At 43.4% G+C, this 72,089-nt stretch overlaps 3 pseudogenes; 1 reads left to right on the top strand and 2 right to left on the bottom strand.

The window, feature by feature from the left end:
* The first annotated feature begins 17,342 nt into the window (after nucleotides 1-17,342).
* On the top strand, nucleotides 17,343-17,461 carry LOC134897418 (5S ribosomal RNA; annotated as a pseudogene).
* Nucleotides 17,462-43,796: 26,335 nt separating this feature from the next.
* LOC134895468 (5S ribosomal RNA) lies at nucleotides 43,797-43,916 on the bottom strand (annotated as a pseudogene).
* Nucleotides 43,917-48,633: 4,717 nt separating this feature from the next.
* Nucleotides 48,634-48,753, bottom strand: LOC134895467 (5S ribosomal RNA; annotated as a pseudogene).
* Nucleotides 48,754-72,089: the final 23,336 nt, after the last annotated feature.

Here is a 72,089-nt window from a genome sequence, read left to right as displayed (position 1 = left end):
GAGGAATATGGCCGTTGACATGCCAGGTGAAAATACCAAAAAAATCAGCTCTTCGGTGTGGAGGTATTTCACCAGAAATGCGGACAACAGGTGTCAAGCCGTGTGTTCCCTTTGTCAAGCTGTAATAAGTAGGGGTAAGGACGTTAACCACCTCGGAACATCCTCCCTTATACGTCACCTGCAGCGCATTCATAATAAGTCAGTGACAAGTTCAAAAACTTTGGGTGACAGCGGAAGCAGTCCACTGACCAGTAAATCCCTTCCTCTTGTAACCAAGCTCACGCAAACCACCCCACCAACTCCCTCAGTGTCAATTTCCTCCTTCCCCAGGAATGCCAATAGTCCTGCAGGCCATGTCACTGGCAAGTCTGACGAGTCCTCTCCTGCCTGGGATTCCTCCGATGCATCCTTGCGTGTAACGCCTACTGCTGCTGGCGCTGCTGTTGTTGCCGCTGGGAGTCGATGGTCATCCCAGAGGGGAAGTCGTAAGCCCACTTGTACTACTTCCAGTAAGCAATTGACTGTTCAACAGTCCTTTGCGAGGAAGATGAAATATCACAGCAGTCATCCTACTGCAAAGCGGATAACTGAGGCCTTGGCATCCTGGGTGGTGAGAAACGTGGTTCCGGTATCCATCATTACTGCAGAGCCAACTAGAGACTTGTTGGAGGTACTGTGTCCCCGGTACCAAATACCATCTAGGTTCCATTTCTCTAGGCAGGCGATACCGAAAATGTACACAGACCTCAGAAAAAGAGTCACCAGTGTCCTAAAAAATGCAGCTGTACCCAATGTCCACTTAACCACGGACATGTGGACAAGTGGAGCAGGGCAGGGTCAGGACTATATGACTGTGACAGCCCACTGGGTAGATGTATGGACTCCCGCCGCAAGAACAGCAGCGGCGGCACCAGTAGCAGCATCTCGCAAACGCCAACTCTTTCCTAGGCAGGCTACGCTTTGTATCACCGCTTTCCAGAATACGCACACAGCTGAAAACCTCTTACGGCAACTGAGGAAGATCATCGCGGAATGGCTTACCCCAATTGGACTCTCCTGTGGATTTGTGGCATCGGACAACGCCAGCAATATTGTGTGTGCATTAAATCTGGGCCAATTCCAGCACGTCCCATGTTTTGCACATACCTTGAATTTGGTGGTGCAGAATTTTTTAAAAAACGACAGGGGCGTGCAAGAGATGCTGTCGGTGGCCAGAAGAATTGCGGGACACTTTCGGCGTACAGGCACCACGTACAGAAAACTGGAGCACCACCAAAAACTACTGAACCTGCCCTGCCATCATCTGAAGCAAGAAGTGGTAACGAGGTGGAATTCAACCCTCTATATGCTTCAGAGGTTGGAGGAGCAGCAAAAGGCCATTCAAGCCTATACAATTGAGCACGATATAGTAGGTGGAATGCACCTGTCTCAAGTGCAGTGGAGAATGATTTCAACGTTGTGCAAGGTTCTGATGCCCTTTGAACTTGCCACACGTGAAGTCAGTTCAGACACTGCCAGCCTGAGTCAGGTCATTCCCCTCATCAGGCTTTTGCAGAAGAAGCTGGAGGCATTGAAGGAGGAGCTAACACGGAGCGATTCCGCTAGGCATGTGGGACTTGTGGATGCAGCCCTTAATTCGCTTAACAAGGATTCACGGGTGGTCAATCTGTTGAAATCAGAGCACTACATTTTGGCCACCGTGCTTGATCCTAGATTTAAAGCCTACCTTGGATCTCTCTTTCCGGCAGACACAGGTCTGCTGGGGTTGAAAGACCTGCTGGTGACAAAATTGTCAAGTCAAGCGGAACGCGACCTGTCAACATCTCCTCCTTCACATTCTCCCGCAACTGGGGGTGCGAGGAAAAGGCTCAGAATTCCGAGCCCACCCGCTGGCGGTGATGCAGGGCAGTCTGGAGCGACTGCTGATGCTGACATCTGGTCCGGACTGAAGGACCTGACAACGATTACGGACATGTCGTCTACTGTCACTGCATATGATTCTCTCAACATTGATAGAATGGTGGAGGATTATATGAGTGACCGCATCCAAGTAGGCACGTCACACAGTCCGTACTTATACTGGCAGGAAAAAGAGGCAATTTGGAGGCCCTTGCACAAACTGGCTTTATTCTACCTAAGTTGCCCTCCCACAAGTGTGTACTCCGAAAGAGTGTTTAGTGCCGCCGCTCACCTTGTCAGCAATCGGCGTACGAGGTTACATCCAGAAAATGTGGAGAAGATGATGTTCATTAAAATGAATTATAATCAATTCCTCCGCGGAGACATTGACCAGCAGCAATTGCCTCCACAAAGTACACAGGGAGCTGAGATGGTGGATTCCAGTGGGGACGAATTGATAATCTGTGAGGAGGGGGATGTACACGGTGATATATCGGAGGGTGAAGATGAGGTGGACATCTTGCCTCTGTAGAGCCAGTTTGTGCAAGGAGAGATTAATTGCTTCTTTTTTGGGGGGGGTCCAAACCAACCCGTCATATCAGTCACAGTCGTGTGGCAGACCCTGTCACTGAAATGATGGGTTGGTTAAAGTGTGCATGTCCTGTTTTGTTTATACAACATAAGGGTGGGTGGGAGGGCCCAAGGATAATTCCATCTTGCACCTCTTTTTTCTTTTCTTTTTCTTTGCATCATGTGCTGATTGGGGTGGGTTTTTTGGAAGGGACACCCTGCGTGACACTGCAGTGCCACTCCTAGATGGGCCCGGTGTTTGTGTCGGCCACTAGGGTCGCTAATCTTACTCACACAGCTACCTCATTGCGCCTCTTTTTTTCTTTGCGTCATGTGCTGTTTGGGGAGGGTTTTTTGGAAGGGACATCCTGCGTGACACTGCAGTGCCACTCCTAGATGTGCCCGGTGTTTGTGTCGGCCACTAGGGTCGCTAATCTTACTCACACAGTCAGCTACCTCATTGCGCCTCTTTTTTTCTTTGCGTCATGTGCTGTTTGGGGAGGGTTTTTTGGAAGGGCCATCCTGCGTGACACTGCAGTGCCACTCCTAGATGGGCCCGGTGTTTGTGTCGGCCACTAGGGTCGCTAATCTTACTCACACAGCTACCTCATTGCGCCTCTTTTTTTCTTTGCGTCATGTGCTGTTTGGGGAGGGTTTTTTGGAAGGGACATCCTGCGTGACACTGCAGTGCCACTCCTAGATGGGCCCGGTGTTTGTGTCGGCCACTAGGGTCGCTTATCTTACTCACACAGCGACCTCGGTGCAAATTTTAGGACTAAAAATAATATTGTGAGGTGTGAGGTATTCAGAATAGACTGAAAATGAGTGTAAATTATGGTTTTTGAGGTTAATAATACTTTGGGATCAAAATGACCCCCAAATTCTATGATTTAAGCTGTTTTTTAGTGTTTTTTGAAAAAAACACCCGAATCCAAAACACACCCGAATCCGACAAAAAAAATTCGGTGAGGTTTTGCCAAAACGCGTTCGAACCCAAAACACGGCCGCGGAACCGAACCCAAAACCAAAACACAAAACCCGAAAAATTTCAGGCGCTCATCTCTACTATATATAGCAGTATGGTACGGAAGGCCACTGCTGTACCTACCTCAGTGTCGTCATTAAGTATACTATCCATCTACATTCTATACCTGTGGTGCATTTTAGTTTTGCAGTTTGCTGACACAGTGACCACCAGTATACTATATATAGCAGTACGGTACGGAAGGCAACTGCTGTACCTACCGCTGTGTCGTCATTAAGTATACTATCCATCTACATTCTATACCTGTGGTGCATTTTAGTTTTGCAGTTTGCTGACACAGTGACCACCAGTATACTATATATAGCAGTACGGTACGGAAGGCGACTGCTGTACCTACCTCTGTGTCATCATTAAGTATACTATCCATCTACATTCTATACCTGTGGTGCATTTTAGTTTTGCAGTTTGCTGACACAGTGACCACCAGTATACTATATATAGCAGTACGGTACGGAAGGCCACTGCTGTACCTACCTCTGTGTCGTCATTAAGTATACTATCCATCTACATTCTATACCTGTGGTGCATTTTAGTTTTGCAGTTTGCTGACACAGTGACCACCAGTATACTATATATAGCAGTACGGTACGGAAGGCCACTGCTGTACCTACCTCTGTGTCGTCATTAAGTATACTATCCATCTACATTCTATACCTGTGGTGCATTTTAGTTTTGCAGTTTGCTGACACAGTGACCACCAGTATACTATATATAGCAGTACGGTACGGAAGGCCACTGCTGTACCTACCTCTGTGTCGTCATTAAGTATACTATCCATCTACATTCTATACCTGTGGTGCATTTTAGTTTTGCAGTTTGCTGACACAGTGACCACCAGTATACTATATATAGCAGTACGGTACGGAAGGCCACTGCTGTACCTACCTCTGTGTCGTCATTAAGTATACTATCCATCTACATTCTATACCTGTGATGCATTTTAGTTTTGCAGTTTGCTGACACAGTGACCACCAGTATACTATATATCGCAGTACGGTACGGAAGGCCACTGCTGTACCTACCTCTGTGTCGTCATTAAGTATACTATCCATCTACATTCTATACCTGTGGTGCATTTTAGTTTTGCAGTTTGCAGACACAGTGACCACCAGTATACTATATATAGCAGTACGGTACGGAAGGCCACTGCTGTACCTACCTCTGTGTCGTCATTAAGTATACTATCCATCTACATTCTATACCTGTGGTGCATTTTAGTTTTGCAGTTTGCAGACACAGTGACCACCAGTATACTATATATAGCAGTACGGTACGGAAGGTCACTGCTGTACCTACCTCTGTGTCGTCATTAAGTATACTATCCATCTACATTCTATACCTGTGGTGCATTTTAGTTTTGCAGTTTGCAGACACAGTGACCACCAGTATACTATATATAGCAGTACGGTACGGAAGGCCACTGCTGTACCTACCTCTGTGTCATCAAGTATACTATCCATCTACATTCTATACCTGTGGTGCGACCTTGGTGCGCCTCTTTTTTTCTTTGCATCATGTGCTGTTTGGGGACAATTTTTTTGAAGTGCCATCCTGTCTGACACTGCAGTGCCACTCCTAGATGGGCCAGGTGTTTGTGTCGGCCACTTGTGTCGCTTAGCTTAGTCACACAGCGACCTTGGTGCGCCTCTTTTTTTCTTTGCATCATGTGCTGTTTGGGGACAATTTTTTTGAAGTGCCATCCTGTCTGACACTGCAGTGCCACTCCTAGATGGGCCAGGTGTTTGTGTCGGCCACTTGTGTCGCTTAGCTTAGTCACACAGCGACCTTGGTGCGCCTCTTTTTTTCTTTGCATCATGTGCTGTTTGGGGACAATTTTTTTGAAGTGCCATCCTGTCTGACACTGCAGTGCCACTCCTAGATGGGCCAGGTGTTTGTGTTGGAAACTTGTGTCGCTTAGCTTAGCCATCCAGCGACCTCGGTGCAAATTTTAGGACTAAAAATAATATTGTGAGGTGTGAGGTGTTCAGAATAGACTGGAAATGAGTGGAAATTATGGTTATAGAGGTTAATAATACTATGGGATCAAAATGACCCCCAAATTCTATGATTTAAGCTGTTTTTTAGGGTTTTTTGAAAAAAACACCCGAATCCAAAACACACCCGAATCCGACAAAAAAGTTTTGGTGAGGTTTTGTCAAAACGCGTCCGAATCCAAAACACGGCAGCGGAACCGAATCCAAAACCAAAACACAAAACCCGAAAAATGTTCGGTGCACATTACTACTAACAACAGGTATAAATGAATCTAGAGATGTGCACCGGAAATTTTTCGGGTTTTGTGTTTTGGTTTTGGGTTCGGTTCCGTGGCCTTGTTTTGGGTTTCGAACGCGTTTTGCAAAACCTCACCGAATTTTTTTTGTCGGATTCGGGTGTGTTTTGGATTCGGGTGTTTTTTTCATAAAACCCTAAAAAACAGCTTAAATCATAGAATTTGGGGGTCATTTTGATCCCAAAGTATTATTAACCTCAATAACCATAATTTCCACTCATTTTCAGTCTATTCTGAACACCTCACACCTCACAATATTATTTTTAGTCCTAAAATTTGCACCGAGGTCGCTGGATGACTAAGCTCAGTGACCCAAGTGGCCGACACAAACACCTGGCCCATCTAGGAGTGGCACTGCAGTGTCACGCAGGATGGCCCTTCCAAAAAACACTCCCCAAACAGCACATGACGCAAAGAAAAAAAGAGGCGCAATGAGGTAGCTGTGTGACTAAGATAAGTGACCCTAGTGGCCGACACAAACACCTGGCCCATCTAGGAGTGGCACTGCAGTGTCACGCAGGATGGCCCTTCCAAAAAATACTCCCCAAACAGCACATGACGCAAAGAAGAAAAAAAAGAGGCGCAATGAGGTAGCTGTGTGACTAAGATAAGCGACCCTAGTGGCCGACACAAACACCTGGCCCATCTAGGAGTGGCACTGCAGTGTCACGCAGGATGGCCCTTCCAAAAAACACTCCCCAAACTGCTCCAGTCTTCTGTACGTGGTGCCTGTACGCCGAAAGTGTCCCGCAATTCTTCTGGCCACCGACAGCATCTCTTGCACGCCCCTCTCGTTTTTTAAATAATTCTGCACCACCAAATTCAAGGTATGTGCAAAACATGGGACGTGCTGGAATTTGCCCATATTTAATGCACACACAATATTGCTGGCGTTGTCCGATGCCACAAATCCACAGGAGAGTCCAATTGGGGTAAGCCATTCTGCGATGATCTTCCTCAGTTGCCGTAAGAGGTTTTCAGCTGTGTGCATATTCTGGAAAGCGGTGATACAAAGCGTAGCCTGCCTAGGAAAGAGTTGGCGTTTGCGAGATGCTGCTACTGGTGCCGCCGCTGCTGTTCTTGCGGCGGGAGTCAATACATCTACCCAGTGGGCTGTCACAGTCATATAGTCCTGAGTCTGCCCTGCTCCACTTGTCCACATGTCCGTGGTTAAGTGGACATTGGGTACAACTGCATTTTTTAGGACACTGGTGAGTCTTTTTCTGAGGTCTGTGTACATTTTCGGTATCGCCTGCCTAGAGAAATGGAACCTAGATGGTATTTGGTACCGGGGACACAGTACCTCCAACAAGTCTCTAGTTGGCTCTGCAGTAATGATGGATACCGGAACCACGTTTCTCACCGCCCAGGATGCCAAGGCCTCAGTTATCCGCTTTGCAGCAGGATGACTGCTGTGATATTTCATCTTCCTCGCAAAGGACTGTTGGACAGTCAATTGCTTGGTGGAAGTAGTAAAAGTGGTCTTACGACTTCCCCTCTGGGATGACCATCGACTCCCAGCAGCAACAACAGCAGCGCCAGCAGCAGTAGGCGTTACACGCAAGGATGCATCAGAGGAATCCCAGGCAGGAGAGGACTCGTCAGAATTGCCAGTGACATGGCCTGCAGGACTATTGGCATTCCTGGGGAAGGAGGAAATTGACACTGAGGGAGTTGGTGGGGTGGTTTGCGTGAGCTTGGTTACAAGAGGAAGGGATTTACTGGTCAGTGGACTGCTTCCGCTGTCGCCCAAAGTTTTTGAACTTGTCACTGACTTATGATGAATGCGCTGCAGGTGACGTATAAGGGAGGATGTTCCGAGGTGGTTAATGTCCTTACGCCTACTTATTACAGCTTGACAAAGGCAACACACGGCTTGACACCTGTTGTCCGCATTTCTGTTTAAATACTTCCACACCGAAGAGCTGATTTTTTTGGTATTTTCACCAGGCATGTCAATGGCCATATTCCTCCCACGGACAACAGGTGTCTCCCCGGGTGCCTGACTTAAACAAACCACCTCACCATCAGAATCCTCCTTGTCAATTTCCTCCCCAGCGCCAGCAACACCCATATCCTCCTCATCCTGGTGTACTTCAACACTGACATCTTCAATCTGACTATCAGGAACTGGACTGCGGGTGCTCCTTCCAGCACTTGCAGGGGGCGTGCAAATGGTGGAAGGCACATGCTCTTCACGTCCAGTGTTGGGATGGTCAGGCATCGCAACCGACACAATTGGACTCTCCTTGTGGATTTGTGATTTCGAAGAACGCACAGTTCTTTGCTGTGCTTTTGCCAGCTTAAGTCTTTTCATTTTTCTAGTAAGAGGCTGAGTGCTTCCATCCTCATGTGAAGCTGAACCACTAGCCATGAACATAGGCCAGGGCCTCAGCCGTTCCTTGCCACTCCGTGTGGTAAATGGCATGTTGGCAAGTTTACGCTTCTCCTCCGACGATTTTATTTTAGATTTTTGAGTTCTTTTTTTACTGATATTTTGTGTTTTGGATTTTACATGCTCTGTACTATGACATTGGGCATCGGCCTTGGCAGACGACGTTGATGGAATTTCATTGTCTCGGCCATGACTAGTGGCAACAGCTTCAGCACGAGGTGGAAGTGGATATTGATCTTTCCCTATTTTTGGAATCTCAACATTTTTGTTCTCCATATTTTAATAGGCACAACTAAAAGGCACCTCAGGTAAAAAATGGAGATGGATGGATACTAGTATACTTATGGATGACGAGTGACTGACGACACAGAGGTAGCTACAGCCGTGGACTACCATACTGCGTCTGCTAGTATAGAGATGATAATGATATTAAAAATATATATATATATCACTACTGCAGGTATATATAATATAATGACGGACCTGCTGGACACTGTCAGCAGACTCCTAAACTACTAGTATGAAGAAGATAGAAAAAAAACCCCACCACAGGTAGGTATACAATTATGGACGAGCACTGACGACACAGAGGTAGCTACAGCCGTGGACTACCGTACTGCGTCTGCTAGTATAGAGTAGAGATGAGCGGGTTCGGTTCCTCGGAATCCGAACCCCCCCCGAACTTCAGCCTTTTTACACGGGTCCGAGGCAGACTCGGATCTTCCCGCCTTGCTCGGCTAACCCGAGTGCGCATGAACGTCATCATACCGCTGTCGGATTCTCGCGAGGCTCGTATTCTATCGCGAGACTCGGATTCTATATAAGTAGCCGCGCGTCGACGCCATTTTCACACGTGCATTGAGATTGATAGGGAGAGGAAGTGGCTGGTTGAGTTGATTACTTAGTAATTTTGGGGAGAATTAGGAGTACTCAGAGTGCAGAGTTTTGCTGATAGTTACTAGTGACTGACCACCACCAGTTGTATTTATTATTTAATATAATCCGTTCTCTGCCTGGAAAAAAACGATACACAGTCACATACCATATCTGTGCTCAGCCTCAGTGTGCTGCATGATAATATCATCTATATGTATATCTGACTGTGCTGAGTGCTCACTGCTCACACAGCTGAATTGTGGGGGAGACTGTGGTGCAGTTATAGCAGGAGTACAGTGCACACTTGCTGCCAGTGTGACTGACCAGTGACCACCAGTATATTGTCTGCCTGAAAAAGTTAAACACTCCTGTCTGTGGTGGTTTTTTTTTTATTCTATAAACGCATTCTGCTGACAGTGTCCAGCAGGTCCGTCATTCATTATATTATATAAATATTTACCTGCAGTAGTGTTATATTTTTTTTGTTCATCTCTATCATCTTTATCATCTCTATATTAGCAGACGCAGTATGGTAGTCCACGGCTGTGGCTACCTCTGTGTCGTCAGTGCTCGTCCATAATTGTATACCTACCTGTTGTGGGGGTTTTTTTTCTATCTTCTTCATACTAGTAGTTTAGGAGTCTGCTGACAGTGTCCAGCAGGTCCGTCATTATATTATATATACCTGCAGTAGTGATATATATATATTTTTTATATCATTATCATCTCTATACTAGCAGACGCAGTACTGTAGTCCACGGCTGTAGCTACCTCTGTGTCGTCAGTGCCTCGTCCATAATTGTATACCTACCTGTGGTTGTTTTTTTTTTTCTATCTTCTTCATACTAGTAGTTTAGGAGTCTGCTGACAGTGTCCAGCAGGTCCGTCATTATATTATATATACCTGCAGTAGTGATATATATATATTTTTTATATCATTATCATCTCTATACTAGCAGACGCAGTACGGTAGTCCACGGCTGTAGCTACCTCTGTGTCGTCAGTGCCTCGTCCATAATTGTATACCTACCTGTGGTGGGGTTTTTTTTTCTATCTTCTTCATACTAGTAGTTTAGGAGTCTGCTGACAGTGTCCAGCAGGTCCGTCATTATATTATATATACCTGCAGTAGTGATATATATATTTTTTTATATCATTATCATCTCTATACTAGCAGACGCAGTACGGTAGTCCACGGCTGTAGCTACCTCTGTGTCGTCAGTGCCTCGTCCATAATTGTATACCTACCTGTGGTGGGGTTTTTTTTTCTATCTTCTTCATACTAGTAGTTTAGGAGTCTGCTGACAGTGTCCAGCAGGTCCGTCATTATATTATATATACCTGCAGTAGTGATATATATATATTTTTTATATCATTATCATCTCTATACTAGCAGACGCAGTACGGTAGTCCACGGCTGTAGCTACCTCTGTGTCGTCAGTGCCTCGTCCATAATTGTATACCTACCTGTGGTGGGGTTTTTTTTTCTATCTTCTTCATACTAGTAGTTTAGGAGTCTGCTGACAGTGTCCAGCAGGTCCGTCATTATATTATATATACCTGCAGTAGTGATATATATATATTTTTTATATCATTATCATCTCTATACTAGCAGACGCAGTACGGTAGTCCACGGCTGTAGCTACCTCTGTGTCGTCAGTGCCTCGTCCATAATTGTATACCTACCTGTGGTGGGGTTTTTTTTTCTATCTTCTTCATACTAGTAGTTTAGGAGTCTGCTGACAGTGTCCAGCAGGTCCGTCATTATATTATATATACCTGCAGTAGTGATATATACATATTTTTTATATCATCATCTCTATACTAGCAGACGCAGTACGGAAGTCCACGGCTGTAGCTACCTCTGTGTCGTCAGTGCTCGTCCATAATTGTATACCTACCTGTGGTGGGGTTTTTTTTTCTATCTTCTTCATACTAGTAGTTTAGGAGTCTGCTGACAGTGTCCAGCAGGTCCGTCATTATATTATATATACCTGCAGTAGTGATATATATATATTTTTTATATCATTATCATCTCTATACTAGCAGACGCAGTACGGTAGTCCACGGCTGAAGCTACCTCTGTGTCGTCAGTGCCTCGTCCATAATTGTATACCTACCTGTGGTGGGTTTTTTTTTCTATCTTCTTCATACTAGTAGTTTAGGAGTCTGCTGACAGTGTCCAGCAGGTCCGTCATTATATTATATATACCTGCAGTAGTGATATATATATATTTTTTATATCATTATCATCTGTATACTAGCAGACGCAGTACGGTAGTCCATGGCTGTAGCTACCTCTGTGTCGTCAGTCACTCGTCATCCATAAGTATACTAGTATCCATCCATCTCCATTGTTTACCTGAGGTGCCTTTTAGTTGTGCCTATTAAAATATGGAGAACAAAAATGTTGAGGTTCCAAAAATAGGGAAAGATCAAGATCCACTTCCACCTCGTGCTGAAGCTGCTGCCACTAGTCATGGCCGAGACAATGAAATTCCATCAACGTCGTCTGCCAAGGCCGATGCCCAATGTCATAGTACAGAGCATGTAAAATCCAAAACACAAAAGATCAGTAAAAAAAGGACTCAAAAATCTAAATTCAAATCGTCGGAGGAGAAGCGTAAACTTGCCAATATGCCATTTACCACACGGAGTGGCAAGGAACGGCTGAGGCCCTGGCCTATGTTCATGGCTAGTGGTTCAGCTTCACATGAGGATGGAAGCACTCAGCCTCTCGCTAGAAAAATGAAAAGATTTAAGCTGGCAAAAGCACAGCAAAGAACTGTGCGTTCTTCGAAATCACAAATCCACAAGGAGAGTCCAATTGTGTCGGTTGCGATGCCTGACCTTCCCAACACTGGACGTGAAGAGCATGCGCCTTCCACCATTTGCACGCCCCCTGCAAGTGCTGGAAGGAGCACCCGCAGTCCAGTTCCTGATAGTCAGATTGAAGATGTCAGTGTTGAAGTACACCAGGATGAGGAGGATATGGGTGTTGCTGGTGCTGGGGAGGAAATTGACCAGGAGGATTCTGATGGTGAGGTGGTTTGTTTAAGTCAGGCACCCGGGGAGACACCTGTTGTCTGTGGGAGGAATATGGCCATTGACATGCCTGGTGAAAATACCAAAAAAATCAGCTCTTCGGTGTGGAAGTATTTCAACAGAAATGCGGACAACATTTGTCAAGCCGTGTGTTGCCTTTGTCAAGCTGTAATAAGTAGGGGTAAGGACGTTAACCACCTCGGAACATCCTCCCTTATACGTCACCTGCAGCGCATTCATCATAAGTCAGTGACAAGTTCAAAAACTTTGGGCGACAGCGGAAGCAGTCCACTGACCAGTAAATCCCTTCCTCTTGTAACCAAGCTCACGCAAACCACCCCACCAACTCCCTCAGTGTCAATTTCCTCCTTCCCCAGGAATGCCAATAGTCCTGCAGGCCATGTCACTGGCAATTCTGACGAGTCCTCTCCTGCCTGGGATTCCTCTGATGCATCCTTGCGTGTAACGCCTACTGCTGCTGGCGCTGCTGTTGTTGCTGCTGGGAGTCGATGGTCATCCCAGAGGGGAAGTCGTAAGACCACTTTTACTACTTCCACCAAGCAATTGACTGTCCAACAGTCCTTTGCGAGGAAGATGAAATATCACAGCAGTCATCCTGCTGCAAAGCGGATAACTGAGGCCTTGGCATCCTGGGCGGTGAGAAACGTGGTTCCGGTATCCATCATTACTGCAGAGCCAACTATAGACTTGATTGAGGTACTGTGTCCCCGGTACCAAATACCATCTAGGTTCCATTTCTCTAGGCAGGCGATACCGAAAATGTACACAGACCTCAGAAAAAGACTCACCAGTGTCCTAAAAAATGCAGTTGTACCCAATGTCCACTTAACCACGGACATGTGGACAAGTGGAGCAGGGCAGACTCAGGACTATATGACTGTGACAGCCCACTGGGTAGATGTATTGACTCCCGCCGCAAGAACAGCAGCGGCGGCACCAGTAGCAGCATCTCGCAAACGCCAACTCTTTCCTAGGCAGGCTACGCTTTGTATCACCGCTTTCCAGAATACGCACACAGCTGAAAACCTCTTACGGCAACTGAGGAAGATCATCGCAGAATGGCTTACCCCAATTGGACTCTCCTGTGGATTTGTGGCATCGGACAACGCCAGCAATATTGTCTGTGCATTAAATATGGGCAAATTCCAGCACGTCCCATGTTTTGCACATACCTTGAATTTGGTGGTGCAGAATTATTTAAAAAACGACAGGGGCGTGCAAGAGATGCTGTCGGTGGCCAGAAGAATTGCGGGACACTTTCGGCGTACAGGCACCACGTACAGAAGACTGGAGCAACACTAAAAACGCCTGAACCTGCCCTGCCATCATCTGAAGCAAGAAGTGGTAACGAGGTGGAATTCAACCCTCTATATGCTTCAGAGGTTGGAGGAGCAGCAAAAGGCAATTCAAGCCTATACAACTGAGCACGATATAGGAGGTGGAATGCACCTGTCTCAAGCGCAGTGGAGAATGATTTCAACGTTGTGCAAGGTTCTGCAACCTTTTGAACTTGCCACACGTGAAGTCAGTTCAGACACTGCTAGCCTGAGTCAGGTCATTCCCCTCATCAGGCTTTTGCAGAAGAAGCTGGAGACATTGAAGGAGGAGCTAACACAGAGCGATTCCGCTAGGCATGTGGGACTTGTGGATGGAGCCCTTAATTCGCTTAACAAGGATTCACGGGTGGTCAATCTGTTGAAATCAGAGCACTACATTTTGGCCACCGTGCTCGATCCTAGATTTAAAACCTACCTTGGATCTCTCTTTCCGGCAGACACAAGTCTGCAGGGGTTCAAAGAACTGCTGGTGAGAAAATTGTCAAGTCAAGCGGAACGCGACCTGTCAACATCTCCTCCTTCACATTCTCCCGCAACTGGGGGTGCGAGGAAAAGGCTCAGAATTCCGAGCCCACCCGCTGGCGGTGATGCAGGGCAGTCTGGAGCGACTGCTGATGCTGACATCTGGTCCGGACTGAAGGACCTGCCAACGATTACGGACATGTCGTCTACTGTGACTGCATATGATTCTCTCCCCATTGAAAGAATGGTGGAGGATTATATGAGTGACCGCATCCAAGTAGGCACGTCAGACAGTCCGTACGTATACTGGCAGGAAAAAGAGGCAATTTGGAGGCCCTTGCACAAACTGGCTTTATTCTACCTAAGTTGCCCTCCCACAAGTGTGTACTCCGAAAGAGTGTTTAGTGCCGCCGCTCACCTTGTCAGCAATCGGCGTACGAGGTTACTTCCAGAAAATGTGGAGAAGATGATGTTCATTAAAATGAATTATAATCAATTCCTCCATGGAGACATTCACCAGCAGCAATTGCCTCCACAAAGTACACAGGGAGCTGTGATGGTGGATTCCAGTGGGGACGAATTGATAATCTGTGAGGAGGGGGATGTACACGGTGATGAATCGGAGGATGATGATGAGGTGGACATCTTGCCTCTGTAGAGCCAGTTTGTGCAAGGAGAGATTAATTGCTTCTTTTTTGGTGGGGGTCCAAACCAACCCGTCATTTCAGTCACAGTCGTGTGGCAGACCCTGTCACTGAAATGATGGGTTGGTTAAAGTGTGCATGTCCTGTTTATACAACATAAGGGTGGGTGGGAGGGCCCAAGGACAATTCCATCTTGCACCTCTTTTTTCTTTCATTTTTCTTTGCGTCATGTGCTGTTTGGGGAGTGTTTTTTGGAAGGGCCATCCTGCGTGACACTGCAGTGCCACTCCTAGATGGGCCAGGTGTTTGTGTCGGCCACTAGGGTCACTTATCTTAGTCACACAGCTACCTCATTGCGCCTCTTTTTTTTCTTCTTTGCGTCATGTGCTGTTGGGGAGTATTTTTTGGAAGGGCCATCCGGCCTGACACTGCAGTGCCACTCCTAGATGGGCCAGGTGTTTGTGTCGGCCACTAGGGTCGCTTAGCTTACTCACACAGCTACCTCATTGCGCCTCTTTTTTTCTTTGCGTCATGTGCTGTTTGGGGAGTGTTTTTTGGAAGGGCCATCCTGCGTGACACTGCAGTGCCACTCATAGATGGGCCAGGTGTTTGTGTCGGCCACTTGGGTCGCTGAGCTTAGTCATCCAGCGACCTCGGTGCAAATTTTAGGACTAAAAATAATATTGTGAGGTGTGAGGTGTTCAGAATAGACTGAAAATGAGTGGAAATTATGGTTATTGAGGATAATAACACTTTGGGATCAAAATGACCCCCAAATTCTATGATTTAAGCTGTTTTTTAGGTTTTTTTGAAAAAAACACCCTAATCCAAAACACACCCGAATCCGACAAAAAAAATTCGGTGAGGTTTTGCCAAAACGCGTTCGAACCCAAAACACGGCCACGGAACCGAACCCAAAACCAAAACACAAAACCCGAAAAATTTCCGGTGCACATCTCTAGTATAGAGATGATAATGATATAAAATATATATATATATCACTACTGCAGGTATATATAATATAATGACGGACCTGCTGGACACTGTCAGCAGACTCCTAAACTACTAGTATGAAGAAGATAGAAAAAAAAAAACCCACCACAGGTAGGTATACAATTATGGACGAGCACTGACGACACAGAGGTAGCCACAGCCATGGACTACCGTACTGCGTCTGCTAATATAGAGATGATAAAGATGATAGAGATGAACAAAAAAAATATAACACTACTGCAGGTAAATATTTATATACAATGATCCTTCAATGACTGATTCCCACAGACAATTTATCTGTGATATCATGTTCTTCATTTTAACCCATAATTATTTTAAATTTTTAGACAATTTTTATCTACAAAGCTGCGGAACCGCTATGGGAACTATTTTCGCACCAAGTTTTGCTAATTTATTTATGGGAAAATGGGAGGAAACTTACATCTACAATGACCACCCTTTTAAGAATTTTATTGTGTTTTACAAGCGATACATAGATGATATCCTGATGATCTGGGACGGCACAATAGAAGATTTTAACAATTTTTTTAATGAATACCTGGCACACAACGAATTGAATCTCACATTTACTTCAAAAATTGATAAGGAACAAATTGAATTTTTGGATCTCATCCTGGTGGGTAAAGAAAATAACATCATCACAAAGAACTACATCAAACCGGTGGATACCAACAGCTACTTGGATTACAGGAGTAATCACCTAAAACAGTGGAAAAATAATATCCCCTATTCACAGTTCCATAGAATCAGAAGGAACTGCAGCGAAATAGAAGAATGTAATAACCAATTGGAAAAATACAAAAACAGATTCCTGGATAAGAAGTATCCCACGAACATTCTAGACAAGGCGGTCAATAAAACAAGAACCTTGGTGAGAAATGACCTCCTAACGTACAAGAAAAGGGAAAAGAAAGAAGACTCTACTGCCTTTATCACGACCTATAGCAGACATGAGAAAATGATCCGACAATCAATGAAGACTCACTGGAACATTCTTTTAATGGACCCTGTTTTAAAAGACATTTTACCACCACAACCTGAAATTATTTTTAAGAAGTCAAAAAACCTTAAGGACTTAGTGGCACCAAGCATGCTGAAATCCATAAACAACAAGAAAGAACCTCTTATCAGGTGTGTAGGTAGCTATAAGTGTGGACACTGCAATACCTGCAAATATGTACACCCAAATCGAAAGACTTTCTCCGCAACAGGTGATACGAAAGAATTCAAGATAAAAGAATACATGAACTGCAACTCAACCTCTGTAATTTACCTTTTGGAATGTGATTGTGGTAAAAAATATATTGGGAAGACAAAGAGACAGCTAAAATTAAGGATCCAAGAGCACGTTCGAAACATTAAAAACAAGGTGGAAGCACATGCAGTTTCTAAACATTTTCTCCTACACCACAATTCCAATCCTGAGGCCTTAACATACAAAGCCATAGAACATGTCACACTTGGCGAAAGAAGTGGCGATCTGGCAAACCTGTCATCCAGAAGGGAGATGTTTTGGATTTTCCAATTGAAGACGATGCATCCGGCTGGATTTAACGAAAGCTATGAAATCTCTCCTTTTCTTTGATTACCTTTTTAACACAACCCCCCCCCCCCCCCTCTCTGTATTTATATATTTGTCTTTCTCCCCTAATAAACACTGTGGTGTTTGGGAATGGCGCTCTCTCTTTTTATTTCCAGACCATTCTACAGTTGTAAAAAATTTCTGGTGAACTAGTGTTAAGTAGACTACAGCCATACCAAAATGGAACGCCCACTCTCGTCCGATCGTGGAAGCTAAGCATTTTTGTGGGCCTGGCCAGTATCAGGGGGGTGACCCCCTGAGAAGACCAGGTGCTGTAGAAACAATGCATACACATAAAAGTTCCTAAACCAGTAAAACAGCTGTTATTTTTAATATTCACTCATATAAACCCTAAATACCTATGGTTCACTTTATTATGTATCCTATGCACTACTTAATTTTTTGTAGTTCTCACAATCCTGCACACCAAGTAAATAACCTAAAATATAAACAAAAGCACATGCACTTTAATAATTGAATATGCATTAATATTTATTAATAATATCAATTTTTATAAAATATTTATTACACTGAAATGAATACATAATTGGTTCAAATGAAGTCCATCATAAAACTCTGGTAACTTATATAAAATCTTCTTTTATTTCCACCATGTGCTCTCTGAAGAAGCTCCTTACTCATATGCAGTCTAAATGAAGAAGCCATAAACTGTATTCCAAAGAAGTAATACTCCGCCGTTGGGACCTATTATCAACGGGGTCAGAGACAATGTTTGCGTTCCACGTGCGTTCCAAGACAAGCCTCCGGAGATCACTCACTGAATTAAGCTCCCACAGGAAGTGACACACTACGGTTCACGATACATCGCGCTTCCGGGATCCTGTATGTGACGCGATGTCCGGTGAATCATACAGCGACTTCCGGGACAGGGCGCTTCGCGGGAGTCGGCGCAAGCGCAGAAGGAACTTTGAAGTGACAAACGTCACCTGATCGTATACTCGGGAGTTAACGCATGCGCAACAATACCCGCCACACTACAGGAAGTGTGGGCGGAAGTCCGGGATGCCAGTACTCATATGAACTAATCATTAGATTTTACTTACAAAATTGCTCGTTTTTTAAGTTGATGATTATAACTAGCTTTGTTCTCAAAACATTTGTTACCTATATATAATTGGTCTAATTTTGAAAAACACATGAAGTATATAGTTTTCCCTTAACATCACTATGGGAGGAAGTGATGTCATACATAGTCTAATTGATAGTGGTATAAATAGGAGCTTTGTCTCAGTACCACACCACCCTTGATGAAGTCCTGAAGGACGAAACGCGTTGGGCACTCCATGATCTTTCTCAGACCTACCTCCTGTACCTAAGATAAGCATTTTTTTATATATGTACTACCAATTGATTTGCACCTTGTACCTTTTTACTTTTTACTTCTTACTCCATTTTTTTTTTTTAACTATTGTGTTTTGTGAGTTTTTATGAACCACAGTGTATTATCCTCCCTTTTATATTGTGCAAAAATAAATACGTTTTTTTATATATATAAGTCCCCCTTTTTTTATATATATATACTGTCTTTTTACGTTCCTTTAATATAGACACCATTGGTCGCTAGCACCCAATTCCTTGGTTTCCTATAACAATTCTTACAGCAATTTACCACTGCTGTTTTTATTTTTGGGGCCAGCTGACACCCTTTGTACCAAGGGAGTGTAAATTCGGACATATATTTTACATTTGCAGTGAGGGCTAACCTACCACAAGTGGCGCTATTTTTTTCTTGTTTTTTACAAATATTTATATAATATAATGAATGACGGACCTGCTGGACACTGTCAGCAGAATGCGTTTATAGAATAAAAAAAAAAAACACCACAGGAGTGTTTAACTTTTTCAGGCAGACAATATACTGGTGGTCACTGGTCAGTCACACTGGCAGCAAAAGTGTGCACTGTACTCCTGCTATAACTGCACCCCAGTCTCCCCCACAATTCAGCTGTGTGAGCAGTGAGCACTCAGCACAGTCAGATATACATAGATGATATTATCATGCAGCACACTGAGGCTGAGCACAGATATGGTATGTGACTGTGTATCGTTTTTTTCCAGGCAGAGAACGGATTATATTAAATAATAAATAAAACTGGTGGTGGTCAGTCACTAGTAACTATCAGCAAAACTCTGCACTCTGAGTACTCCTAATGCTCCCCAAAATTACTAAGTTAGTAGTAAATCAACTCAAGTGTCTCTATCTATTCTAACGGAGAGGACGCCAGCCACGTCCTCTCCCTATCAATCTCAATGCACGTGTGAAAAAATGGCGGCGACGCGCGGCTCCTTATATAGAATCCGAGTCTCGCGATAGAATACGAGCCTCGCGAGAATCCGACAGCGGGATGATGACGTTCGGGCGCGCTCGGGTTAACCGAGCAAGGCGGGAAGATCCGAGTCTGCCTCGGACCCGTGTAAAAAGGCTGAAGTTCGGGGGGGTTCGGATTCCGAGGAACCGAACCCGCTCATCTCTAAATGAATCCCTATTAATTTTCTTTGTAACTTCTTGACTTGTTTTATTATCTTTAAAAACAATAAAACAAGGTCTGACAGAACTGTGAAACATTGTAGCAGCATTTCCAAATTTGTCTACTTTACATTAAGCAAAGAAACTACAGTACATAATAGTGCAGCTGGCAACACACACAACTTCTGAGGAATATGCTGTGCTGGCCATACACACAACAATTAGAATGTCTAATATATTCATTTGAAATCAAATTTGCTCCTTATTGCTGCATATGGGCAAGATCTAATTTCAAACAGTTGTTTAATGTGATTGGCAGAGAATCCAGTTTTTCCCCCCAATAACTTCAATTAGACCAGGCATGTCCAAACTGCGGCCCTCCAGCTGTTGTGAAACTACATATCCCAGCATGCCCTGACACAGTTTTGCTGTCAGAGAATGCTAAAGCTGTGTCAGGGCATGCTGGGATGTGTAGTTTCTCAACAGCTGGAGGGCCGCAGTTTGGACATGCCTGAATTAGACAGTGGGTGTTATTATCAGGAGTCCAAACTAATTGGGCACCTTAGTATTCACTCATATTGTTATTGATATTCTGGCCAAGGAAATGGATTTGCCTTGTTTGGGAAACTTTACCAAATAAAAAAAAAACAGTTAGGATATCAGATATCAAACAAAGTTTCCTTAAACAATATTATTTAGTAGAAAGTGTTATAAAAGTGAAAATGTTTAGACAAAACTGTTATAAAAGTGAAAATGTTTATTTTTAAGAAAAGTTCTAAAAACCATTCAAGAATATGGGGAATGGGGGGTTATTCAGTTTGCATCACTTCCAGCGACCAGCGACAGTGCACACGTGCAGGTCCCGTCTTGCGTGTGCATGGCCCGGCCAATACGATTGCATTGCATTGGCTGTGAAGGCCTCTATATGATTGACAGGTAGAGGTGTTCACTGAGCAGGTGGGTGTGTGGGGAAAACGGGGGTGGGTTGGTAGCGTTTTTGGGGAGGCTGCGTGACATTACATGCAGCGGCTTCGATGGAAAAATGGCAGCAGGCCGCCTGCCTTCGCAGCTAAGCTGCAGAGGCAGAAAGACATCCACAGTTGCTGCGACCATAATTAAATTGCAGTCACAGCCACTGGGCAGGACATTCAACATGCTGGACGGCCTTGCCCTGCAATGGGCGGCCTCTGACATGTGAAAGAAAGGATTGCAGATTCTGTGTTTTAGCAGAATCTGCAATCCAACCTGAATAACCCCCATATTTAATAATGAGTGACATTCTTGTTATCATTCAGTACTACTTTTCAATGGTGCTCCAACCAATCAACTCCTAACTAGAGATGTGCGCCGGACCATTTTTGCTGGATTTTGATTTGGCTCTGATTCATCATCCGTCTTTGGATTTGCCAAACCTCCATGACTAATTTTGGAATTAGATTTTTTTTTAAATTGACAAAAAAGCTAAAATCACATACAGCAATTTGCGCATGCGCATCCCGGCCAATGCGATTGAATTGCATTAGCTGTGAACGCCTCTGTCTGACTAACAGGCAGAGATATTCGCGGGTTGGGTGGGTGCGTGGGAAAAATGGGGGTGGGTTGTGACATTTTTGGGGAGGCTGCGTGACGCTTCAGTGCAAAAAATGGCAGTGGGCCTTTGTCTCTGATTCCTCATCTGGATTTGCCAAACCTCCTTGACTGGTTTTGGACTTGGATTTATTTTCAAAAATTTACAAAAAAAGATAAAACCATATAATATGGGTCTTTTTTTTGTTCCTAGAGTATTTTTAAACCTCAATAACATTAATTTCCATTCATTTCGACTCAATTTTGACCACCTTCGCTTCCTCCTTACCAGCGACAGTGCACACACACAGGTCCCGTCTTGCACGTGCACAGCCAAGCCAATATTATTGCATCGCATTGGCTGTGAACGCCTCTATATGATTGACAGGTAGAGGCATTCGCTTGGCAGGCGGGGGCGTGGGAAAAATGGGGTAGGTTGGTGGCATTTTTGGGGAGGCTACGTGATGTTACATGCAGCCGCTTCAATGGAAAAATTAGTGTCGGGCCCTTGGCTCTGATTCATCATCCGGCTTTGGATTTGCCAAACCTCCATGACCGGTTTTGGATTTGGATTTAATTTAAAAAAAATACAAAAAAGCTAAAATCATATCATTTGGGCCACTTTTTTGTTCCTAGAGTATTTTTGTTAACCTAAATTACATTAATTTCCAGTAATTTCCACTCAATTTTGACCACCTTACAGCTCACAATATTGTTTTCACCAGTATTGCCCAAAGGCTGCAGCAAGCTAGATGATTGCTAAGCGTTAATATTAACTGTCTGATCTATGTTAGTGTTTTTGTGATTCTGTGATGGTATCTTCCCCTTTCCGCATTTGTTTCTTTTAAATTTATTGATCCCCTCACTATCCCTTAGTGGGTGATGGGTAGTGAGGTGTGGCCTTAATCAGGGAACATTCAAACACTTGGTATTTGGTCTACATATTAAGGGATACAAGGCTGACATAGCCTGGCTGACATAGGCAGGGTGAAGAAATCAAAGTGAAGAAATATAATTGTTTAAGCCTATACTTAGCCTGTACTTAAACTGGACAAAAACTGAAAGAAAACATCAAACGCCTAAAACAACTACAGAAGAACTTCTTTGCAACTAAGGTATGTATATATTACTCTGCAATCCTTACTCTGTGTTCACTATGCAACCAAATTATACTTAGCACTTTTTATATTATAATTGATTTACAGGCAATTATGAATACTTGTCATTCATATTTTACTCATTAACATATAGTTAATGAAGGTATATTGTGCTATTGTTTGCCTAGTCAAATACAGTGTAATCTATCACCTTTCATCAACATAACATTTTTCACTGGTATCCTGTATTAATAAGCCATAGTATTCATTACATGCAATCTAGGGTCAGCTGTACTGGTCATCATGCATTCACATTCACAAATTATTCATAACACTAAGTGTTTGTAAATGAACAATACCAGCAATCAAGTATTTGTATGTTTAACTTAAAAACTTGCACATACATTCATGCTCTAGCCTAAATACCTTCTTTCTAAAACACCATGGACCTCAGATTGTTGTACTTCATTGCACTCCATGGTATTCTCTTCAAAGCAAGTGCATCCTTCATTCTCCTTGCAACCCACACCCCTGTACACATTGCCATCTCAATTATCCACTCACCTCTTATTAACACTCATGAGCTGTTTACTCATCTTTGTACTTTGACAATAACATCCACCAACTAGTCACCATAAAAAACATTCACAAACTTCCTACAACAATATTTATTTCTCTCTCTTACTGCTATTAGCTGGTGACATTTCACCTAACCCAGGCCCCAAGCACTTTCCCCCACTCACATTCACCTGATTCACAGCAATATAGAAATACAGCTAACCTCATAAACATCACATGTCTCCCTTCACCCCCCAAATCACTACAATGTGGCTTATGGAATGCACGCTCTGTTTGTAACAAATTAACATTTGTTCATGACCTCTTCATATCCAACAGCTTCAACCTGCTGGCTACTACCGAAACATGGCTCACACAACCAGACACGGCCTCCCCTGCGGCACTGTCACACAGTGGTCTCCACTTCACACCCCCCCCCAGGCCTGGTAACAGTAAAGGTGGCGGGGCAGGATTATTACTATCCCAATCTTTTGCATACATAGTTCTACAACAGGTTCATCACTCACATATACATCATTTTAAGTACATTGTATCAGAATTTACAATCCTTTCTTTCTGTGTGTTGCAGTTATCTATCACCCACCTGGACAATCCAAACAATTTCTAGAAGATTTTTCTGCCTGGTTCCCTCACTTTCTATCCTCTGACATCTCCACTATTATCATGGGAGATTTCAATATTGCTATTGATAGTCCAAAATCTGCTGCTGATTCCTCCAAACTACACTCTCTAACCTCCTCTCTCGGCCTCTCCCAGTGGACTGACTCCTCTACTCATCAGGAGGGCCACTGCCTCAATCTAGTATTTACCAGACTATGCTCAGTTTCTGTATTCACTAACACCTTTTTCCCTCTCTCAGATCACAACCTTATCACCTGCATACTCTCCTCCCTTACTTCAAACTCAGTGTCACTGACGTCCTCCAATCCTCCTCAAACCTGCAGAAGTATTAATGCAATTAATCTTCAAGAACTTTCCACCTCACTCCAAGAACTGCTTTCACCTATTTTTGCATTCACTTCTCCTGAGATGGCTGTATCACACTTGAACCAGACTCTAGAGATAGCTTTTGATGAAGTGACTACAGCTACCCATCACACTCCACATAGCCCTCGATGTCAACCATGGTACTCTAAAGTAAAACGACACCTACAAAAACTGTGGCATAAATCTCGTATTCCAAGTGACATCCTCACATATTAGACTACCACTCTTATCGTAATGCCCTGGACACTGCCAAACAAACATATTTACAAACTCTCATCTCTGCTCAAGCCTCTAACCCCAAATGACTGTTTAATACATTTAAATCACTTCTGAACCATTCTTCACCCAACCCTCCAGCCACTATCAAGGCGCAAGATCTTGCTTCCTACTTCAAGGACAAGATTGATAAGATCCGAGACGAAATGGCATGCACTTCCTCAACCAGTGACCTACTCAATTCCCTACCTGAACCCTCTTGCACTATCTCTTCATTTGATCCCACAAATGAAGATGAAGTACCAACACTCTTTTCATCCTGCTACGTAACTCTAATACCTCTCTTCTTGATCCTTTACCCTCACAAATAATTAAAGTTCTGACTCCTGTGTTCATCCCAACATTAACGAACATCTGTAATCTCTCTCTCTCTACTGGTTTCTTTCATTCACTGTTCAAGCATGCTGTGATTGCTCCCATTCGAAAAAACTAAGGGGGTAATTCAGACCTGATCATAGCAGCAAATTTCATAGCAGTTGGTCAAAACCATGTGCACTGTAGATGGGACAGATATAACATTTGCAGAGAGATTTAGATTTGGGTGGGTTATTTTGTTTCTCTGCAGGGTAAATACTGCCTGCTTTATTTCTACACTGCAATTTAGATTTCAGTTTGAACACACCCCACCCAAATCTAACTCTCTCTGCACATGTTATATCTGCCCACGCTGCAGTGCACATGGTTTTGCCCAACTGCTAACAAATTTGCTGCTATGATCAGGTCTGAATTACCCCCTAAATTCTGAGCCTAACTATTTCTCAAACAACCTCCCATCTCTCAGCTCCCGTGCTTCTCCAAGCTACTTGACAAACTTTCCTCACACACTGTCTTAACTCATACAATTTATTGGACCCACATCAATTGGGCTTTCGTTCCCAACACTCCACAGAGACAACACTGGCTAAAGTAGTGAATGATCTGGTTATTGCGAAGTCTAAATGCCATTACTCACTTCTCATTCTTCTAGATCTCTCTGCTGCTTTTGACATTGTTGACCACTCTCTTCTCATACAAACACTGCAATCCCTAGGTCTTCAGGACATAGCCCTCTCTTGGTTCCTATCCTACCTATCTAATTGCTCTTTCAGTGTACATTATTCTGAATCCACCTCATTTTCACTACCTCTTTCAATTGGAGTACCACAAGGCTCAGTCTTACGTCCTCTGCTTTTCTCAATATATACCTCATCTCTTGGTAAACTAATCAACTCTCTTGGATTTCTGTATAATCTGTATGCAGGTGATAATCAAATCTACCTATGCTCCCCTGATTTGTCTTTATCTGTATTGGGCCATGTCACTGAATGTCTCTCTGCAGTTTCATCTTGGATGTCATCTCGCCACCTCAAACTTAATATTTCCAAAACAAAGTTTATTATATTTCCACCAGCCAATATCAGTTAACAACCTCATATTTATATCATTGTTGAGAACTCGACAATCAGCCGTACACGACAAGCTCGTTGCCTAGGTGTCATCCTTGATTCTGAACTGTCCTTTGTTCCCCACAGTCAATCTGTCTCAAAATCATATTACATGCATCTAAAAAACATATCCAAAATATGATCATACCTTACACAAGACACTGCTAAAACTCTAATCCATGCTCTCATTATCTCCCGCATTGATTATTGCAATAGTCTACTTACTGGTCTTACCAAGAAGAGACTATCATGTTTATAATCCATTCTGAATGCAGCTACAGTATGAGGCTAATCTTACTCGCTAGGTGTTCATCATCTACAGACGCACTACAGTTCGTCAGTCCCTCCATTGGTTACCTGTATTCTATCATGTTCAATATAAAATACTTTTGCTCACACCAGGGGCATTTTATTTTTATTTATTTTTGAGAATTTGTTTTTATTTGTTTTCAGAGTTTGACAATAAATTTGAAATACAGAAAATACATTCGACAAAGAAGAGCACATTGTGCACTCATCCAAAATGTTACAATAATAATGCATTAGTAATAAAGTTAAAGAGATGGGAAGATAGACAAATCAGGAAGGCATGCCTGAGCGTATGGAGCAAAACAGGGTGCTATAAGACAAGGAGGGCAATGACAGGCAGAGGCATACCATTCGTTGATACATCAATATAGGGTAAAAAGTAGAGAGAAATGCAAGATAGCAGAAAGAGGAAGAAAGAAGATAGAAGGAGAAAATGGGGAGATAGGGGAAATAGCCGGTCGGTTCCGAGTGCCATTATCATATGACAGGGTAACATAGAATGGATAAAAGTATAAATTGACATAACTGCGTGTATAGCAATAAGTATAATTAAAATTTAAGATTTATATGGTGGCTAACGGTGGTTCAGCTCCAAAATATGTCATCCAAGGAGTCCAGGTTGCAATAAAATGAGCAGGAGTGTCGTGAAGTACTGCCGTGATGTGTTCTAGTCTATAGGTATGCCAAATAGCGTTTATAGTGGCAGGAACAGTAGGGGGCATTATAGACTTGCAGTTAGCCGCAATTTAGCCTTTAGCCGTGTTCAGAATATCCTTAACTAATTTCTGTTGCCGACAGGGAGTATGGGGTAATGGGCGGGAGAGCAGAGTGTAGAAAGGAGATGTCGGGATTAATAGACCAAGAATCTCAAAAATTGATTTACGAATCTTAGTCCAATATCCTTTAATCTGTGGGCAGCTCCACCAGATGTGCAGCAGGGTTCCACGTTGACGGCATAGTCTCCAACAGCCATCCGAGCAGGAGGGGTAGAATGAGTGGAGGCGCGTAGGTACCATGTACCAGCGATAGTATAATTTGTAAGAATTTTCCTTAATTTGAACCGAAATGGAGCTTTTGGATATTTCCATTTTGATATCAGACCACTCCTCGACAGTCAGAGTCTCACCCACCTCCCTTTCCCAAGCCAGCTCATGTGATTCTTTTTGGGGTAGATTATGGTCAAGCAAAATTTGGTATATATCCGAAAGCAATCCCTTAGTGGATTGGCAGGAGTGGCATAAGGATTCAAAGCTCGATTTACCGCTCATGGAGAGAGGTCTGAGGAGGGAGTAAAAAAAATGGCGAATCTGTAAATATTGATAAAAAGCCGAGTGTGGGAGGGAAAAGCGGGATTGCAGATCAGCAAATGTTGGGAATGAATGAAGGGAAGCAACATCCAATAAGAAAAGTATATTTTTGTCGGTCCAAGATTTGCTCCCGGCATAAAACTAAGGTTATTCCATAGGGGAGTGAGGAGGGGGTGAAGAGAACGTAGTCAGTATAGCCGAGTACAAAAGTCCCAAATGGATAGAGTAAAACGAATAGTAGGAAATAAGGAGGAAGCAGGTGGGTGATGTTTTGGCAAACACTAGAAAAGGCTATAAGGAGAGTATGTCTGCAGTGTAGCTGCCTCTAAATGTGTCCAGACTTTGTGGCCAGGAGTGGCGTGCCAAAGGACACACGCAGTTAAGTGAGCAGCTCTGTAATATTTGAGAAGATCAGGAACTCCCATACCTCCCGCTAAGCAGTGTTTTTGTAGAATTCGCATCTTCACTCTGGGTTTTCTCCCCGCCCAGATAAACCTGGTGATATCAGCTTGAAGATTTTTGAGAATTTTAGTAGGAATATGGATCGGGAGAGTTTGCCACAGGTACAGCAGACACGGTAATAAAGTCATCTTAACTGCAGTCATGCGTCCAAACCAAGATATAAAGTATTTATTCCAGATGGTCAAGTAATTTTTTATGGAAGAGAGCAATCTCGGAAAGTTGGCTGCATAAAGGGGGTCATTCCGAGTTGTTCGCTCGCTAGCAGATTTTAGCAGCATTGCACACGCTAGGCCGCTGCCCTCTGGGAGTGTATCTTAGCTTAGCAGAATTCTGAACGAAAGATTAGCAGAATTGCGAATAGAAAATTCTTAGCAGTTTCTGAGTAGCTTGAGACTTACTCCTACACTGCAATCAGCTCAGCCCGTTTCGTTCCTGGTTTGACGTCACAAACACACCCTGCGTTCGGCCAGCCACTCCCCCGTTTCTCCAGACACTCCCGCGTTTTATCCTGGCACGCCTGCGTTTTTCCGCACACTCCCAGAAAACGGTCAGTTTCCACCCAGAAACACCCACTTCCTGTCAATCACACTCCGATCACTTCAACGATGGAAATTCTTAGTTCAGACGTGAGTAACTCTACTAAATTTTGAGCAAAAATACTTAGCGCATGCGCACTGCGTACCATGCGAAGAGGGCGGCACAAACACCTGGCCCATCTAGGAGTGGCACTGCAGTGTCAGACAGGATGGCACTTAAAAAAATTGGCCCCAAACAGCACATGATGCAAAGAAAAGACAAAAAGAGGTGCACTGTGGTCGCTGGACAGCTAAGCTAAGCGACACAAACACCTCAATATCACAGGAATTATTTGTTCTAATCAATGGTATTATTGGTCCAAATCACTGGAAGAAAATGACAAAATCACTGGAATTATTCGTTCTAATTAATGGTATTATTGGTCCAAATCACTGGAAGAAAATTACAAAATCACTGGAATCATTTGGCAAGATCACTGTTATTAATAATTAATTATAAATCACTGATATTAATTGGTAAAATCTCGCTATCGCCTGCCTAGTGAAGTGAAATCTAGATGGGATATTGTACAGAGGACACAATAACTTCATCAATTGTCTAAATGCCAATGCAGTAATGGCGGAAAACGGGCACACGTCTAACAGCGCACTGATTATACTGAGAACTGATTATGCTGATCAATCACTGACTATACTGAGCACTGATTTTACTGAGCACTGATGATACTATGGAGAACTGACACTGAGAAGCGAGAACAGCACTGGACTATTGTACTGTAGTATACTGGTCATCACAATGCTGCACTGTACTACTATATATACTGCTCACAACAATGCAGCACGGATATGGAATGGATACTTGCAGTGACACAGAGCTGCAAGATACAGCAATGGCCTACTGTACTGTACAACTATATACTGTTGGTCACCAAAATGCTGCACTGTACTACTATATATACTGCTCACAAAAATGCAGCACAGATATGGAATGGATACTTGCAGTGACACGGAGCTGCAAGATGCAGCAATGGCCTACTGTACTGTACAACTATATACTGTTGGTCACCAAAATGCTGCACTTTACTACTATATATATTGCTCACAAAAATGCAGCACAGATATGGAATGGATACTTGCAGTGACACAGAGCTGCAAGATACAGCAATGGCCTACTGTACTGTACAACTATATACTGTTGGTCACCAAAATGCTGCACTGTACTACTATATATACTGCTCACAAAAATGCAGCACAGATATGGAATGGATACTTGCAGTGACACGGAGCTGCAATATACAGAAATGGCCTACTGTACTGTACAACTATATACTGTTGGTCACCAAAATGCTGCACTGTACTACTATATATACTGCTCACAAAAATGCAGCACATATATGGAATGGATACTTGCAGTGACACGGAGCTGCAAGATACAGCAATGGCCTACTGTACTGTACAACTATATACTGTTGGTCACCAAAATGCTGCACTGTACTACTATATATACTGTTCACAAAAATGCAGCACAGATATGGAATGGATACTTGCAGTGACACAGAGCTGCAAGATACAGAAATGGCCTACTGTACTGTACAGCTATATACTATTGGTCACCAAAATTCTGCACTGTGCTACTACTGTATATAAACTACTCACAAAATGCAGCACAGATATGGAATGGATACTTGCAGTGACATGGAGCTGCAAGATACAGCAATGGCCTACTGTACTGTACAACTATATACTGTTGGTCACCAAAATGCTGCACTGTACTACTATATATACTGCTCACAAAAATGCAGCACAGATATGGAATTGATACTTGCAGTGACACAGAGCTGCAAGCTACAGCAATGGCCTACTGTACTGTACAACTATATACTGTTGGTCACCAAAATGCAGCACACTGAGCACAGATATTAGGGGAGCAAGTCTGTTAGCTAGGATTTTAGCAAAGAGCTTCAGATCCACATTTAGGAGAGAGATTGGTCATTAGTTCTTAATCTCTAAAGGATCTCTATCTGGTTTAGGAATGATAATATTGGCCCTGGTGGTGGCCTCGTCAAATGAACCCCCTTCCAGAACCAAATTAAATAAAGAATGGAGCATTGGGAACAGAAGGGTCGTGAATTTTTTATAATATAAAGCGGTAAAACCATCAGGTCCAAGGGCTGCCGAACGGCGTAATTGTTTAATGGCCACCACGATTTCCTCCATTGATATGGGGGCGTTAAGTCTAGACACATCTGATTCAGACAGCTTAGGAAGACCAGAAGAGGCTAGATATTGTTGAAGTCTAGGAACACAGTGAGAGTCGGAGGCAGCAGTAGGCGGAAGGTTATACAAGGATGTATAATAGTCTCGAAATTGAGAGGCCATAACTGTCGGGTCAAACATAGCGGAACCGTCAGAAGACCGTAAGGTGACAATGCGGTTTTGAGTACGTTTCGCTCGCAGTTTCCGGGCCAACAAAGTGTCAGCCTTATCAGACTTCTCATAAAACCTCTGACGCACCCACAAGAGCGTTTTGGCTGCCTTTTTGGGGAGAATTTTGGTCAATTGACCCTTAATTGCCAAAAGTTTGGAATATGTTTCTTTTTGGGACGATGCTCATGTAGATGAGTCAGGGCAGCAAGTTCCATCTCCAAGTGTCTGATACGCTGTGTCTCAATCTTCTTTTGGGCAGAGGAAAGGCTTATAAGGTGGCCACAAATGGTGGCCTTGTGTTCCTCCCACAGCACGGAAGGAGCTGTATCTGGGGATGCATTGTCAGTGTAATAATTCATCAGCACGGTAGCGATATCAGCAACATTGCATTTCTTAAGGAGAAGGGATTCATTCAAGCACCTGGAGTGAGAAGGAGAGGGTGAGGTGGAAGTTGACACCTCAAATAGCACAGCGGAATGGTCAGACCAGGAGATGGGCAGCGTCTGAGCACCGAGGAGCTTCTGGGTCGTGTCGCGGTCAACAAATACATAGTCAATTCGAGTATAGAGATAATAAGGGGGAGAGTAATGAGTAAATCCCTTCGCTGGTGGATATAAAGTTCTCCAACCATCATATAGATTATGAAGTGATAATTGAGATTGTAACATTTTAGCTAGTTTGGTAGGAGCAACGGAAGCAGCGCCAGGATGGGACCTGTCCATAAGGGGATCCATAGTAACATTACAGTCACACAAGCACACAGAAGAGCAGAAGCTGTATTCTGGGTGCCCTGAGAACCTTACAATTAAGTCTAAAACATAACTTTTATTAACATATTTTTAATATAATTTTTTTTTCAGCCAGTATGAAATATTAAAAACGAAAATGAAGTGTGAATATAGAAATGAAAATAGTGTATTAAAACAGTATTAAATGTTTCAAACAGAGACTGGTATGCTAAATTCATGAGGAAATCTCCTCCATTCAAGGCTTTGTAGCCCCCGCTGCAGAGTGTAAAGTTTGTCTGTAATGTGCTTGTTACGTCACCTTCTAAATTTATTCTCCTATATTGGAATCTTGGAGCTACCTCACAGTCATAGTTAGTTGTCTGTTATAATCAGTAGAATTGTCACTTATTTATATATTCATTCACAGTACCCTAGCGACAATCCTTTATTCAATGACAGACACTGTCTACTGTCTCCATTGTTTCAATTTCTTTAGAAGGTGTGTGGTTGAAACACCTAGGGGGTTGCGCCCTAAGATTTTTCCAGCGTATGAACTAGAGGATACCCCGAAAAAAGAGTGGGAGGGAGCACTATTAAGATGTTCGCATGACCTGATAAATATCCTGATTAAACATGACGAATTAAGATTAAAACAATATACAGAGGATATAACAGAAATTAGTGCAGAATTGAAGGAATATGAAAATTTAGAAGTGTTCCAGAAAGCATATCAGAAACAGAAAACAGAGATTGAGAGTTTTGAAAAAAGTTTAATTGAAAGAAAACCACAAAAAATTTTAAGGGATAAGAATGACTATTCTACTGACTCTGTGTTCAAATGGAATAAAAATAAAAATTTCAGGGGAACTAGGAAAACTAGTGATCGTAATTCAACCTCAGAATTTGAAACAACAGATGGAGAACTTTCAGACTATTCCACAGAGAATAGAAAGAATCCAGGAACTAAGAGACAACAGCATTTTTTAGGGACAGGTCAAGCGGACTCAAGAGGCCCTATAAAAGAACAAGGAGGGGACACAACAGCAAGAAATCAAAGAAAGAGAGAGAGAGGAGACTGGCGACCCAATCCTCAGAAAAAATACAACAGCTACAGGAGATGAAACAACAGGATACCCTGAGGATAATAAATCTCTCTGATAGGATACTGGACGAACATCATTATAGTGTCCTCTTCAAGGGATTGTCATTCTCTCCAACACAACCAATGAATAGATTCAATGTTGAAAAGGATTTAAATCTCTTTGTGAGAAAAATATTATTGAAGAAATTCTTCATGTCCAAATAAATAAGTGATGACAAAATATATGATAATTCCACATTGGACGAATATGACGAAGAGGGTCTTAGGATGTTGGAAGAATTACTGATAGAAGAAGAAAGCTCCATATCAACAGGAATACAAAGAGATACTACCCTTAAAAAAAGATCGACATTCTTTCCTAGCTTTCATGTCTTTCCAGAAGCAAAGGTGTATATGGAACTAGTTTACAGGGACCTAGATAAATTATATCAGAATAAAAATCTAATGAAAAAATTTAACCTTACAAAAGAAGAGCATAAAGCTCTACAAGAAATTCAAGAGTGGCATGAGATTGAAATAAAACCCTCAGACAAAGGGGGGAATATAGTACTTTGGAAGAAGGAACTATATTTAGAAGAAGTTATGAGACAACTTAATAACGGAGAGTGTTATCAAAAACTAATATTCAATCCCACGGCCAACTATTTAAAACAATATCAGAACATGATAGAAGAGCAATATGTAAAGGGAGTGATCAGCAAAAGAGAGAGAGAATATTTGGAGGTGAAAAAACAGAAAATACCCACCTTTTACGCCCTCCCAAAAATCCACAGAAACATGAATAGACCACCTGGAAGACCCATAGTCTCAGGAATAGGGGGACTAATAGAGAAAGCAAGTACGTTTGTGGATAAGCAGCTGAGAGGCTTTGTGACTGAACTCCCATCATATACAAGAGATACTATGGATGTACTTAAGAAAATAGATAACCTGGTGGTCACCCCAGAAACATGATTGTGTACCTGTGACGTGGAGTCTCTTTATACGAGCATAGATCATGAGAAAGGAATCCAAGCAGTGAATTATTTTCTAAACACTAAAGGGAAGGATCCCTTTGATGAATTTGTCATCACATTATTAAGGTTTATCCTAACTAAGAACTACTTTGGGTTCAATGAAAGATTTTATCTACAGACCCGTGGTACAGCGATGGGCAGTACGTGTGCACCGACGTATGCCAACCTGTACCTCGGGTGGTGGGAAAAGAAGCATGTGTTTTCGTCAGAAAATGATCTGTATACAGGACACATAATGAGCTGGGCAAGATATATCGATGATATATTGATTATCTGGGTGGGTGATGTTGAACTTCTGAAAGAATTTCTTGAGAAATTGAATATGAACTCTCTGAACCTTAAATTAACATCAGAAATCAGCCAGACGAGAATCACATTCTTGGACCTCATCATTGAAGTTGATGATGAAGGAAGATTGGCCTCAGACATGTTTAGAAAAAGCACCGCAAGCAATAGCATATTACATGCACACAGTTCAGACTTACCAGCCACAATTAAGGGTGTCCCAAAGGGAGAGTTTCTGCGTACACATAGGAACTGTTCCAGTGAAGAAAAATTTGGTCAGAGGGCTGGAGAACTGAGGACGAGACTAGAACAAAGAGGATACAGCAAAACAGCTATCAAAAAAGGCTAGAAAGCAGCGGTTACAAAAGATAGAAGCTCCCTTATCTGTCCAAAGAACAAAGATAGAGACATTGACCCCACGATTAGATTCATAGGGACCTTTTGTAATGAGTGGGAGGCAATACAGCAGATCCTCCAGAAACACTGGAAAGTCCTGACCAATGATAAGATCATGGCAAAATCATTAGGTCAGAGGGTGAACACAAGTTGGAGGAAATCACCAAGCCTAAGGGACAAATTAATACAGTCACTTTGAGAATCAGAAAAGGAGCGAGAGGAAGACCAAAGGCTGTTTCCAATGTGGCAACTGCAACACATGTGGATTCGTGGAGCAATGTAAGGACATTGAGGACAGATATGGGAAGATACATCCTATCAAAGAATTCATAAATTGCAAAACAGTAGGGGTTATATACTGCCTGACTTGCGATTGTGGACTGAGGTATATAGGATTAACAAGCAGACAGATGAGAATGAGGCTGATGGAACACATCAGGAACATAAAAAATGCGGAGCATGACTGAATGAGATTCAGGAACTTGACGAGTGTGGCAAGACACTTTCGTACTAAACATGGAAGAAATCCAGAAAGTCTGAAGATCAAAGGATTAGAGAGAATACAATTGGGAATTAGAGGAGGAGACCTAAAGAGAGAACTTATGAAAAAAGAAACTAGATGGATTTTTCTGATGAACAGCTTGGAACCAGAAGGACTCAATGAACATAATCAATTTTCCTCCTATTTAGAATGAATGTTCAAGAGGAACTGTATCCAAACTGACAGGAGTCACAGGTTTGCGATATAAGATCCTAGGGTACACGAAATATCCCTACAGGAGCAAATCTTAAAGCAGGATTGGATATCGATAACATGACCAGGGGACATAGGAAGACCTATGGAATCATGTCAAGTAATACGTGAAGGTCCAATTAGATCTAGAAGTATCTGGTAGGGAAACAGACAGAAATGAGCATAGGATGTTAATCATTGGAAGTAATGTGAGAGGACTATGTAGAGAACAGTAGGTAGAACCATCAAGATTTAAGATTATAATAACTATTGTACAAGAAGGGTATGGGTATGGAGAATCTGGGCATAAGATAGGATTACATTTATCAGATCAAGGGGAGATTTAATAAGCATACTTCCCAATAGATAACTGATACATTGATCAAGAGCCATATAGACATCCAAGAGGGTAATCATTGGATACTATTGTAGTAACAAATAGGAGATAAAGGATGGAATTATTTGAACAGAAAATAATAATAAATGGGGACACTACATGTGTAAGATAATCATATACTTACCATGTATGTGAGTGAAGGGGATAGTAGGGAAGATGGGGGGTCGAGATAATGCACAAGATAAATGGACATCTCAAATTAGAATGCAATATATTATCGACCAACCTCTAATTAATGTTTATAAGAGTGAATATCTAAATAGAAGTGAAATAACTAATACTGTCCAACATTATTATACTAAAAAAGAAAAAATATTTTTAATATTTTTCTTATTTTTAAATTTTTCTTATCACTGTTTTAAGTTTTGTTACACAATGGAAGAGTGCAGTGTAGTTTTAGAATTTAAAGCACTAGTAGTTTTAACACAACAACAAGTGATGCAAATAAGAATAACACTGACATCAATGTCACACCTAATAGTGCACAGGAATATTATGATAATATGACATCCAAGGCACGATTGGATTTATATCAAATAAAATCCCACTAGGTCACCTAAGTATATTTAAAGATTTATGTGAACACAACACTATTGTATGACACTGATTTAATAGGGGCACATTTATTAATATTTTTATTCACGGACATTAAATATTTAATATTGGACTGTATAATATCTATAAATATTTTTAATTATTATATATACTCCTTACACATCCTGAAATTGACCGAAGCTGACTGTATAAGCAGTATGACAATTATTATGTGCACTATTTAGAATTTTCTATCTGGAATATGTTAGTATAAAATCAAAATATCAATAAATTTAGATATATTTGTTTAATTATTACTGAACTTATGGACTCTACATAGATTAGATATCAAAAGATAAAAATGTGTGTACCAATTATGAATAAAATTGAACATCTTTAGATACCCTGAATAGCAGATCATCATCCCTATGAATAATAATTATTAATAGATCTGATGATGGAGTGTGATAAGTCTGCATTTTATAGATGCCTGAAATAACATGATACGGATTTGCTAAGAACTGACCATTTTACCAATCAGATAGGACGGAGGGGTATATAAACCCGTGAACAGATGTAAACGGGTTGATGCCCTGACGAAGCTGCCTACTGTGAAACTTGCGTTGGCATTCACAGAGACTGTTATGATAGCTTAGACCGCTGCAGAGAATTATGTCTATGTGTTGAATGCTCAAATGTTACTGTAATAATTTATTGACCACCTCCGTGAGGTAGTGTAGCAGTGTGCAGGCTGCGGCGGTGAGAGTGCCGGAGGTAGAACGAGCCGCACACAGCTCACAGACACGAGGCGGTCATATGTGATTGATCTGACCACCTCCGTGAGATAGTGCAGTAGTGTACAGGCTGCGGCGGTGAGAGCGCCGGTTAGCGGGCCGCACACAGCTGACAGAAACGGAGTGGCCATAAGCGTATAAGACACTATTGGAAATAAGCGGCGGCTAGCGGCCATTAGACGGCTGCAGCACGGACGTAGTAAGACACAGTTCAATACCGCTCACTAGAGATTGGTACTGTATATGCCGCTTCACTTTAGGAAAGTATACGATTTGTCCAACATGTTGTGAGGGGAGTGACTTGTCCATTTGAAATGTTCATAAAGCACAATCTATAAGGATTACAAGTATCATATAAGGAATTAAAGGACAATCCCTCACAATAACGTACACCTGGGAATAATTTGGAGAGCAACACAGGTGGCAAAAGCATTAACTGATCCCAGGATACTATCCCATAGTGTATCAATGTGTATAGATATAATAAGAAGCTAACATTTGTTTCAACCACACACCTTCTAAAGAAATTGAAACAATGGAGACAGTAGACAGTGCCTGTCATTGAATAAAGGATTGTCGCTAGGATACTGTGAATGAATATATAAATAAGTGACAATTCTACTGATTATAGCAGACAACTAACTGTGACTGTGAGGTAGCTCCAAGATTCCAATATAGGAGAATAAATTTAGAAGGTGACATAACAAGCACATTACAGACAAACTTTACACTCTGCAGCGGGGGCTACAAAGCCTTGAATGGAGGAGATTTCCTCATGAATTTAGCATACCAGTCTCTGCTTGAAACATTTAATACTGTTTTAATACACTATTTTCATTTCTATATTCACACTTCTTTTTCGTTTTTAATATTTCATACTGGCTGAAAATAAAAATATATTAAAAATATGTTAATAAAAGTTATGTTTTAGACTTAATTGTAAGTTCTCAGTGCACCCAGAATACAGCTTCTGCTCTTCTGTGTGTTTGTGTTTACTATTTAAGCCATGGGTGGCACTCCCTAATCAGTTATATAATAGGCATATTCAGACCTATATACAATAAAGGGATAGAAGGGAAAGAGAACAATTTGCATAGATAAGTGGTTACTGGTGCGGGATTATTTTTGTGTTCTATCTATAACATTACAGTCACCTCCAATAATAGTCATGCCAGTAGGGAGCTGGGACAGACTATCATAAAAGGCAGTGAAAAGGGAACCCTGCTGTACATTAGGTGCATATATGGAGTCCAGAATGAGGGGCACCTGATTATAGGAGCATGAGAGAATAACGTAGCGGCCCTGGGCGTCCGATATGGTATCATGGACAACTATGGGGAGACCACGACGTAACATGATAGCTGTGCCTCTACGCTTGGCAGGCATAGTAGAGTAGTAAACATGTGGAAATTGCTTACAGGACATCGAGGGATGGGGATATTTAAAGTGGGTCTCCTGGGGCAAAACAATACAGGTTGAGTATCCCATATCCAAATATTCCGAAATACGGAATATTCCGAAATACGGACTTTTTTGAGTGAGAGTGAGATAGTGAAACCTTTGTTTTTTGATGACTCAATGTACACAAACTTTGTTTAATACACAAAGATAGTAAAAATATTGTATTAAATGACCTACAAGCTGTGTTTATAAGGTGTATATGAAACATAAATGAATTGTGTGAATGTACACACACTTTGTTTAATGTACAAAGTTATAAAAAATATTGGCTAAAATGACCTTCAGGCTGTGTGTATAAGGTGTATATGAAACATAAATGCATTCTGTGCTTAGACTTGGGTCCCATCGCCATGATATCTCATTATGGTATGCAATTATTCCAAAATACGGAAAAATCCGATATCCAAAATACCTCCGGTCCCAAGCATTTTGGATAAGGGAGACTCAACCTGTATCGGCTTTCCGTCTATTAAATAATTGGATGGCCATGGCACGCTTGGTGAGAGAGTTGAGGCCGTTAGCATTAATCGATAAAATGCTTAAGGTCATGGCAGGAAAGGGTGAGGATAGTAAAAAATGAAAGGCAGGTAGGGACCGCACCGGCTATGGACAGGAAAAATGGGAGAAGAGAAGGAAGAAGAGAGAGAAAAGGGGAAAGAATCTGTATAAGCATACAGAAGGGAGAGACCCTTTCCTATAAAAGGGCTGGGTCCAACAAGGAAAGGATAAGCGCCGCCCGGGCGCACCCTTTGGTGGGGGGCTTGGGTTTGTAGCAAAAGAGCTAAGAGAAAGAGAAGAAACATATAAAGGCAATTATAAGTGACAGGGGGAATAAAAGGGGTAGAAAAAAATTGCAACATTGTGGCATGTATGGAAATATCAAACAGTCTAGACAGAGCAAGACAATAGAAAAAAACATTCAACGACATCGGTAAATAACTAGATATATAAACTACCTAAACAATAAAAAGAAAACAGAAAAACATAGAGACGATCTGCTAATGACTATGCAATAAAGTAACTAAACAGTAAAGACGGGGACCGCCCACTAGTGGGGAGCCCTCAGTAACATGGTAAGATAAGCATATAAAGTGTTAAGATGAAAAAGATAAAACCGTGAAAGAAAACAAAACAGTAGAAATCCCATTAACGAAGGTGAGGTCACTAAATACTAGAGAATGTTCATGTGGAAGACCATTCCGGAGCTGGGGCCCTGAGGCCAGAGGTAGAGGGTTACAACTGGTTCCGTATCAACTCAGGTATGTCTTCAAAGATGCCAAGTGTCTTAAGTAGATCATATCCTTACGATGGGGTTTTAATAGTAAACAGCGTTCCATTCTGAGTAACTTGCAATTGAAAGGGGAAGACCCATTTATATTTGATGAAGTGGGCACGGAGTGCCTTAGTTATAGTGATGAAGTTTCTGCATTTTTTAAGAGTAGAAGGAGCGAGATCTTGGAAGAACTGTAGCTGGGAGCCAGAATAAGAAACCAGTGGTATTCCTCTAACCGCCAGCATAATTCACTCCTTGGTAGTGTAGTAATGAAAACGTATAATAACGTCACGTGGCGGTTGGTTCAGGGGTGGTTTAGGAAGGAGGGCCCTATGGGTACGGTTCAAGTGAAGGAGGGTCTTGGAGATACCAGGGACCAGCTGCAGAAAAAGGTTCTCAAGGTAATCCGGGAGAGACTCAGATAACACATCCTCAGGGATGTTACGAAAACGGATATTATTCCGGCGATTACGGTTGTCAATATCCTCTAAGTGATCTCTGTACACTTCTATATCAGCACGAATGTCCGAGAGTTCCTGTTCAACTACAGCCTGAAAATGGCAAACTTCGTCGACCTTGCGCTCCAAGGAGTCGGTGCGGGAACCTAGGTCAGCTAGTTCAGTTCTAAATTCAGTTAAGACCGCCCTCATTTCGGATTGAATTGTCTTTGTGACAATAGCCACAATATCTTGGGTGGAAAGTGGGGCAGCGGAGGTGGCGGTGTCGGCAGAATCAGATGATTGCTCAGCGGAGGGTGAATTCTGGGCAGAAGAATCGGCCCTCTCACAAGCGCGTAAGATACTAGGTTTAGGCGTTAGGGAGTTCTTGTGATTTTTTTGAGACATTGTTGGCACAGAGTCCCGGATCAATATAGTAGTGTATTGCAATATATGCGACAGAGTCCCCTGTCACTGGAAGGTCACTGTGATTAGGGAGACATGAGCCCCATGTGGCTCATCGAGCGTCTAAGAAGCTTAGAAACGGAGTGGGGATCACCACGGTAGGAGGAGCAGGAGACTGTAGCCACACGTATGCTTGTGATGCATCCCGCAACTATCCAGGAAATCTACCACTGATCCCTGACCAGCCAAGGGACAGGTGGAAATCCCTGTGGAATAGGTGTCGCAGCAGGTTTAAGAGGCAACAAGGGGCAAGCAAGGGAGGATGGACGCTCACCTTACTTCAGGAGCCCGTGGGGGTCCAGGCAGTAGATGTAAAATAACAGAGGATGTCTGAGGGCGGCTGACAGGCTCTTCCAAGCTGAGAGAGGCCGGGACAGTGAGAGGAAAATGACCACCGTGGCCCAACAGGAATGACTCCTCTGTGTAGGTATAGTGTAGAATAGTGCAGGGATCCCTCCCCAGCCGCCGGATAGAACAGCAAGGCCTCAATAAATGCAGAAGGCCAGCAGGAGAACCCACAGGGAGGCCTGCAGCTCCGGATCGCACGGGTCCCCCACATCATGGAGCCCAGGAGGCAGGGCTACAACAAGCCTGAAATCCCGGACCAGTTCGCGGGGGTTAATTAGTTATTCCCTGGGCCCCGCGGTAGTTAGCGGTCATCTCCGGGGGTCACCAGGATAGTAGGGGGGAGTCCAGAGCCCGGGCCAGTAGATGGTAGGCGGAGGAGCAGGAGAGTGCTCGTAGGGGACTCCACCAATATGGCCACCGCACGTCTCACCAGGCGGGCAGGCCAGGCCGCGGTCCGTCAGCCTCCAGGCAAGAGAGTGGGCTGGATAAGCAGATAGGACCCCCAGGCAGTATCCAGCAGTCACAGGAACGTCAGGGGGGGGGAGCGGGCAACCGTCTGATGAATCCCCGTCCCCGGAAGCCAGCGGCGGGTCGGCGCAGAAATCGAGGCTCCGGTCCGGAGAGCCCAGGTAGGCTGCAGTCTGCAGGAGCTCCAATTTGCTCCCCGACTCCGCAGCTCACACCCGGACACCTCAGGGGGGGACAGCGAGGCACACAGCAGCAGCCAGAATGGGTGAATAATGTGCGTGAGACACCTTAAAGGCCCAAGCTGCAGGAGCTCCCCTCAGGCACGTCTGTTCTCCTCTACAGCTAGGCCACATACCCCACCAGGGGCATTTTAAGAGTGGAGAGGACCCGCGTGCAGCTTCTGTCGCTGGCCCTCTCCTCTCCGGCAGCAAGTAGACTGTGGCATACTGCAAGAGTCTACTGCACATGCGCATGCCTCCGGGAACCTACGCAGTATTCCTGGGGACGTCTCCAGTGAGCATGCGCAAATCACTTGGTAATGGCCTCGGCGGCCATTTCCCGAGTGATTTATGCCTCTACTAGAGAGCAGTCACCGTGGGACTCCGGAATGGTAAGTATATTAAATAGGTGCAGTGTGTGCGGTGTGGGCCCCCCTGGACCCAGGGGCCTGTGTGCACCACACACAATGCACCCATTATAGAAATGCCAATGACTCACACACAAGGCTATTAACCATACTACACCAACATACATCTCTTCGCTTATCTCAAAATATGTCCCAACCCTGCCCCTTCGCTCTTCACAAGATCTAAGTCTCTCATCCACACTCATTACTTGCTCCCATGCACGATTGCAGGACTTTCTTCAGGCTGCACCCACGCTGTGGAATGCCCTACCATGCACAATAAGCCTCTACTCTAGTCTGCAGACTTTCAAGCATTCCCTGAAAACTTACCTCTTCAGGCAAGCGTATCAAATTCCAGAACCGCTAACAGTACCTTCATAAGCTTTCCTATACAATTATATCCCAACTGTACAGTCCACACATATCCTCCACATATTTTATCTTTCTTCACCTTCCCTTTCTTCTGTCCCTGGTTCATCACTGCTGTGATGTGATATCATGCAGCCCAACAAGAACCTTTGCAATCTGGTGGACAACTATGCAATAGATAGCACCTATCCTTGTGTATACATGCCTATTTCCCTATAGATTGTAAGCTTACAAGCAGGGCCTTCCTACCTCTATGACTGTTTGTTATTACCCAGTTTTGTCTTATCATTGTGTCCAGTTGTAAAGCGCAATGGAATTTGCCGCGCTATATAAGAAACTGTTAATAATAATAATAACAGAGCAGCAGCACAGACACACAGCAGTTGAAAGCGCACCTATAAAACATTTCCACAGCGGATTGGGGCACAGTGCATGGAACAGTACAAACAATAAATCTATCTTTCTCTCTTTCTCTCTGTATATATATATATATATATATATATATATAGATAGATAGATATATACATACACACATATATATATATACATACACACACATACATATATATATATATATATATATACACAGTTGGGGGGAGGGGGTTTAGCGACCAATGGTGTCTAGAAGAACTCACACTTTAGGTGGATAATTAAGAATATAAAATACAGTTTATTACCGTGTAAATTTAAAATAACAAAACCTTTTCTAAAAACCTTTTCTAAAAAATGGGATAAAAAAACTACACACACAGAAATATAATACCAGTTAAAATGAATAAATAGTAAAATTCCTTAACTTGGTATGTAGTCACTGCCAGATAGCCCAACGCGTTTCGTCCTTAAGACTTCATCAAGGGGTGTTGGCAGAGTGGGACCAGACTTCTATTTATACCAGTACTAATCTAGTGTCAATTATGACATCACTTCCTGTTAGTACCACATGATGTTATGTGACAAACTGAATACTATTAATTTACATTAGTGAGTGACATAATTAGATAGTATATAAGTTTAACATGTTAGTTGTATGTTTTACAAACAAGTTTGGAGTTTAAAAAACCGATTAAGCTTCTCAAAAGGTGCGCCGAGGTATTTTCCGCCCCACTTCCGGTTTCTTGGCGTCGCGTCACTTCCGCCCCACTTCCGGAAACGGGACCGCGCATGCGCCCGCGATTTCCACTCGTCTAGTGAGATCAAGAGGACTGGGTTGTTTGTTCAAGATTATTTCAGCGGTGGCCATCTTTGTATAGATTTTTCATTCAGTCTCTCTATGCGGCGGCCATCTTAGTGGAGATCAGCGATGTAGACATTTATGATGTTTGCTCAGCATAAAAAACAAATAATAAAAAGAAAAGGAAATCAATGCATATAAAAACGATCTATTGATAGTACAGTATTTAATATTAAGATGATAGAGCTACATCTGACCATAAATTAATAGTATATGTTTATAAATAAGTTAATGCAAATAAATATTTACAGTAAGTTAAAGTGCTTCGTGCATGTTTATAGTGCTTAGTGCAGGTTTATAAAGTGCAGATTAGGATGGTAAGGGAATGAGGTAACTATTACAGTGCTTAGTGCATATTTATAAGTGCTTAGAGCATATTTGGGATAGTAAGGTGCATATTAGAGACCGGGATAATTATAGAAAGTGACACATTATACTTATTTTTAGTCAGGATAATAATACTGACATGCTCATGTAGGCTTTTTTTGAAATAGTTTGGTTACAGTACCTGATCTTCCCAGGTGGTCTCCCTGTTCTGGTACTGATCAGGCCCGACACTGCTTTGCTTCCAAGATCGGACGAGATTGGGCATGTCCAGTGTGGTTTGACTGTAAAAATCACTTACCATACATGTGTCAGCGTTATTTATAATATGACTTTATAATAAGTTTCAGAGTGAGGGGGTGGGTGGGGAGGGAGGGGGGGGGGGGGGCTGGGGGGGGGGAGTGGGGAGTGGGGGGGTATGGGTAGTTAACCAGTGCTCAGGGTTAGATACTGTAATTGATTGATTGAGGATCCGACCGTGTGATCCTGATGCCAGGAACGAGATTACAGGAATGTAGCAATTTCATAGTAGTCGTTGAATCCCTTTGGGTGAAGTGTCTGCAGTTGGAAGATCCAGTACATTTCTCTGCGTGAGAGTCTGTTGGCCAGATCGCCACCTCTCTCACCCAGTTTCACAAGTTCGATAGCTTTGAAAGTCAATGCTTCTGGGTTGGAGTCATGTGCTATGTTGAAATGTCTGGATACCGCGTGTGTTTCTATTCTGTTTTTTATATTGCGGACGTGCTCTTGGATTCTTATTTTGAGGGGTCTCTTTGTCTTTCCCACATATTGCTTTCCGCACCCACATTCTAATAAGTAAATCACTGATTGGGTGTTACAGTTTATGAAGTCTTTGATTTTATGAACTTCCCTTTTTTCCGTGTCCGTAAATGTCTTCCTTACTGGGTGTAGATACCTGCAGATATTACATCGGCCGCATTTGAAGGATCCAGTGCATTTTGGCATTCGTACATCTTCTTTGGTATCCTTACGTAGCATGCTGGGGGCTAGTGTATCTTTAAGATTTTTTGATTTTCTAAAGATGATCTCGGGGCGAGGAGGCAGAATTTCTTTGAGTACTGGATCCATTAGTAGGATTCCCCAATGGTTCTTGAGTGAGTCTCTAATGGTTTTTTCATGACGGTTATATGTGGTGATGAAAGAAATAGAGTCCTTTTTTGTTTCTTTAGTCTTATACTCTAGCAGTGTGGATCTTTCTAGTGCTTTCGCTTTGGTGGCTGCTTCTTCCAGGATGTTCGTTGGGTAGTCTTTGTCCTTGAATCTGTGTTTGTACTTCTCGATTTGGGCTTCACATTCTTCCTGATTGCTGCAGTTTCTCTTTATCCTGTTAAATTGGGAGAAGGGGATATTATTTTTCCATTTCTTTAAGTGATTACTTCTGTAGTGCAGGTAGCTGTTTGTATCGACTTGCTTGATGAAGTTTTTTGTCTCGATTTTACTGTCCTTACCCATTAGAACCAGATCAAGAAATTCAATAGACTCTTGGTTGATCTTGGATGTAAAAACGAGATTCATATCATTGTTGCTCAGATATTCAAGGAATTCATAAAATCTTTCTTCTGTTCCATCCCAGATGATTAAAATGTCATCTATGTAGCAACGGTAAAAGATCAGGTGTTCCTTAAAATCATGGTTGCCATATATAAAATTCTTCTCCCAACTGCCCATAAAAAGATTTGCGAAACTTGGTGCAAAAATCGTACCCATAGCGGTCCCACATCGTTGTAAGTAAAAGTCGTCTAAAAATTTTAAATAATTGTGTTGAAGGATAAAAAACATGACATCACAGATAAAATCTTTATGGGAGGTTGTTAGTGTTGTATCATTCTCCATAAATTCTCTGCATGCAGTTACACCTTTTTGGTGGTCTATACAGGTGTATAATGATTGAACATCTATTGTTGCCCACTTGAAGGTGTCTTTCCACACAAAGTCTTTTAGGGAGTTCAATACGGCAGTGGTGTCCTTTAGATATGATGGTAAATCTTTTACGTAGGATTTTAAGAAGACGTCTACATATTCTGATAAGTTTGATGTGAGCGAATCAATACCCGCCACTATAGGTCTTCCGGGCGGGTTTTCCAGATTTTTATGGATTTTTGGCAGGAAATAGAAGATAGGGGTAATGGGATCTGATTTCATCAGGAATTGAAATTCTCCCTTCGTAAGAATGTCCGTACGTAGACCACGCACTAGAAGTGTTCTCAGTTCTTCGATGAAGACATCTTTAGGGTCATTGGACAATTTCATATAGGAAGTGTTGTCTCCCAGTAATCTCTCTGCTTCTGTAATGTATTTTTCACGGTCCATGATAACCAGACCCCCCCCTTTGTCAGCTTGTTTTATAATGATTTCCTGATTCTTCTGTAGCTTTTTTAATGCCTCTTTTTCTCGATTCGTGATGTTCTTCTCCTTAATTTTCTCTAGATCGGTGTCGCATAGATCCTTTTTTACCATTTCATAAAATATATTGATATTGCTGCCTTTCGACTCCAATGGATAAAACTTGGAATTTGGTTTTAAACCTGATTTTGATTGGGATTCATAATTACTGATAATAGCATTATCTTTCTTTAGAAAGTGTCTTTTCAGTGTTAATTTTCTAATGAACTTGTTTAAATCAATGAAGGTCTCAAATTTATTGAGACCACCTGTGGGTGCAAATGTGAGACCTTTGTTGAGCAACGATATCTCTGGTTTTGATAATGTGTGTTTTGAAAGGTTGAAAATTCCTTTTTCCTTTGTATCCGTCATTATAGCGCTCTTTTCTTGTTCTCTCTTCCTCCTACTGCCCCGTTTTCCTCTTCTTCTGTATACCTTCTTTTCAGCGGTGATGCAAGGCGGACATCCTCTTTCAGGGAATTTCTTGTAGCTTCTTTTGGTCTTGTTCCTGTTCTCTGGGCTAAAAAAGCCTGGTCACTATTAGAATTGAATCTTTGTAGTGTTGTGAATCTGTTCTGCAACCTTACAGTCGGAGATGGTGTATTTCCTTCTAGATTCCGTGATGGTCTTCTTTTTATTGGAACGGTTTTCCAATACTGTCTATCTGTTCGGTTAATTTGCTGATTCATGGTTCCAAACCTACTCCAATTCTTTATTTTTCCGTGTTCATAGTCTGTTTTGTCCCTTAGAAATTTCTTTTCTTTATTCTTAGTGACTTCTCCTTCAATATGTTCCATTTTTCTATGAAGAACTTTTTCATTAATTTTATAGTCCTCTTTCTCTTTGAAAGGTTCCAGTTCTAGTTCTGTTTCTTTATGCTGGATACTCTTTTCTAATTCCAAGAGGGAGTTCTTTTTTTCCTCAATCAGAAGTTTCATGAGGTCAATGGAACAGTTGTGTAGTGTTTTATCCCATTTTTCTAAAAAGGCTGTGTCAAGATTACCGAATGTGGGTTGTTTGAGGAGTCTAAGCCCCCTGGGAATTCTATTAACTGATATATAATGTTCCAGACCCTTAATGTCCCACCATGTTTTCACTTCTTTGGTGAGGAGTCTTTCTATACCCCAAAATAATTCATCTAAATCACATGGTGGTGAAGATTCATTGGGTTGCTGTTTCTCATTAAATATTTTTTGGCACCAGTTTTGTCTTTTGGTTGCTCTATCTGAATTTCTCCACATTCTTCTAGAAACGTTGTGATGCACCAGGCAGCAATAAAAATAATTGCCCGAGAATTTAGAAATAAAAAGAAATTATTGCGCCACGTGTGTTCACCAGCGTTTACTTAACCTGAATATGGATTATACCAAACAATAAGATCTGACACTCCCTAAGAGTTTTAATAGGGCGTCTGCTTACCCCCAGAATAGGGATGGCGGTTCCCTATGTCATAAAATTGAATACACAGTTGGGGGGAGGGGGTTTAGCGACCAATGGTGTCTAGAAGAACTCACACTTTAGGTGGATAATTAAGAATATAAAATACAGTTTATTACCGTGTAAATTTAAAATAACAAAACCTTTTCTAAAAACCTTTTCTAAAAAATGGGATAAAAAAACTACACACACAGAAATATAATACCAGTTAAAATGAATAAATAGTAAAATTCCTTAACTTGGTATGTAGTCACTGCCAGATAGCCCAACGCATTTCGTCCTTAAGACTTCATCAAGGGGTGTTGGCAGAGTGGGACCAGACTTCTATTTATACCAGTACTAATCTAGTGTCAATTATGACATCACTTCCTGTTAGTACCACATGATGTTATGTGACAAACTGAATACTATTAATTTACATTAGTGAGTGACATAATTAGATAGTATATAAGTTTAACATGTTAGTTGTATGTTTTACAAACAAGTTTGGAGTTTAAAAAACCGATTAAGCTTCTCAAAAGGTGCGCCGAGGTATTTTCCGCCCCACTTCCGGTTTCTTGGCGTCGCGTCACTTCCGCCCCACTTCCGGAAATGGGACCGCGCATGCGCCCGCGATTTCCACTCGTCTAGTGAGATCAAGAGGACTGGGTTGTATGTTCAAGATTATTTCAGCGGCGGCCATCTTTGTATAGATTTTTCATTCAGTCTCTCTATGCGGCGGCCATCTTAGTGGAGATCAGCGATGTAGACATTTATGATGTTTGCTCAGCATAAAAAACAAATAATAAAAAGAAAAGGAAATCAATGCATATAAAAACGATCTATTGATAGTACAGTATTTAATATTAAGATGATAGAGCTACATCTGACCATAAATTAATAGTATATGTTTATAAATAAGTTAATGCAAATAAATATTTACAGTAAGTTAAAGTGCTTCGTGCATGTTTATAGTGCTTAGTGCAGGTTTATAAAGTGCAGATTAGGATGGTAAGGGAATGAGGTAACTATTACAGTGCTTAGTGCATATTTATAAGTGCTTAGAGCATATTTGGGATAGTAAGGTGCATATTAGAGACCGGGATAATTATAGAAAGTGACACATTATACTTATTTTTAGTCAGGATAATAATACTGACATGCTCATGTAGGCTTTTTTTGAAATAGTTTGGTTACAGTACCTGATCTTCCCAGGTGGTCTCCCTGTTCTGGTACTGATCAGGCCCGACACTGCTTTGCTTCCAAGATCGGACGAGATTGGGCATGTCCAGTGTGGTTTGACTGTAAAAATCACTTACCATACATGTGTCAGCGTTATTTATAATATGACTTTATAATAAGTTTCAGAGTGAGGGGGGGGGGGGGGTGTAGGGGGAGGGGGGGGGGGGAGGGGGGGGGGAGGGGGGGGTGGAGTAACAGGACTTTGAACAAAGGGCGCAAGGGTAAAGTGACATCAAACAGTACAAACAATATATATATATAATATATATATATTCATGGCTTGGTATGGCAGCTCAGTTCAAACTGCGTGGATGACAGGGCTTATAGTTGCACGCGAACAAAATGCACTAGAGTAGAGTGCCCCAACCTGTACAAACAATAGCTATATAAATATATACATTTATTTATTTTTTAACTTTCAGCTCAGTTCAAACTGTATGGATCACATGGCTTACTGATGCACGTGAAAGCATACTAAGGTAAAATGCACCAACCAGTACAATTTAAAGCGCAGCATGTCCTCTATACACAGTCACTTTATACAACACAGTCACTTGTGAGTCCAGAGTCTCAGTGCAGCCACTACAGCAGAGTATAGCGCAGCTTTCAGCAGCATGCAGCGTGCCCTCTATTCACAGTCATAGCACAGCTACCTGTGTGTCCGAAGTCTGACTCATTAATTACAGTTACTTCAGCAGAGTATAGCGCATCTTTCAGCAGTGTGCCCCCTATATGGTCACAGCACTGCCAACAGCCACTACAGAAGAGTACAGGTCAGCTTTCAGCAGCATGCGTTAGTGTGAAATGCTGCCCAGTCCTGACTTATATAGAATCTGAGTCTCGCAAGAATCCACTGCCAAGAATATAGCGTTCGGCTGTTAGGGTCTCCTGCCCTGTGCTGCCACGTCGTCATGGCAACCGGGAGACAAGTGCTAGTGGAGTAACCTGAGCGCAGCTGATACTCCGGTTCGGGTCTTTTGCTGTGCAGTGGTTATAGGCTCTGTGCACGGCAGGGGATCCGGTGCTGGTTTTTGTGCTCACAGTCTGTGAGGTCTGAGTGGGGCGTGGACAGCACCTGCTTTATAAGGCCTCTTTTCAGGGTAAGCAGATGCTGCTGAATCTTTGTTGGTTAGTCAGTTCATGAAAGTTAGCCAGTACTGTGTAGCTTTGTATTTGTTTGTTGCTTACTGCAAATAGGCCTGGGGATTTGGTATTACACTCTGCCAATCCAGACCTAGCAGTAAGACTGGAGTCAGTCGTTTAGCTTGCTGGGGTTCTGTTACTACTCTGTCAACTTAGCAAGTTTGCGGCTGTATTCTAAGACTTGCCTGTCTAATCCTGTCTCACTGTGCTAGGTGTCAGTAAGCTAAAACCTGTGCACTGCAAGTGAGAATCAGGATTGTGGAGTCTCTCCTTGTGTCTATCATTCCATTTCTGACCAAGGAGTTTACTGCCACACCCGTTGGTAACCCTTTAGGGTTTTGCTGTTGCCCTTAGCAACAGCATTTCGGGTTCTCTACGTATTAAAACACAACATCTTGCTATTTCCATCTGAGCAGTTCTAATACAAGGGAGATACCCAGTTCCTTAGCCTCTGGGCTTCTCTGTTCACTTTGTGTGTATTTTGTTACCCTATCACCTTCTGTGTACGTTATGTCATATTCCCCAGTTTGTCTGTGAGTCCATTTGTTTTGCATAACAGTTCAAACACCAGTACATTCCTGCAGACACTGGAGTGCATAACAGTTCTGACACCAGTACTTTCCTGCAGGCACTGGTGTGCATAACATATTCAGCAGCCTAATACTCCTGTTGAAATTTTGTGGGAATATGGAGCATACCCCTCAAAATACGTTGCAACAGGTGGTCGATCAGGTGCAGGTCCTGACTCGACAATTTAATGATTTGTCCATTAAAATGCACACCTCCCAGGCTGCTGGCGGAGCTCCCGCAGCAGCAGCACCTGCAGGGGTTAAGGAGCCGAAAGTAAATCTCCCAGATCGTTTTTCTGGAGATCGCTCGCAGTTCTTTTGTTTCAAGGAGAGCTGCAAGCTATACTTCCGGCTTAGGCCTCAGTCTTCTGGGTCGGAGATTCAGCGGGTGGGCATAGTGATTTCCTTGCTACAAGGAGACCCACAGGTCTGGGCATATGGGTTGCAGCCTGACTGTCCGTCGCTTAAAAGTGTTGATGCTTTTTTTACGGCACTGGGCATGTTGTATGATGACCCTGACAAGACGGCCTCAGCCGAGGCTCAGATTTCGATCCTTAAGCAAGGGCGAAGGCCAGTTGAGGTTTACTGTACGGAGTTTCGGAGGTTGGCCCATGATACCCAGTGGAATGACCCAGCCCTGAGACACCAGTACCGAAGAGGTCTTTCTAACCAGATAAAGGACCAACTGGTACAATATCCCTTGCCTGATAGCTTGGATCAGCTCATGCAGTTATCCATCCGGGTGGATAGACGGCTGAGAGAGCGTAGGCTTGAAAGGGAGACTGAGATTTCCTTCCTTCCCAAGGGAACCTCAGACTCTGAGGAATTTTCTGAGGAGCCTATGCAGATTGGGGCTACCCGCCTCTCCTCGCGTGAGAAGACGCGGAGGAGACAGCAGGGCTTGTGTTTGTACTGTGGGAATAAAGGTCATGTGGTAGTATCATGCCCAGAAAAGCCGGAAAACTTCAGGGCCTGAGGGTGATGGGAAATATCCTGTCAGGCCAGAAGTCAGAATTTCCCAAGAAGACTTTTATCATTCCGGTGACCTTGAAGATCCTCGGTCAAACTGTCAAGACTGAGGCCTTTGTGGACAGTGGGGCCGACGGGGTTTTTATGGACCGCCAATTCGCCCTGAAACACTCTGTTCCCTTAGTACCCTTGGCATCGGAAATTGAGATTTGTGGGTTAAACGGGGAACCATTATCCCAAGGTAAAATTACCTCTTGCACTAGCCAGATTTCTTTGTTTATTGGAGCCACACACTCTGAAAAATTGTCCTTTTATGTGACTGTCTGTACTTTTGCCCCATTGGTGTTGGGGTTACCCTGGTTAAGGGCCCACAATCCTCAATTTGACTGGGTCTCTGGGGAGATTCTTAGTTGGGGTACTGATTGTTTCAGGAGTTGCTTGAGCCTTCCAGTCAGGCTCTCGCAGCTAAGTTTGCCAGGATTGCCAGGGTGTTATGCAGATTTTGCGGACGTGTTCTCCAAAAAAGTTGCAGAGGTACTACCTCCCCATCGCCCCTATGACTGTGCCATTGATTTGTTGCCAAATGCTAAGCTTCCCAAGAGCAGGTTGTACTCCCTGTCACATCCTGAGACTCAGGCTATGGCAGAGTACATTCAGGAGAACTTGGCTAAGGGATTTATCAGACCTTCACAGTCTCCAGTTGGGTCGGGGTTCTTCTTCGTGGGTAAAAAGGACGGTTCGTTGCGACCCTGCATCGACTCCAGGGAATTGAACCGTATCACGATTAAAAACTCATACCCACTGCCTCTCATTTCGGTCTTGTTTGACCAGCTTCGTACTGCCACCATTTTTTCTAAGATTGACCTACGCGGTGCGTACAATCTAATCCGAATAAGAGAGGGGGATGAATGGAAGACTGCCTTTAATACCCACTCAGGGCATTATGAATATTTGGTGATGCCTTTTGGGCTCTGTAATGCCCCGGCAGTCTTCCAGGATTTCATGAATGATGTGCTCAGGGAATATTTGGATAGATTCTTAGTTGTATACTTAGATGACATCCTAATCTTCTCCCATTCCCTGGAGGAACATCGGAAGCATGTACGCTTAGTCCTCCAGAAACTCAGAGACCACCGGCTTGGGGCGAAGCTGGAGAAGTGCGAATTTGAAGTTCAGCAAATCGCATTTCTAGGATATATTATCTCCCCAGAAGGTTTCCAAATGGAGGGTTCCAAGGTACAGGCAGTCCTGGATTGGGTGCAGCCCACTAGTTTGAAGGCGCTTCAGCGTTTCCTGGGCTTTGCGAATTTTTATAGACGATTTATCGCTGGATTTTCGTCTATAGTGGCGCCCTTGGTGGCACTCACTAAGAAAGGGGCGGATGTTGCTCACTGGTCTTGTGAGGCTAAAGCGGCTTTTGCCCGTCTCAAAAGGGCATTTGTTTCGGCCAAGGTGCTGCGACACCCAGATCCAGAGCGTCCTTTTGTGGTGGAGGTGGATGCCTCTGAGATGGGTATTGGGGCAGTGCTTTCTCAGATGGGAGTGTCTGATAATCGCCTTCATCCCTGTGCTTACTTTTCCCGTAAATTTTCGCCTGCCGAGATGAATTATGACGTGGGTAACCGGGAATTGTTGGCTATTAAGGATGCACTCGAGGAGTGGAGACACTGGCTTGAGGGGGCTAAGTTTGTGGTCTCAATTCTCACTGACCATAAGAATCTGGCATATTTAGAGTCAGCGAAGCGTCTCAATGCCAGGCAGGCACGATGGGCTTTGTTTTTTGCTCGCTTTAATTTTTTGATAACATATCGCCCTGGGTCAAAAAACATCAAGGCTGATGCGCTCTCGCGGAGTTTTGCTCCAATCCAGGAGACCACTGAGGAGCCGTTGCCCATTGTTTCCCCATCATGTATTAAAGTGGGCATTACCCAGGACCTCTTATCATTAGTCCTTAGAGCACAGGAGCAGGCTCCTCCAGACCTTCCGGTAGGTCTTTTGTTTGTGCCTCCTAGGTTAAGACAGCGAGTGTTCCTGGAATTCCATGCCAAGAAGTCGGCAGGTCACCCGGGTATTGCCAGAACTCGGGAGTTGCTATCTAGGGCGGTGTGGTGGCCCTCGGTGGCTAAGGATGTGGATCAGTGGGTTCGGGCATGTGACATCTGTGCCCGAAATAAGACTCCTAGAGGGGTTCCTGTTGGCCCATTACATCCACTCTCTATCCCATCTAAGCCATGGACCCACATTTCAATGGATTTTGTGGTGGACTTGCCCAAATCCTCGGGGATGACAGCCATCTGGGTTGTCGTTGACAGGTTTTCGAAGATGGCGCACTTCGTTCCACTGGTTGGGCTGCCATCAGCCAGACGCCTGTCTGAATTATTTATGCTGCATGTTGTGCGTCTCCACGGGTTGCCACTTGATGTGGTCTCTGACCGCGGATCCCAGTTTGTGGCCAAATTCTGGAGGGCATTTTGTTCCGATCTCCAGATTTCTGTCAGCTTGTCGTCAGGCTACCATCCGCAGTCTAATGGGCAGACTGAAAGGGTGAACCAGTCCTTGGAGCAGTTCCTCAGGTGTTATGTCTCCAAGTGTCAGACTGACTGGGTTGCTCATCTGTCCATGGCGGAGTTTGCCTATAACAACGCGGCTCACTCTGCTACAGGGATCTCTCCCTTCCTTTGTGTGTATGGGCATCATCCTAAGGCCAATTCTTTTGACTCCCTGGACTCCACGCCTGGTGGTTCCTCTGTGGTTTCGGTCCTTAGAGGTATTTGGCGGAAAGTGAAGAAAGCCCTTGTGTCTGTGTCATTAGTGACCAAAAGGGTTTTTGATAAGCGGAAAAGACCCTGCAGCTTCAAATTAGGAGACTTCGTCTGGTTGTCAACCAAGAATTTGAAGTTGAGACAGCCATCTCATAAGTTAGGCCCCCGGTTCATCGGCCCTTATAAGATCACCAGGGTTATCAATCCGGTGGCATTTCAGTTAGATCTGCCCCGTTCTTTGGGTATCAATAAAACATTTCATTGTTCCCTTTTAAAACGGGCGATTAGTAATCCTTCTTCCAGTGGAAGACCTTCCCCTCTTCTGATACGTGGCCAGAGGGAGTTTGTTGTTGAAAGGATTCTTGACTCCAAGGTGGTTCGGGGTCGGCTGTCATTTTTGGTGCACTGGAAGGGGTATGGCCCGGAGGAGCGGTCGTGGGTGCGCAGTTGTGATCTTCATGCCCCCAGACTGATACGCTCTTTCTTCTCGCAGTTCCCCGATAAACCCGGTGGTAGGGGTTCTTTGACCCCTCGTCAGAGGGGGGGTACTGTTAGGGTCTCCTGCCCTGTGCTGCCACGTCGTCATGGCAACCGGGAGACAAGTGCTAGTGGAGTAACCTGAGCGCAGCTGATACTCCGGTTCGGGTCTTTTGCTGTGCAGTGGTTATAGGCTCTGTGCACGGCAGGGGATCCGGTGCTGGTTTTTGTGCTCACAGTCTGTGAGGTCTGAGTGGGGCGTGGACAGCACCTGCTTTATAAGGCCTCTTTTCAGGGTAAGCAGATGCTGCTGAATCTTTGTTGGTTAGTCAGTTCATGAAAGTTAGCCAGTACTGTGTAGCTTTGTATTTGTTTGTTGCTTACTGCAAATAGGCCTGGGGATTTGGTATTACACTCTGCCAATCCAGACCTAGCAGTAAGACTGGAGTCAGTCGTTTAGCTTGCTGGGGTTCTGTTACTACTCTGTGAACTTAGCAAGTTTGCGGCTGTATTCTAAGACTTGCCTGTCTAATCCTGTCTCACTGTGCTAGGTGTCAGGGGTCAGTTTAGTGGCAGTAAGCTAAAACCTGTGCACTGCAAGTGAGAATCAGGATTGTGGAGTCTCTCCTTGTGTCTATCATTCCATCTCTGACCAAGGAGTTTACTGCCACACCCGTTGGTAACCCTTTAGGGTTTTGCTGTTGCCCTTAGCAACAGCATTTCGGGTTCTCTACGTATTAAAACACAACATCTTGCTATTTCCATCTGAGCAGTTCTAATACAAGGGAGATACCCAGTTCCTTAGCCTCTGGGCTTCTCTGTTCACTTTGTGTGTATTTTGTTACCCTATCACCTTCTGTGTACGTTATGTCATATTCCCCAGTTTGTCTGTGAGTCCATTTGTTTTGCATAACAGTTCAAACACCAGTACATTCCTGCAGACACTGGAGTGCATAACACTTCTGACACCAGTACTTTCCTGCAGGCACTGGTGTGCATAACATCGGCCTTGCAGTGGGATCCGAATCTGGTGGGAACACCTGAGCCACGGCTCAGATGAACTTGGATCCCTGCTATTCGGGTCGGTCCGGATACCGCTTTTCTCTACTCCTACCTGTCATTTCTCAAACACATGACAGTTAGGAGCTGTTTGGTTGGAGCACCATTTAACATCCATAATGAGCGATAACAAGAATATCAGTCTTTATTAAATATGCCCCAAATTTCTTTGCACATGACATAAATAATTTGTTAATGGATTGGATAAATGTACTGTATTACTATTGGCTCAATGTCACAAATACTGTATACTAGAAATCTGAACCTCAGGAGATTCGAATATCTTAATTGAGGATCATTTAACCCGGTAATGGGATGACTTTTGCTCTCTCTCCCTCACTGTGCATTAACAGATATTAAAACTATTTTGCAGTATTACATTGGGAGTGGGACTGTATCTGAGATTTCCTCAGAAAGAAAGAAATCTAGATTAAATTAGATCTTCTCCATCCAGTCTCCCCAGTCTGTTCTCAGAGACTAAACATGGTCTGTGGGACAGAAGCTGTTTATTATCAGAAACTGATACTCTGCTAGATGTCTGTACGGTTCTCTCCTAATAAGTAGAGTATTATTTGTCTGTGTTATTGTTTTACAAATTCGGAGAAGTGGAATGAGACTACTTTAGAGTTCATTCTATTACCTATGTCCCACATGGCATTGTTAAAGACCTGTAGCAATAACAGAGCACTCTGATGTAATTCGGAACATTACCCGCACTGGGAGCACCAACCTGTAACTTATCACATGAGTGACAAACCTAATGTTTTGTTTCCCAGTGCAGAGGTTAACGTACTGCAGATGAGTAATTAACATTTCTCTTTTGGAGATTAGATCTGTCATGAGGCGAGGGGGTCAAAGCAGGCAAAATGTTTAAGAATATAAATGTAAGGTGCATGGACCGCATTGACTCGTCAGTTCTGACTGCTGAGGAATATGGAATGTTTTCAAGTAAGCTTACATTTAATTCTACTGAGGGGCATTTGGTTCCATTAAACCTTGAACAACTTATCTGATTGTTCTGCCTTTTCTCCTCTGAAATTAGGCTGGATGTATATTCTTTTTTATTACTAAGAACACTTACAGTATTTGGCTACTGTCAGCTGCTTTCAATTCCCTTAATGGCCCTCAATTCCCTCAATGGCCCTCAATTCTCAGGAATAAATAAGAGCTTTAGGGGGACATGTACTAAGCAGTGATAAAAGTGAAGAAGTGAGCCAGTGGAGAAGTTGCCCGTGGCAACCAATCAGCTGCTCTGTATACTTTCATAGTATGCAAATTCTAAATGTTATGTCAATGCTGATTGGTTGCCATGGGCAACTTCTCCACTGGCTCACTTCTCCACTTTTATCACTGCTTAGTACATGTACCCCTAAGTTATATAAAATAAAACAGACCTTTCACACTAAACTTAACACTGTCACAACTGAGGGTTTAGGCTGACGGGAGGAAGCCTCAGTTGTAGGGGCTGGAATGAAGTTAAACTTAGATGGTTTAATCAGACCCCTGGACATGTAAGTGTGGAAGGAAACCCGAAGGTGTGACCATGACAAGCAGGTTAAAAGTCAAATGAAAGTTTATTAAACAAACTCCGTATAATCACAACAGCGTTCACAGTCAGTATTAGCAGTGGCAGATAATACAGTTCCTGGATCACTAAACCATAAAAGGTATCACAGGGCACTGGTAGGTTGCATAACAGGTGTTATAGTCCTTTGGTAGAATAACCTTACCAGGCCAGGCTGTAGTAGTGGAGATAACCGAGGAACATGCCAGTAGGTGTATGAGATGATGCTGGTAACTGGAATGCACTGTAGGAGTCACTGGACGGAACCAGCCAGATGGTGGAAACACGGAGTTAAAACTGAAAGATGCTAGGGTGCGTGGAAACAGATGAAATGAAGAGTGGTTACCGGTGGTAGTGGATATTGCTGGTAAGTAGAAATCCGCTGGGAGAACACCGGCTCTTTAAGGAAGCTGAATTCTGTTGGAAGCAGATTGCTGGAAACAGATGGGTTAATAGCTGCAAGCTTGGAAGCTGGAAGCAAACGAAGTAATAGCTGAAAGCTGGATCAGTCACAGAGGATTGCAGAGTCAGGCTGCACCGCAGGATGGAAAGCAGGTGCGGGTCTCTTTGTGGATGCTGGAGACAGGAGCTGGAACCTGGAGAAACAAACCACAGAAGAGAGAGACTGGAACAAGGTATGACATTCAAAGCACTGACATCTATCTGGCCTAGACACAGGATACTTATACCTGCTGCTATGCAGGCATTGGCTAGGCAATTATGCAGATTCCAGAGATGGTGGATTGGAGGAATTGGAGCATGTGATCAAATCCAACATGGCTGCGCCCATGCTGGAACCTGGAGGGAAAACTAGTTTGAAATGAAATGTGCAAACATAATGATAATGGCGGCGCCGGCCGCGGAGGACAGGAGACGCCAGATCACAGTTATATGCTGAGACACTTGGAGAGCAGCAGAGGCCGCGGCAGGCATGATACATGATTCTGAGAACCTGCAGCAATAACACAGTAACGGCGGCGGAGGCCGCGGAGGACGGGAGACGCCATGTTGGATTCAAACATGGCGCCGCTGTGGTAGTGTCTCAGAATGACAGGAGGGATGTGCAGAGTGTTGACACAGATGAGATCCGGATTTGGAATGCTGGGCCAGTCTCAGAAGACACCTAAATGGCAGGTAATGGCGTCCAGATACCCGGATCGTGACAAACACTATGATCAAGGGTGCATTATTCAATGGGTTCATATCACTAGGCAACTGAGCTGACCTTCTTTTGCTTTAATCTTCATGCTGCAGAGTGATTTTCTGGCTATATGAAAATGTGCAGTTCCAACATTAAGAGTCCACAGAACATATTTAAGTCTGAGAAGTAAATTTACTAAAGCTTCTGAAACAGAGAATTGGTGATGTTGCCCATAGCAACCAATATGATGTTGTCTGTCATTTCTCTATTGCCTTTTAGAATACGATAGACAGCATCTGATTTTAGAAGCTTTAGTAACTTTACCCCTAAGATGATAGAACGGCCAATATCACTGGTAGTGTAAGCTTTAATAAATATACATCACCTACAGGGCTACATGCCACCTCACTGGAGCCACTCTTTTCTAGTAGAGGGATGTCAATTAAAAAGGTATTTTACGTGTTCTGTTTATATATTGCCTTGTGCCACAATTTTATTGTGTTGGACAAATTGCTATATTTTTCAAAAGTATGTTTTAAATTTCCTTTATTGGTTTTCAGAAGGGAAATACAAGCAAGTCACATAATAGAAACTAGAACTCAGCAGACAATTAATTGCAGACTGTGCAATCGGGATGTACTGTAGTTAGGTGACTGTCGGTCAGGAGACCGTCAGTCACTATAACGACCACTACATACTGTCCTCTCAAAATCCCACCGGTCGGCATGCCGACTAACAGGGACTATTCCCACAACACCCATAGAGTGGGTATAGAACCTGTCGTGAGTGCAGTAAGCCATTGAGCCCACTGCGAGGCGAGCGCTGCGAGGCGAGCGCTGCAAGCCCACAAGGGGCTTTGTTGCACTCATTCTCCCCCCCCCCCCCCTCCTCCACCGGCCATCTCACATCCGGGATTCCCAGCATCGGTATTGTGGCCGGTGGTATCCTGACTGTCGGTCATACATACCCAACAAGCGCAATCAGGTGATCTTAACTTTTGAGGGATATGTTTTTGTGCAGGTGTAATATAAAAGTTTTTTTTTTCTTTATTTAATAGGTAGCTAAAGTATAGGTACAGGTAAAACAGGTAAAACTTACTTATTTTTAAAATTGAATGCCCCCACCTCTTAAACCACCGCAATTATTTTGTGATAATTTGTTTTTATATTCTATGTTTGGAAGTACTGTACATTAAAATACATTGTTTATGTTTAATATTAAATTTAGCACAGCTATGATCAGGCACTCAGACATGCGGGGGGACGCCCAGCACAGGGTCCGCCCCGCATATCCGTGCCCTCCCATTCCGCAGAAATGCAAAAGCATTGCACAGCGGCGATACTTTTGCATTTGAGGAGTAAATCCCGGCTCCTGCGGCTGGCCGGGAGAACCTCTTCGCTGCCCCTGGTCGCAGCGGCTGCAGGTGACGTCACGCAGCACTGCGCCCCCCCCCCCCCGCAAATCCGGCCACACCGCCGTGCCGTTCCCTCCCGCCCAGCGACTGCCTCTGCCTGGCAATCAGGCAGAGGGGATCGCTAGGGACCAACGGCCTTCGGCAGTCCGGCATGCTGCCGGCGCATGCGCAGTACCGACCCGATCGCTGCGCTGCGATAAACTGCAGCGAGCGATCGGGTCGGAATGTCCCCCATTGTACCAATCTGGGAGAAAGAACATCCATTTTTATGAAAGGTGCTACATAAACACTTTTTTGAAGTACTGTAAAAGTATTTATTCTACTCTGAATATCCTATTGGGGCTTTGGTGGGTTATTTTTTTTATTCATCATTCAAAAAAAGATTTTCTCATGTTCTCATGGGTTATTTATCAATGAGGTTATTATGATTATGATTATTATTATTACTACTACTACTACTACACTTTATTTATATGGCACCACAAGTGGTGCCCAGCACTGTACAAAAAGCAAACAGTAAGACAGAACAGGGTAAAACAGAACATTACAGTAATCAAAACATAAACAGGACAAAAGTAACAATTAGCACTTCAGATTGCAGTACACAGTGAAGCTGGTAAGCGGCAAAGGTAGTGACATGTCATTGATAGTGATGTCAAATTTAGTAATTTAAGAGCTGGCAGAAGGGATTAGCGGCTACAAGCAGGCAGAATTCCAGAAGACAGCCAGTGTGTGGGTGAGGGTTGTAATTGAAGTGCATTAGAAGAGGGCTGAGAATACAGGAGGGAGAAGGACTCTGCTCCTAGGTACTTACAATCTAAGGGGATGGGAGACAGATGACATGAGGCATGAGCAAGTCAATGAGGACCTGTGAGCAGAAAGGTAGATGGATAGTGAAGTCTGGGGAAAAAAGAAGGTAGTGATATTGAGATGGCTGGGGCAGGAGAGTGAGGCGAGGCACCAGGGGAATTGTTGCCGGATAGGTATGCTTTAATGAACAGGTGAGTTTTTAGTTCCAGTTTAAAGCTATGCTAGGTCAAAGAGAGTTTGATGGAGCAGGGGATTACATTCCAGTGAAGGGGCTGCACAGGAGAAATCTTGGATTATGCATGATATGGAGAAATCAGGGAATAGGAGAGGTGACGGTCATTAGCTGACCAGAGTGGGCAGGAAGGAATATATAGGGTGATGAGGTTGGAGATGTAGGGAGCAGTGGAGTTGGAGAGTAACATGTATGTGAGGATAAGGAATTTGAAAAGGATTTGGTAGGGGAAGGGGAGCCAGTATAGATTATGGCAGGGGGAGTGGTGTATGTGGATTGGCGGGAGAGGAAGATGAGTTTAGTTGCAGCATTGAGAACAGATTGGAAGGGTGTGAGATGAGCATATGGGAGGCCAGCGAGGAGAAGATTGAAGTAGTTGAACCGCGAGATGACCAGTGTGTGGATAATAAGTTTAGTAGCGTAATGTGAGAAGATTGGTCTAATATGAGCCATGTTGTGGACCTGGAACTGATAGGAATGGGCCAGAGATTGAATGTGGGGGATGAAGGATTGGGAGGACTCAAGGGTGACACCCAGGCATTGGAGTTGGGAACAGGGGCGATTATGGTGTTATCCACAGTGATAGAGATGTCTGGGGGGGTGGACACCCTGGATTGGGGGAAGATGATTAGTTTTGTTTTGTCCATGTTGAGCTTCAGAGAGTACTTGGACATCCATGGGAAGATGGTGGAGAGGCAGTTGGAAACCTGAGAGAAGGCAGAAGGGGAGAGGTCAGGAGAAGAGAGGTACAGTTGTGTGTTGCTGGCCTAGGGGTGGTATTGGAGGCCAAAGGAACTGATGAGATAGCCTAGGGAAGAGGTGTACAGGGAGAAGAGCAGGGGACCAAGGACAGAACCCTGTGGGACACCAATAGAAAGGATGGAAAGGGGTGAGGTGGACCCGGCTGCAGACACAGAGAAGGAGCAGCTGGTGAGGTAGAAGAACCAGTAGAAGATGGTCTTAGAGAAGTCAATGGTCTGAAGGTTGTGGAGAACGAGAGGGTGACCACCAGTGTCGTAGGCTGCATAGAGATCAAGGATGATGAAAAGAGACAAGTGGACTCTGGATTAGGCCGAAAGTAGATAATTGGTAACTTTGACCAGGGCAGATTAGGTGGAGTGTAGTGGGCAAAGGGAAGCAGAAATTGGGGCAGTAGCTAACAGTTGAGAATGGGTCAAGGATGGCTTAACTAAGAATCGGAAAGACAAGTGCATGTTTGAATGGAGAGGGAAAGATGCCGGTGGAGAGTGAAAGGTTGAAGAGGTGAGCAAGGTGGGAGCACCAGGGGTTGAAATGCAGGGGCAGATCTACTGTGAAACATATGAAGTTTAAGCTTCAGGGACCCTAAATTCCAGAGGGGCCCATTTTTACCTCTTATTTTTATTTACTGTATGGTTATAGCTCATCACCAATAAAACCATGACAACCAGGCTTACTAGTACAGCATAGCTGGTATAACAGTTTGGATGCAAGTCACTTAGTACTGCGGGAGCTGCTGGAAGTTGTAGTCTATCTCTGTGATTTGCACTCTGTCAATAGCATGAAACATGTATCTGTTTTAACTACAATTCCCGACAGCCTGCAGAACTTCTCTTTGTGACATTCCCAGGAATGATGGAGCCTGAGATGACCCATCCTATGAAGGAGGCTGAAAGCAATGTAAGGTGAGAAGGAGCCCGGGACAAAAAGGTGTCTAATAAGATAATTTTGCTGGCACTGGGTGGTGTGTGCTGTCGGGTGTTTATTGAAGGGAAAGGGGAGAGTAAAGTGATATGATTAATGAAGTGGGGATTCTGTGGGGTGATTACTGAATGGGGGTGCTGTTAGGTGATTACAGAATGGATGGAGTGCTGTGACAGGTACAAATTAAAGAGGCTGGGGGGGTGGGTGTTGTAACCAGACCTGCCCCAAAGCCTGTCATTCACTACATCTACCCTGCAGACTCTCTCACCCAATCACCCACCACATCTACCCCTGCAGACTCTCTCACCATGCCAAATACCTAGCCTGTCCCCAGAGACACAGGCTGGTGGGATGGGGCTCACTGTATGGCCCATTTTCAAGGACCCCACTACTTTCTCTGCCATTTTTGCCTTGAGGTCCTTGCAAGGGCAGCAAGGCCCTTTGGACCTTGTTTCATGTTACCCTATTGTTTTTGGTTGCAAAGGGGCCCCTATAACAGTTCAAGCTTCAGGGCCTCAAAAATGTAGATCCACCACTGGTGAGAGGAGATGGGGTTCAGATAGCGGGTGGAGGGGGGAGGATAAGATGAGAGAGTGAACTTCACCGCTAGTGGGGTGGAAGGAATACATGGTGTGGTGGCTGGACGAAGGGATTGGGGGTGGAAAAAGGGCTGTCAAGGGAAGATTGGAAGATATTTCATGATGGATTGACTAAATTTTTGAAGAAAAAAAGGAGGCAAAGCCATTGGCAGTGAGAGAGCATGGGAGGGGAAGAGGAGGGTTGAAGGTGGGTGTTGAAAGTTTTAAAGAGTCAGTGGGGATTGGAGGACTGAAATATATGAACAATTGGAAAAAGTATTGCTTAGCAAGGGAGGGGGCAGAGCTGTAGGAAGATAGGATGAATTTGAAGGGAAGGAATTCCACCAGAGAATGTAATATTCTCCAGGGGCATTCAGTGATGCGCACGCATTTTTGCAGGAACCAGGCAACTTTGGAGTGCCAGAAATGGGGTGTGCAATGGTGAAGGGGGGCAGGATAGATGGGGGAAACAGAAGCAAGAGTGGAGGTGAGGGTGTTGTTGTACAAGGAAGCTGTCTGGTTGGGGCAGGCCATGGTGGAAAGAGGAGAGTATTGGGTGTGGGGAGGGGTGAAGGAGCTAAGAGAGTGAAGGAGAGTGGTCAGAGAGGGGGAAGGGAGAGTTGGAAAAGTCTTACAGAGCACAAAGATGGGTGAAGATGACGTCTAGAATGTGGCCAAGACAGAGGGTAGGGGTGGAGGTCCTTTGAGAAAGGCCAAAGAGGTTGGTGGATGCCGGGTTGGTGATTTCAGTAGTGATAGCAAGGTCACCAAAGATGATAGAGGGGAAGTCAGAGAAGAGGAAGAAGGGGAGCCAGGCAGCAAAGTTGTTGAAGAATCGAGTGGAGGAGCCAGGGGATGAAGATGGGCGTATAGATGGGCGCAACATTGAGGTGAATGGTGTAGAAGAGATGGATAGAGTGGACCTCAAAAGTGGAGAAAGAAAGGGAGTGCTCAGGTGGGATAATACAAAAAGTGCAGTTGGGCAAGACCACCTTGGTGGTCATCAGGTCTGATGGAGTGGGTGAAGGAGAGGCCCCCATAGGAGAGGGTAGCAGATGATGCGGTGTCAGAAGAGGAGAGCCATGTTTCAGTAATGGCAAGAAGGTTGAGAGAGTGGAATGAAGAGGATGTGAATAGCAGGCAGTTAGTTGCAGATGGATCTGGCATTCCAGAGGGCACAGGAGAATGGTAGGGATGGGGCAGGGGAGATGTGGATGAGATTGGCTGGGTTGCGGGTTTGAGGAGGTGGGATGGATATTGAGGGGAGGTGAGAACAGGTGGAAAGAACTGTTACGGGACAGTGCCGAACAGCCATAGTAGGCAGCTCTGGGAGTAGAGAATAAGATGGGTAGTGTGCTCTGTGGGGGGTCTGCAGGTGTAAAGATGGGTGGCGGGTAGGAAAGTCCAGCAGTGGATACAAGTGTAGGAGGAAGGAAGTAGGTAGAAGACAACTCCTAGCATAGATACTCAAGGATAAGCTGTTGAGAGAGTTTTGATAACTACAGTGTTGTTCAGAGGGAGGAATATTATAAAATTGTGAATACAAATATACTATACACTACTTTATGTCAGTTTTGTGATTTTTAGTTCAAAGAAAGCTACAATAATACAGCGCTCCACAAGAGAAGTAAAAATCTATGTAATATTTCATGTTTTTTTGTGGTAAGAAGAGTCACAATTTTTTCATTTGTTAGTTGCAGTCTTTGGCCCTCATTCCGAGTTGATCGGTCGCAAGGCGAATTTAGCAGAGTTACACACGCTAAGCCTACGCCTACTGGGAGTGTATCTTAGCTTCTTAAAATTGCGACCGATGTAATCGCAATATTGCGATTACAAACTACTTTGCAGTTTCTGAGTAACTTCAACCTTACTCTGCCTGTGCGATCAGTTCAGTGCTTGTCGTTCCTGGTTTGACGTCACAAACACACCCAGCGTTCGCTCAGACACTCCCCCGTTTCTCCAGCCACTCCTGCGTTTTTTCCGGAAACGGTAGCATTTTCATCCACACGCCCATAAAACGCCGTGTTTCCGCCCAGTAACACCCATTTCCTGTCAATCACATTACGATCGCCGGAGCGATGAAAAAGCCGTGAGTAAAAATACTATCTTCATTGTTAAATTACTTGGCGCAGTCGCAGTGCGAATATTGCGCATGCGTACTAAGCGGATTTTCATTGCGATGCGATGAAAAATACCGAGCGAACGACTCGGAATGAGGGCCTTTATTTTGTTTCATTTTGGTGTGCATAAACTATTTAACACAAAAGGATATACAGTATTTAAAAGTTCACTCTTTTACAAAATATTATGGAAAAATAAAAAATAAAAAATAAAAATAAAACATTGTAATAAAACATTGTAATCAAACTAGTGAATCAGTGTTGGTTACCCAAAGATAGGACTGTGAGAAATGAGGCTATAGAGAGGACTCAGATGTGTTTTCTAATACTGTAAATTAGAGTGGGACTTTATGGTTAACTTTTGTCTGTGCATTACACAACATTTTACCCTGGTGCCCTACATTCTCAAGTGAGCCCCTGGATGTCAAGGTGTGCTAGCTAGCATACAACAAATTGATGTAAAAAAAATGCAAACTGTGTCATCAAACCTCCTGGAAGACTACTTCAGTCTAGATGTAGGCCACATTGGAACTCTGCTGGGAGGCAGATATAGCCCCCTCCCCAATTTACCACTCTTGCAGTACTTCAGGAAGAGTGGGCAAGTATTCTACATAGACATGTAATTATGCACATATCAAGAGTTACGAAGGTTGCTCATTTTACTGTATAAATGTTGTTTGAGTGCTGCCCTTGTGTAATACCCCTAAACTTAACAAAATTATTGACATTTAGATGCAAAAGAATATGTTTAGTTAAAGCATACTGACATGTTCTACAGAACATATATGTGAAGAGAAGCTTCAACTAAATAGGGCCTTCAAGCCAAGTTTGCAAATGAAAAGCTAAGTTTACCTGTAAACACCAAGAGAGAGGTGTCAGCGTCTTACTTCTAGCTAAGTCCTCATCTGTGCAATGAGAGCTCCCATGTTGGTCATTAGCAAACTGTTTCCAGCAGTAAGATAGTAAAAGAAGTCATTTTACATATCCCATATGACATTATCTAAAAACACTACCATCACATCTGCCCCTAGAACTGACATACTTTAACCTTTCCATAGCCTTAGGAAGAGAGAGCAAAAACTACCAGGTCATATCTAGAGGTTGCAGTCACCAGGAAACAGCTGTCTGAATTGAGCAAGAGAAATCTGGAAGCTATTAGCTCCTAAGATCTCATGTAACAGCAAATGTAGATGATGGTGTTGTGCAGAAGTGTTTTTATTATGCTAAAAACAAGTAAGTTTATAGTATTTTGTTTTCATTATCTAATTTCAAATACAGTAAATAAGGATTCAAAAAATTTAATATATGCTTTACCATACACAGATGCTGAAAAATGCGCTCAGGACAGTCGCTTACGTTGAGCAAACCAAATGACAGCTTAGAGTGAGCAAGAAAATACTCTCTTGAATAAAGAGGGATATCACAAACTAATGATAATAGGACTGAAATCAAAATATTGCATAATGGGGGTAATTCCTAGTTGATCGCAGCAGGACATTTTTTAGCAGTTGGGCAAAACCATGTGCACTGCAGGGGAGGCAGATATAACATGTGCAGAGAGAGTTAGATTTGGGTGGGTTATTTTGTTTCTGTGCAGGGTAAATAATGGCTGCTTTATTTTTACACTGCAATTTAGATTGCAGATTGAACACACCACACCCAAATCTAACTCTCTCTGCACATGTTATATCTGCCCCCCCTGCAGTGCACATGTTTTTGCCCAACTGCTAACCAAATTCCTGCTGCGATCAACTTGGAATTACCCCCAATGTGTATTTCTATCACACAGATTTTTGAGAACCTGGCAAATGCTATATCATCAGAGTCAAACTGAAAATATGCCTCCTGGTTTACTTTAAAGTAGAGATGAGCGGGTTCGGTTCCTCGGAAACCGAACCCGCCCGAACTTCAGTTTTTTTTACACAGGTCCGAGCGACTCGGATCTTCCCGCCTTGCTCGGTTAACCCGAGCGCGCCCGAACGTCATCATCCCGCTGTCGGATTCTTGCGAGGCTCGGATTCTATCGCGAGACTCGGATTCTATATAAGGAGCCGCGCGTCGCCGCCATTTTCACACGTGCATTGAGATTGATAGGGAGAGGACGTGGCTGGCGTCCTCTCCGTTTATAGAGAGTGAGACTACTAGAGTAGAGAGAGACACAGTATTATTTACTTTAGTAATTTTGGGGAGCATTAGGAGGAGTACTACTACTTGCTGAAGTGATAGTGTGACTGTATATCTGACTTGTGGGGGAGACAGTGGGGAGCAGTTAGAGTCTGAGAGCAGGAGTACATATTTTAACGTACAGTGCACACTTTTGCTGGCACTCTGCTGCCAGAGTGCCACACTGCCATTGTGACCACACTGACCACCAGTATATATTGTGATTGTCTGCTTAGGAGTACTACTTGCAAGTTGCTGATAGTGTGACCAGTGACCTGACCACCAGTTTAATTAATCACCACCAGTTTAATATATATATATATATATATATATATATATATAATTGTATATAATATATATATAATTGTATATGTATCCCACCTACCCGTGTTTTTTTTTTTTTTCTTTCTTCTTGATACATACTACTATAGTAGCTTACTGTAGCAGTCTGCGGTGCTGCTGAGCTGACAGTGTCCAGCAGGTCCGTCATCAGTCATTACATAATAAATATATATACCTGTGCGGCTGCAGTACTAGTGATATTATATATATATATATATTAATTTCATCTCATTATCATCCAGTCTATATTAGCAGCAGACACAGTACGGTAGTCCACGGCTGTAGCTACCTCTGTGTCGGCAGTCGCTGGTCCATCCATAATTGTATACCACCTACCCGTGGTTTTTTTTTCTTCTCTTTCTTCTTGATACATACTACTATAGTAGCTTACTGTAGCAGTCTGCGGTGCTGCTGAGCTGACAGTGTCCAGCAGGTCCGTCATCAGTCATTACATAATAAATATATATACATGTGCGGCTGCAGTACTAGTGATATTATATATATATATATATATATATTAATTTCATCTCATTATCATCCAGTCTATATTAGCAGCAGACACAGTACGGTAGTCCACGGCTGTAGCTACCTCTGTGTCGGCAGTCGCTGGTCCATCCATAATTGTATACCACCTACCCGTGGTTTTTTCTTCTTCTCTTTCTTCTTGATACATACTACTATAGTAGCTTACTGTAGCAGTCTGCGGTGCTGCTGAGCTGACAGTGTCCAGCAGGTCCGTCATCAGTCATTACATAATAAATATATATACCTGTGCGGCTGCAGTACTAGTGATATTATATATATATATATATATATTAATTTCATCTCATTATCATCCAGTATATATTAGCAGCAGACACAGTACGGTAGTCCACGGCTGTAGCTACCTCTGTGTCGGCAGTCGCTGGTCCATCCATAATTGTATACCACCTACCCGTGTTTTTTTTTTTTTTCTTTCTTCTTGATACATACTACTATAGTAGCTTACTGTAGCAGTCTGCGGTGCTGCTGAGCTGACAGTGTCCAGCAGGTCCGTCATCAGTCATTACATAATAAATATATATACCTGTGCGGCTGCAGTACTAGTGATATTATATATATATATATATATATATATTAATTTCATCTCATTATCATCCAGTCTATATTAGCAGCAGACACAGTACGGTAGTCCACGGCTGTAGCTACCTCTGTGTCGGCAGTCGCTGGTCCATCCATAATTGTATACCACCTACCCGTGGTTTTTTTTTTCTTTCTTCTTGATACATACTACTATAGTAGCTTACTGTAGCAGTCTGCGGTGCTGCTGAGCTGACAGTGTCCAGCAGGTCCGTCATCAGTCATTACATAATAAATATATATACCTGTGCGGCTGCAGTACTAGTGATATTATATATATATATATATATATATATTAATTTCATCTCATTATCATCCAGTCTATATTAGCAGCAGACACAGTACGGTAGTCCACGGCTGTAGCTACCTCTGTGTCGGCAGTCGCTGGTCCATCCATAATTGTATACCACCTACCCGTGGTTTTTTTTTTCTCTTTCTTCTTGATACATACTACTATAGTAGCTTACTGTAGCAGTCTGTGGTGCTGCTGAGCTGACAGTGTCCAGCAGGTCCGTCATCAGTCATTACATAATAAATATATATACCTGTGCGGCTGCAGTACTAGTGATATTATATATATATATATATTAATTTCATCTCATTATCATCCAGTCTATATTAGCAGCAGACACAGTACGGTAGTCCACGGCTGTAGCTACCTCTGTGTCGGCAGTCGCTGGTCCATCCATAATTGTATACCACCTACCCGTGGTTTTTTTTTCTCTTTCTTCTTGATACATACTACTATAGTAGCTTACTGTAGCAGTCTGCGGTGCTGCTGAGCTGACAGTGTCCAGCAGGTCCGTCATCAGTCATTACATAATAAATATATATACCTGTCCGGCTGCAGTACTAGTGATATTATATATATATATATATATATATATTAATTTCATCTCATTATCATCCAGTCTATATTAGCAGCAGACACAGTACGGTAGTCCACGGCTGTAGCTACCTCTGTGTCGGCAGTCGCTGGTCCATCCATAATTGTATACCACCTACTCTTGGTTTTTTTTTTCTCTTTCTTCTTGATACATACTACTATAGTAGCTTACTGTAGCAGTCTGCGGTGCTGCTGAGCTGACAGTGTCCAGCAGGTCCGTCATCAGTCATTACATAATAAATAGATATACCTGTCCGGCTGCAGTACTAGTGATATTATATATATATATATATATATATATATATATTAATTTCATCTCATTATCATCCAGTATATATTAGCAGCAGACACAGTACGGTAGTCCACGGCTGTAGCTACCTCTGTGTCGGCAGTCGCTGGTCCATCCATAAGTATACTAGTATCCATCCATCTCCATTGTTATCCTGAGGTGCCTTTTAGTTGTGCCTATTAAAATATGGAGAACAAAAATGTTGAGGTTCCAAAATTAGGGAAAGATCAAGATCCACTTCCACCTCGTGCTGAAGCTGCTGCCACTAGTCATGGCCGAGACGATGAAATGCCAGCAACGTCGTCTGCCAAGGCCGATGCCCAATGTCATAGTACAGAGCATGTAAAATCCAAAACACCAAATATCAGTAAAAAAAGGACTCCAAAATCTAAAATAAAATTGTCGGAGGAGAAGCGTAAACTTGCCAATATGCCATTTACCACACGGAGTGGCAAGGAACGGCTGAGGCCCTGGCCTATGTTCATGGCTAGTGGTTCAGCTTCACATGAGGATGGAAGCACTCAGCCTCTCGCTAGAAAAATGAAAAGACTCAAGCTGGCAAAAGCACCGCAAAGAACTGTGCGTTCTTCCAAATCCACAAGGAGAGTCCAATTGTGTCGGTTGCGATGCCTGACCTTCCCAACACTGGACGTGAAGAGCATGCGCCTTCCACCATTTGCACGCCCCCTGCAAGTGCTGGAAGGAGCACCCGCAGTCCAGTTCCTGATAGTCAGATTGAAGATGTCAGTGTTGAAGTACACCAGGATGAGGAGGATATGGGTGTTGCTGGGGAGGAAATTGACAAGGAGGATTCTGATGGTGAGGTGGTTTGTTTAAGTCAGGCACCCGGGGAGACACCTGTTGTCCGTGGGAGGAATAGGGCCATTGACATGCCTGGTGAAAATACCAAAAAAATCAGCTCTTCGGTGTGGAAGTATTTCACCAGAAATGCGGACAACATTTGTCAAGCCGTGTGTTGCCTTTGTCAAGCTGTAATAAGTAGGGGTAAGGACGTTAACCACCTCGGAACATCCTCCCTTATACGTCACCTGCAGCGCATTCATAATAAGTCAGTGACAAGTTCAAAAACTTTGGGCGACAGCGGAAGCAGTCCACTGACCAGTAAATCCCTTCCTCTTGTAACCAAGCTCACGCAAACCAACCCACCAACTCCCTCAGTGTCTATTTCCTCCTTCCCCAGGAATGCCAATAGTCCTGCAGGCCATGTCATTGGCAATTCTGACGAGTCCTCTCCTGCCTGGGATTCCTCCGATGCATCCTTGCGTGTAACGCCTACTGCTGCTGGCGCTGCTGTTGTTGCTGCTGGGAGTCGATGGTCATCCCAGAGGGGAAGTCGTAAGCCCACTTTTACTACTTCCACCAAGCAATTGACTGTCCAACAGTCCTTTGCGAGGAAGATGAAATATCACAGCAGTCATCCTGTTGCAAAGCGGATAACTGAGGCCTTGACAACTATGTTAGTGTTAGACGTGCGTCCGGTATCCGCCGTTAGTTCACAGGGAACTAGACAATTTCTTGAGGTAGTGTGCCCCCGTTACCATATACCATCTAGGTTCCACTTCTCTAGGCAGGCGATACCGAGAATGTACACGGACGTCAGAAAAAGACTCACCAGTGTCCTAAAAAATGCAGTTGTACCCAATGTCCACTTAACCACGGACATGTGGACAAGTGGAGCAGGGCAGGGTCAGGACTATATGACTGTGACAGCCCACTGGGTAGATGTATGGACTCCCGCCGCAAGAACAGCAGCGGCGGCACCAGTAGCAGCATCTCGCAAACGCCAACTCTTTCCTAGGCAGGCTACGCTTTGTATCACCGGTTTCCAGAATACGCACACAGCTGAAAACCTCTTACGGCAACTGAGGAAGATCATCGCGGAATGGCTTACCCCAATTGGACTCTCCTGTGGATTTGTGGCATCGGACAACGCCAGCAATATTGTGTGTGCATTAAATATGGGCAAATTCCAGCACGTCCCATGTTTTGCACATACCTTGAATTTGGTGGTGCAGAATTTTTTAAAAAACGACAGGGGCGTGCAAGAGATGCTGTCGGTGGCC

Source organism: Pseudophryne corroboree, chromosome 3 (assembly GCF_028390025.1).
Source record: "Pseudophryne corroboree isolate aPseCor3 chromosome 3, aPseCor3.hap2, whole genome shotgun sequence".
Lineage (NCBI taxonomy): Eukaryota > Metazoa > Chordata > Amphibia > Anura > Myobatrachidae > Pseudophryne > Pseudophryne corroboree.
Note: the sequence above shows the minus strand (reverse complement) of the source record. Positions and strands in the feature narration are given on the sequence as shown.